Source organism: Brachyhypopomus gauderio, unplaced genomic scaffold (assembly GCF_052324685.1).
Source record: "Brachyhypopomus gauderio isolate BG-103 unplaced genomic scaffold, BGAUD_0.2 sc60, whole genome shotgun sequence".
NCBI lineage: Eukaryota > Metazoa > Chordata > Actinopteri > Gymnotiformes > Hypopomidae > Brachyhypopomus > Brachyhypopomus gauderio.
Genome location: NW_027506881.1, coordinates 5,517 through 59,971, shown reverse-complemented (window position 1 = coordinate 59,971; position 54,455 = coordinate 5,517). Strand labels below are relative to the sequence as shown.

At 48.2% G+C, this 54,455-nt stretch overlaps 2 protein-coding genes and 1 long non-coding RNA gene across 3 annotated transcripts; 1 reads left to right on the top strand and 2 right to left on the bottom strand.

Moving 5' to 3' along the window:
- Nucleotides 1–2,008: 2,008 nt before the first annotated feature.
- Nucleotides 2,009–11,426, top strand: nr2e1 (nuclear receptor subfamily 2, group E, member 1). The gene is made up of 9 exons (XM_076988069.1): nt 2,009–2,458; nt 5,561–5,706; nt 6,188–6,275; nt 6,482–6,717; nt 6,820–6,966; nt 7,643–7,739; nt 7,937–8,086; nt 8,266–8,371; nt 10,597–11,426. Exons 1-9 carry the CDS (start codon nt 2,401–2,403, stop codon nt 10,757–10,759), a joined length of 1,191 nt encoding a protein of 396 aa, XP_076844184.1. The 5' UTR covers nt 2,009–2,400; the 3' UTR covers nt 10,760–11,426.
- A 3,972-nt stretch (nt 11,427–15,398) lies between these two features.
- On the bottom strand, nt 15,399–36,700 carry snx3 (sorting nexin 3). Its single transcript, XM_076988070.1, has 4 exons — nt 36,503–36,700; nt 20,846–20,941; nt 20,045–20,169; nt 15,399–17,490 (listed from the first exon to the last, which is right to left on the bottom strand). The coding sequence occupies exons 1-4, from the start codon at nt 36,662–36,664 to the stop codon at nt 17,385–17,387; spliced, it is 489 nt and encodes a 162-aa protein (XP_076844185.1). The 5' UTR covers nt 36,665–36,700; the 3' UTR covers nt 15,399–17,384.
- Nucleotides 36,701–39,795: 3,095 nt separating this feature from the next.
- Nucleotides 39,796–42,146, bottom strand: LOC143489207 (uncharacterized). Its single transcript, XR_013124604.1, has 4 exons — nt 42,083–42,146; nt 41,383–41,991; nt 40,075–40,131; nt 39,796–39,929 (listed from the first exon to the last, which is right to left on the bottom strand). It is a non-coding gene; the product is annotated as an uncharacterized LOC143489207 (long non-coding RNA).
- Between the last annotated feature and the right edge of the window lie 12,309 nt (nt 42,147–54,455).

The window sequence follows — 54,455 nt, the reverse complement described above, 5'->3', positions numbered from 1 at the left end:
ACTGGAAATTCATTTAGACTAGTCCTAGTTTAATCCAGGCCTAGGGAATGACCCATAGATTCTAGTTTTACACTTGTTGTTCAACCAATTGTTTGTATGTGTGTTTTTGTTGGTTAAGATCATGTTCAGTTACTTTATAGTATAGTGTGATACTTGTTCGTCTTCAGCACAACATGACAACAATGGCTACTAGTCAAGATTTAGAATATGTTCCACTCAACTTTGAGGGCTACGTGAGTAGCTGCATACCAACAACTAGATACACAATCTGATGGTTCTTTGTCTAAGATGTTCATTGACTGTTACGGAGAGGAGAGTCACCCGCACAAAAAGCAAAAGGAGGGATACAGGGAACCATGATGCTGGTTATGTTTGTGTAAAGACTATCTCTGAATGACAGGATTAGAGTGAGTTAAGAAGATTACTACGAGCAGACCACCCCACCCTAATACACACACACACACACACACACACACACACACACACACACACACACACACACACACACACACACACACACACACAGAGAAAGAGTGAATTAATATCGTCTCTACTCTTACTACTGACTTGAAGATTAATTTTAATTTTACACTTTTTAATGAAAACATTTGATTATGCATTATATAATTCTAAATACATGGAGATTATTTAATCAAAGGTCCTGGATTAAATTATGACTAATGATCACACGCGATAAAGTGAGCAAAAGTCGGTCTATTTTACAATGCGATGCGTATGATCTTGTACAACAAACAACCGACCATGTAGTCAGTCACCTGTCAATAAATCCGAACTTCTTTTAAAAGGTTGCTAAAAAGAGGACATGACAATGACTAATCGCGATTCGATTCGCCTTTGTACCGAGGTCGCTTCGTTTAAACCGAGTCTTGGGTCTCCCATATGGCCCCAGGCTATCGTGGGAATGTTCGTCATTAAAACTAAAATATGGATGTCTGCTGTGGCGGCCGCGACGCCGCGCGCTCTGAAGGTCAGGACGGCGTTGTCCCCGCACGTTGGCGGGGGTCCTGTCCCCTGGGGGGACACTCGCGCGCCGGTCCCCTCCACACAGTGGCGCGCGCACACACATCGGAGCGTTCCTGAGCACCAACTCTGAAATTCACCGCAAAATAAGCGTTTGAGGAAAAGCTGCATATTTGCTATTGGTCACATGTAGTTTTTATGTTTTTTTTGTTTTATCTTCTAAGCACGTAAGCCTGAAAAAAAAGTTATTGCAAAAGATGGATATAAAGTTGCTATAAACAAATTATTAAGCCGTGCGGTGTAACAGCTGAGGTCAAGGAAGCAAAACGCACCGCGTAGTCTAATGACATCAGTGCAGAAAACCGTACAAGTTGAAAAAACACTAATACATCGATTAAAGGATATTGCATATCCGAAACGTCGGTGAGAAATGTGCACGTATAAGAGAAGAGAATGTCGATACAAGTGTTAGTTCACCACAGCGCACTGCAGCGTCTGCGCGCTCAACAGGTGCACACGCGCTTGCAAACGCTCAGGAGCGCACGAGTCACGTTACTGCAAAAGACTTTCGTTCGCAGCGTGCAAAATCCCGAAAACGTCCCCGTGCGTGACAAGACGTGGTGCATTTAAACAGCTGTGGCCCCCCGACGGCGCACTAGTGACTCCAGTATCCAAAACGTCACTTCAAACTCACGTTATTAAAGTAAATAATAAACGATCGCACTTCACTACACAGGGCTTCTCTATCGGCACACACAGCCCTGGATGAGCCCGTGCCTGTGCGCGCGCTTGTGCTGCCCGTCCTCTCCTCGTGCGAGCCTTTGGAAACATCGTTTCATTTGCCTCCGGACCCCCGAGGCAGCTGACGTCATGCACGAGCAGGAGTTGCAGGAGAAGGAGAAGCTAAGTGGGCGAAGTAAGTTGGGCTCTCCTCCCACCCTCCTCCTCCTCCTGCCTCTTCCTCCTCAAATACTTCTCATACGTATTACTAAAGCTTTAATCTGACGGCACATATCACAAAGTCACCAACGCTTGGGTTTGGGAGACCTTTCTTAGCTATTGTGTTTGTTTTTTTTTACTTTTGGTTCCAGTGGTTGATGGAGGTGTGATAGGAGCGTGTTTACTGGGTGATACCGGCATCTGCAGCAACTTTGCGCCGACGCTGCGAGTCCGGGGACCTGCCACGGTGTCCCTTCGGTGGGACAGTGTCCGTTTCAACACTCAAGACCGGTCAACTTGTGTAAAAGCTGGACCCTAGTTGTACTGTAGCAGAGTGGACCAGGGCTGAGCTACAGACATTACACACTCAAGTGGAGTCCCTCTTCCGTCGGAAAACTTATTTGTCTGTATATTCTATTTCAATTAGAGCAAAAATATTTTTTAAAATCCTCGTTTAGCGTGTCGGTTTCACATCTCAAGATGAGCAAACCTGCCGGTTCAACAAGTGGTTGTTTGGATATATTAAATGTCAAATCCAGTAAGTAGTATTTATTCTCTCTATATTATCTCCACAGACTTTACAAGTAATCTAAGACATAATTTTCGTCTCTAAGACATAATTTTCCAAGTTTAGAAGGTTTGTATAAATACCCAAGGGGGACATTTTACAGAATATTATTTGCAAAAGTGCGAGAGATGCACGCGCACGCGGAACGGCCCACGAAGCTGAGCATAGAGACTCATACTGAAGATTCTTTATTATAGCGAATACAAAAAAGACATTACAAGGCAGACAAAATTCGTTTGTGGTTTGATGTGTTCTGTACATCCTTTGATAAATAATTTGCTTGTCTATTTATAGAATTAATATAATTTTTGTACAATGTAAAAATCAACGCAACGCTGGCAGAATGATCTAAGTGACTATACTCAGACACTCCGTTGGCTATATGTCAGGTTGTGTGTTTGGGGTTATCCGACTGAAATGATCTTGACGGAAGCCTTTTCTGCCATATTTTCTCAGCTATTAGGATGCGTGTGCTGAGTAATATGTGGTGATATAATCCTACAGAAGTTAGACTGAGCAACACCGGTATCTGCTCATGTCATCTTTAAAAGGCTTTAAAAGCATTCTAACTGCAACATTAGTTTTTATTCAGTAAGACTGGATAAGACCTTGATTAGGCCTCCGTGTGGACTCCGGGTATTCGTGTGACCCTGTATATTAATTTCAAGGGAATGAGAACACGCGAGCTTTGGTATTTAAACGTAATCGACGCCGTTTTAGAAAATGTTTCACGAACAAACAATTAACTAAGCGACTAAGTCTCTTCATAAACGAGCCCAATGCGACTGTTTTCATCGATTATGCTATAGTATCAATATAGGTCTTCCTGTAATGCTGACACACAAATATATGTAAACACACACAAAATATACCTAAACACACAAACAAATATACATAAACACGCTGCTCATAAATTACTGCTCATTCATTTAATAAAAATTAGTATTAATTGTATATTATAATTTTGTGTAATTCGGTCCTGATGAATGCTGAATATACCAATAATAAAATATTGAAGAAAAAGTTTTCAAATACAATGATTTCATAATTTGAACACTATATTTCAATACAACTATAGGACTGAAACTTAAAAGACTGTAAGATTTCTACAAATTATGTTCGTCAGATACTCTGAAATAATCCAATTTAGTCTTTCTGTTACGGCCTAAGGATGTCTTGTACATTTTCTTAGCTTTTGCCAAAAATGTTAATACAACATATTCCATTTGGTATTCTTGTACCATTTCTGATGCTCATTATAAACTGTTCCTTACGTTTTATCGTTATTTTAAAAAATGTATTAAAATTACAGACAGTTTGGGTGGTCTTTGGGTTCTTAGTTCCACACATAATTCCGCCTGAACTATTGGAGCAGGCTCCGGGCCTGCAGCTGATTACAGTAATGAAATGTGCCGTGTGTCTTCAAGCAATTAGGACGCACAATGCAGCATGATGGGACAGTCTGGGGGAGCTAAAGACGTCCCCGCACGGCTAAACAAATCCGCCTTCTCCCAATTTCTGCGTTTCTTCTGTCACTGACATAGTATAATTTCACACTTTTGTTCAAGTGCGTAACATGAGACTGCAATTAGGTCTGATGTGGTCGGTATCAGAGCAAAACAGAAACGTGACAGTATTTCCTTAGTAGTTCAAATGTAGCCGAGATCAGCTTGCGCATTTTAACTACTCATTAAATTATTTTATATCACATCTAAATCTAAATAAAACGTCTGTGTAACCTAATAGGCATGCAAACAAATTGGATAACGTTTTATTTCTTATTCTAAAAAAGAGAAACAAACAAAAACAGTAAATTAAACATTTTAATTAATTGTGGAACTGGAGCGAATATGTCGACATATTTCCTGTGAAATACATATGATTGTTGTACATGCTTTTTGACATAACAAATTTAGGTCTGGATTTTCCTTTGCATTACCTTTACCTGCGGTTTAGTCTTTATGTATATATTTAAATTTAAGTCTAGTCTTTATGTATATATTTATATTTAAGTCTAGTCTATACGTAAATATTTAAACATTACAACATTACATTATTAAAACGTACTGAAACGTCAAAATTGCAAAACTTTTACAAGTCACTTATAGAAAAAAACTTAATGCAATGCAAATAACCTGCCAAAGTAATTTTGAAGGAGCTAAAACGTGCACAGACCACAGGGCGTGATTTCTGCTCAGGACAACCTAGCACGGAGTGATTGCGTGGCTCCAGGGTCGTTATATCCGAATTCCCATGCTACTGTTTTTGACGGGTCACTGGAAAATTAATGAGCAGGTGGACATATGTCAGTAATTACATAGCCGTTCCTCTAAACGACTCTCCATATACATGCAAATACACCAGCCATTAACGGATTGAAATACAGGGAGAGAAAAAAAAGTTTTATACACACACAAGAAAAATCAGAATTTTCATTTACTCCAGCCTGATTTGCATACACTTCATTTGAGTCGCGGGGGCGCGCGGGTGTTTTATTCTCGCTCCCGTGTCACTCCCTAATCCGCGGCCTATAGATGGCAGCTGGCGCGCGGCATTGTGAGGCCGGGCTGGCAGCTTGTCGAGATGGGTCCAGTCAGACGGGTCTGAATGGCTGGAATCATTAAGTTAACACTTTCCCTAATGTCGCCATTGTCCGCGCCTACCCAACATTGTTTTACGGAACACTCGGGTCCGCTTCCCACCAAACGGGCCTGAGCGCGTACGGACTCCCACAAACGGGCCCGTTAACACAACCTTCAACCGACTCTGCTGTGGGAGTTCACGTTTTGTTAGGCCACATGTGGGAAAGTCTTTTTACATGAGCAGAGTATTGTCACAACCCAGTTATGAACCCTGTAGTCATCTATACCACTAAGACGCCAGCTGATAAAATACAAAATACAGATTGCAAGGTTTTATAATATTTTATATTCAGGCACCGATATCTCTATATCACGTAGCCTATTCAGACAGTAGGCTGCATGTCTCATTGTATTTTACGTATTGACACATTTTCAAGCAGGCACATCTGTACATAAACGTAAATAAATGTTTATGTATTTTGTTTGAAAGGTCGAATTCTGGACATACCGTGTAAAGTGTGTGGGGACCGGAGCTCTGGGAAACACTACGGCGTGTACGCTTGTGACGGATGTTCGGGCTTCTTCAAACGGAGCATAAGGAGAAACCGAACGTACGTTTGCAAATCTGGTACGCAGGTGAGTCAGTGTTTCTCATCAACCCAGCCTGAAACGTGTGGAGGTATTAGCTGGTGTGGAGGTATTAGTTAATTGGGCTCAACGGTGTGGAGGTATCAGCTAATTGGGCTCAACAGTGTGAGCACCAGTCAGTGTAAGGACTAGATTACGTCTCCGCTGATTTTCATAATTGAAAGATTATCCTGGAAGTGAACCTCCCGTGTCTTTGAGAGCCCTCTGGCCCGTCTGGTGTAACAGGTGTAATCCAATCTAACGCACCGGCATGACTGCGTGGACGTGGAGAGCGGTAGGCGGGAGTGACACTATTGGCCAAACGGCACGGGAGCGAGTCAATGGCCGTCATTACTGGGGGCTATTCCCCCCCCCCGTACCTGTGGAGTGGAGTGCCCCCCCCACCCTAGGAAGATCTCTCTCTCTCTCTCTCTCCCTCCTACCCTGTGCGAAAAAGATAATCTTTTTCTTTTCTTTCTTTCTTTCTCAGGGCGGTTGTCCGGTGGACAAAACTCACAGAAACCAGTGCCGTGCCTGTCGCTTGAAGAAGTGTTTGGAAGTCAATATGAACAAAGACGGTAAACATTTGCTTTTTTGCTGTGTGCTGAATTAACAATAACCACAGCAAGTGATTTTGTAACAAAAACCTATAATTTACAATTTTTTTAGTAATTTAATAATTTCACTAATTCAAACTATGTCTTAAACCACCGAAATACAATCAATTTGAGGTTCTGTGTTAAATGTTCTTGGTTACAATTTCATGGCGCATTTATACCCACAGCCGTTCAGCACGAGAGAGGCCCGAGAACGTCAACCATCAGGAAGCAGGTGGCGTTATACTTCCGGGGTCACAAGGAGGTCAACGGCTCCTCCACTCACTTCCCCACCACCCCCATCCCCGGGCCGCCGTTCTTCACCACAGTCACTCAGCTGGAGACGCACAATCTGGAAATAAACACTGTTACGAGCACACCCGAACGACAGGCGGTCATAGGGGTCGCACAACCCACTCCTAAGGTAAGCTAGGACCCAATATTAATATTATACTTCACTGACGGTTTAGGTGTGTGTGTGTGCTATGTTTTTGTTAAATGTTATTTATACTCTCTTTCCTCTAAGTATCCTCATGAAGTCAGTGGCACGCCCATGTACCTGTATGAAGTGGCAACAGAGTCTGTGTGTGAGTCAGCTGCACGTCTCCTCTTCATGAGTATCAAATGGGCCAAGAGTGTTCCTGCCTTCTCTACGCTCCCCCTACCTGACCAGGTAGACGCAGGTCCCCACTCACACTCCCACGGCTCATATTAAACATGCGTGTTGAGTAACAGATGTCACAGAGCTTTGGCAAGGTGCAGGCAGTGATGCTTTGGGTCACCTGTCTGGCCTGCACCTTCAACACCACTGTCTGGTTACTATAGCGACAGAGAGAGAGAGAGAGAGAGAGAGAGAGAGAGAGAGAGAGAGAGAGAGAGAAGGAGTAAAAATGGAAAATTGTAAAAGTGTGGACACACCTTTATTTATTTTTATTATTTTAAACTGGGAAGACTCCAAACCAATTACGGTCTAATAAACAAATACTGACTTAGATCGTTTGAATCCTGAAGACATTCTCACACATGCTGAACACTGGTACAACCAAAGTTCTGAAATTAAACTGTTTGCTGTGGGTGCATTTTCAATTGTGCGTTAATTGATATATAACACCCTTCCCAAATTATATTTGCCTTATAGACAATTTTAAGCATAATCCATTAGAATAAAATGTCTTTTTATTTTATTTTTTAAGAACATGTATTTAGTCAGGTGTGTCCAAACCTTTGACTGGAAGTGTATATTTGTGTGTGTATATTTATGGGTGCGTGCGTGTGTGTGTTTTCATGTATTTTCTAGAGTCAGCCCAAACCTAGACACAGTGTAATGAACATTGTAATCCGTTTTGCAGCTGATCCTCTTAGAGGAGGCGTGGAGGGAGCTGTTTGTTCTGGGCATTGCTCAGTGGGCCATCCCAGTGGACTCCAACACCCTGCTCGCTGTCTCAGGTTGGCTGTGCTATATGTCCTCCATAACTACTATGGACATGAAAGTTATATTTGATAAAAATGTAAAAATAATAATAAATTAAAGTATCAGCATGGAAATTAGTGAAATAAGGCAACAACATTAGAGCATACAGCTGTAGCCTGATGTCTTTAAGCACTCAATAGATTTTATATACAGGCTGTTTCTGTGCACACAGGGATGAACACAGAAAACACAGAGTCCCAGAGGCTGAGCAAGATCATCTCGGAGATCCAGGCTCTACAGGAGGTGGTGACACGCTTTCGTCAGCTGCGACTGGACGCAACAGAATTTGCGTGTCTGAAGTGCATCGTCACCTTTAAAGCAGGTCAGCTGGCAGTCATCATAACTCTCAAACGTGAGACCTGATTTTCAGCTTCGGAAAGCTGCACCGGATTTTAATCCATTCAGAACGTTTTTAAGGTCATGACGCGTGCTACATTTCAGCAGTAGTGTTTTACCTGTTTACAACCAAACCAATAAATAAGCAACTGGGTTGTTGTGCAGTGCCATCGCACACTGGATCAGAACTACGGAGCTTCCGAAACGCGAGTGCCATCGCTGCCCTGCAGGATGAAGCACAACTCACACTCAACAGTTATATCCACACCAGGTACTGCACCCTAAATACTCAATGACTAGTTCATGCACCCTAAACACTTAATGACCAGTTAATGCACCCTTAAACACTTAATGACTAGTTCATACACCCTAAACACTTAATGACCAGTTAATGCACCCTTAAACACTTAATGACTAGTTCATACACCCTAAACACTTAATTACCACTTCATACACCCTAAACACGTAATGACTAGTTCATACACCTTAAACACTTAATGACCACTTCATACACCCTAAACACGTAATGACTAGTTCATACACCCTAAACACGTAATGACTAGTTCATACACCTTAAACACTTAATGACCACTTCATACACCCTAAACACGTAATAACTAGTTCATACACCCTAAACACTTAATGACCACTTCATACACCCTAAACACTTATTGACTAGTTCATACACCCTAAACACTTAATTACCACTTCATACACCCTAAACACTTAATGACCAGTTCATGCACCCTAAACACTTAATGACCAGTTCATGCACCCTAAACACGTAATGACCAGTTCATGCACCCTAAACACTTAATGACCACTTCATACACCCTAAACACTTAATGACTAGGTCATACACCCTAAACACTTAATGACTTCATACACCCTAAACACTTAATGACTTCATACACCCTAAACACTTAATGACTAGTTCATGCACCCTAAACACTTAATGACCACTTCATACACCCTAAACACTTAATGACCACTTCATACACCCTAAACACTTAATGACTAGGTCATACACCCTAAACACTTAATGACCACTTCATACACCCTATACACTCAATGACTAGTTGATGCACCCTAAACACTTCATAATTATTTCATACACCCTAAACATTTAATGACCAGTTAATGCACCTGTAAACACTTAATGACCACTTCATGCACCCTAAACACTTCATAACTATTTAATACACCCTAAACACTTAATGACCAGTTCATGCACCCTAAACACTTAATAACTAGTTCATACACCCTAAACACTTAATGACTTCATACACCCTAAACACTTAATGACTAGTTCATGCACCCTAAACACTTAATGACCACTTCATACACCCTAAACACTTAATGACCACTTCATACACCCTAAACACTTAATGACTAGGTCATACACCCTAAACACTTAATGACCACTTCATACACCCTATACACTCAATGACTAGTTGATGCACCCTAAACACTTCATAATTATTTCATACACCCTAAACATTTAATGACCAGTTAATGCACCTGTAAACACTTAATGACCACTTCATGCACCCTAAACACTTCATAACTATTTAATACACCCTAAACACTTAATGACCAGTTCATGCACCCTAAACACTTAATAACTAGTTCATACACCCTAAACACTTAATGACCAGTTCATGCACCCTAAACACTTATTGATCACTTCATACACCCTAAACACCTATTGACTAGTGCATGCACCCTAAACACTTATTGACTAGTTCATACACCCTAAACACTTAAGCTCAAAAGCTAAATCCACACCAGGTACAACGCCCTAAACACTTAATGACTAGGTCATACACCCTAAATACTTATGTTCAGTAGTAATATCTAAAACAGGTACTACGCCCATAACACGGCCCTAAATACATCATCACCAGGTATTAAATCCCTAAACACTTCATCACTTATACCCCTAGCACACTCCTAAACCCTCAATCACTTATACCCCTAGAACACTCCTAAACCTTTAATCACTTATACCCCTAGCACACTCCTAAACCCTTAATCACTTATACCCCTAGCACACTCCTAAACCCTTAATCAATTATACCCCTAGAACACTCCTAAACCCTTAATCACTTATACCCCTAGCACACTCCTAAACCCTTAATCACTTATACCCCTAGCACACTCCTAAACCCTTAATCACTTATACCCCTAGCATATTACTAAACACTTCATCAAGTACTACACTCCTAAACATTTAATTTTACATCCCTAAAAACAATTCTAAACAACTATTTCATCACTAATACCGGTAGATAGAAACCAACACATTATTTACTAGGTTTATAGATTAATTCATATAACATATTTTTAATTAAATAAAATAGATGAGTTCATTAATTGGACGTAGCTGTGTTAAAAAGTGAACATTTGTGAGAAGGTGCAGGCGTAAGTGAATCAGTCCGTTGCTACTGAGACGAGTGGAGCGTGTGTGGAGGTGATGGTCCCGTTTGGTTGCAGGTACCCGACTCAGCCCTGCCGCTTCGGGAAGCTTCTGCTACTGCTGCCGGCGCTGCGCTCCGTGGGTCCGTCCACCATCGAGGAAGTGTTCTTCAAAAAGACCATCGGAAACGTGCCCATCACACGACTGCTCTCTGATATGTACAAATCTAGCGACATATGAACTTGTGCGATACGCGAGGACTTCAGAACATGACTGCCCCAGGCCAAGTCAAAACTATATCTTATGTTCGGATTATCGTCATTTGACACGAGGGTTAACGTTTAAAATGTCTGCAGTGGGTCCGGAAAGAGTTTTAAAAGTGATTCTACAGTGTTCATACAGCAGCGATACTTGGAAATCATACTGGAGTGTCGAGATATATGGAGGAAGTGAGGATTGCGAGATCTAGACACATTCTGGTTACTGTTTAGCGAAACTGTTAAATTGTGATGATCAAAACTGTTCATTTTAACTAATTTACATCTAATCTATTTAAGTCTACTGAACTTGCACGATTTTTCACAACTGAGACAAAAGAGACCTCTTTGTAGTTGTTCTAGATTTTTTGAGTGGATTAACAGTTGTTGAAAGCTGTGTACAATCACTTAATGATTGCTCACTGACAATACTTTATATATTCTAAAAGACTCTAAAACCAATGAGCTTTCCAACCAATGTTTATTTCAATATCAACTTTGCTTTTCGTCTGCAACTATCCGTGAAAGCAACCGCGGAAACCAAAATAAAAAAGAACTGAAAAGACAGAGAGAGAGAGACAGAGAGAGGGAAGAAGAGCGAGAGAGAGAAGGAGAGAGGGAAGGGGAGAGAGAGATAAGAAGAGAGGAAGGAAGAGAGGGAGGGAGAGAAGGAGAGAGAGGAGAGAGGGAGGGAGAGAAGGAGAGGGAGGGAGAGAGAAGGAGAGAGGGAGGAAGAGAGGGAGTGAGAGGGGAGAGGGAGGGAGAGAAGGAGAGAGAGAGGGAGGGAGAGAAGGAGAGAGAGAGAGAGAGAGAGAGAGAGAGAGAGAGAGGGAGGGAGGGAGAGAGGGAGCTCAGAGACCCGTGAGGTGGCGGTGTGTGGTAGCAGGTCGCTGTCCCTTTTTCATAGTGCTGAAAACCAAAGGCTCCTGCGTCAGAACTGATTAGCGCGTACAGTAGAGTACATGTGTGCGACGCTCTTCGAAGCTGTCACACATTTGGGGGACAGTAAGACCGCGCTACCCGCTTCTCTTCACCACCCTGCGTACATGTTTCTTTTCTTGGCACATGATAATTTGGACAGGGACGTTTCTTTTGCCCACTGCAGGTGGGGACAGTTCTATGAACTACTTCCGCTGCAGGAACTTTTTAAAAAACGATCTGCGTGTTTGTTTGCGGTGTGGTACATACCAACGCCACGTTCAACGCTCACTCTGAATACTTACTAACATGTTCAGACACTTCTTCAGCACTTGTATTTTTTTTTTTTTTTGTAGTTTGTAAATATATTTCTTGTTGTAAAAAGTAATAATTTTGTGAAAGCTGTCTAAATATTAGAATAAATATTGGGAATCATGTTCAGGTCCCCTTGTTTTTGCCGCACCTAGGCTCATAGTCGGTTTCGGCTAAAACTCTTAACCATTCGTAATTCGATTTCTCCGTCCTGTGATTGGGTTGTTTTGTTATTGGGTTGTTTTGAGTCCAACATGCTCGAGTCCTGCTGCAAAGAGAAAGATCCACTTCCCCCCTAAGCTCTCGCTAAACAAGGACATAGAGCGGTTCATGTCTGGACTGGAGTGCATATTGAACCATCGCCGATACAATAAACCCGGACCTTGAGTTAAGTTGCTGTGCCTGGCGCGGCCCAGGGCTTCAAGCACTCTTTGATAAATCAAGGGCTTTGCCCAAATTGGATTTTTTATCTTCATTTTTGATAGAGAGGAGACACAATGGAGAGAATCATGATTGCAGATGACAACGTTCAATTCAATTTAGCTTATTCCTTCACCGTGGGTTGTACTGGCATGGAGTGAACTGCAAGGTTAGAAGAGTCCAGTGGATGCTCCCTTTATCACAACGTTTGCTCTCTTCCATGTAAGACCAGTTTTGCAAATATCCTTCAGCCCTCCCATGTCAGGTCACAACTCAACCGAGTCATTCTGTCGTGCTAAACTTACACGTTTCACTTTCTATGCTGAGCTTCAGAAATGTTTGGACACTTCAACACTATATGTTTTTTATGCCTGAGTTATGACACCTATGTTTAGGATATAGAAATGACAGGTAAGCAACTGCATATTCATTAATCTTGACTTTAAATAGTCTGTAATATTCATCACCCAGAGCTTGCTGTAGTCCTTAATGCAGCGTTTGGGAGAGTGCCGTCAGTGTAAAGGGTGCAATCTTGACTGTGAGAATGAGCTTCACCTGCCCTGAAAAAGCAGCCATGCCTGAAAACCCCATAAAACATTTGGGTGAGGTGAGGACACTAACGATTAGGGACATTTTTAGGCACATAAAGGTGACACATGTGAGATGTTTCTGAAGAACAGGTGACCAACCATAACCCTTCCCTGTGTAGGACTGAACTGTCATTAACTCACCTGTTGAAACCAGCTGGTTACACTCCTTAACACACTGATTACCTGGATATGATGCACACATGTGGCCTGGATGTATCTGTACAGGACAGTAGTCACAGAACAGGTTGGACAATCTCTGATCTCCTGGTGTATGAAGTCAGAGGTCATCCAGCCCTCCTGGTTTATGAGAGCATTTGCTTTACATCACTTTTAGTGAGGTAATGTCTTAATATCTTTGGTCCACATGTTTGACAAATAAAAAGCTAACAGGTAAGACTGTTCTGACTACTGATACTGCAAGAGGACACACCTGACCTAACTCACCAGCCCCAACTCACCTGACCTACCTCACCTGACCTACCTCACCTGACCTACCTCACCAGCCCCAACTCACCTGACCCAACTCACCTGACCTACCTAACCAGCCCCAACTCACCTGCCCTAACTCACCAGCCCCAACTTACCTGACTTACCTCACCAGCCCCAACTTACCTGACTTACCTCACCAGCCCCAACTCACCTGCCCTACCTAACCAGCCCCAACTCACCTGACCTAACTCACCAGCCCCAACTCACCTGACCTAACTCACCAGCCCCAACTCACCTGACCTAACTCACCTGACCTAACTCACCTGACCTAACTCACCAGCCCCAACTTACCTGACTTACCTCACCAGCCCCAACTCACCTGACCTACATCACCAGCCCCAACTCACCTGACCTAACTCACCAGCCCCAACTCACCTGACCTACGTCACCTGCCCCAACTCACCTGACCTACCTCACCTGACCCAACTCACCTGAGCATTCAGCCTCAGAGCAGACCAATGCAATAAAGAGCACTTATTAGACACAATTCCCACATCTAGGAACACAAAGCTATTGGACAAATCAAAAACAACACAATTGTAATGTTTGTTTATAACACGTCATGTTTATAAGTCATGTATACTCGGTAGCGTCATTTGGACAAGCGAGTCAGATAAGGGGAGGATGATCCCACTAAAAGCACTCATGTAATCTTACTTCAATTGACCGATTCCAGTCTGATCTACACCTGCGGTCCTCTCTGGTCCCGAAGGCCTTTGGACCTACTGCGTACCCCCCAGTCAGGGTATCTGCACATTTTTAAATCTCAAATTCAATGACCTTTAAGCCCTTTTTAATACCTCTCACAAGAAAAAATAATACTATTACAGGGGATGCAGGTTTTCCACATCGTTGACGGGGGGGGGGGGGGGGGGGGGGATTGGCGAACGGAAATTTTTGACGTTGTTGAGGCCGTATACTCCAACGCTAGGAATCTAGCACTAGGACCCTGGAGCGGTTATTTTCTGCATTGTCCTAGCGCTAGATTCGGCAAAGTTCACATCGCGCCAGAACAACTGAACAACACACACTTATAATAATTTAATGCCTCCCCTCATAAAATTCCAGACATTTTAAGACATTTTTAGGCCTTGAATATGGAAAACTAAATTAAAGACTTTTTAAGGACCCGCGGGTACCCTGCCCCCAACACACAGGGCTGGTTCTGCCATGTGTCCAGGCTGGAAGGGGTTAATGCGACACGTTTGAGAACGTCCAGTTTGCTTGTGGCACAGGCATCAGTGGACCTTGTGGAGTTAAAGGCGAGTGTGCCATGACTGTGAAGTCACTTTGACACACACACTGATAAAATATCACTCTAAATAGAGAAGCAGTCTTGGTCTTGATTTAGTTGTGCTTATTGCACATGCCATCAGTATATTTTGGAACTGATGGTACGCATTGGAACAACCCTAGCTGAAGTCCCTCCAATTAGCATATTTTACATGCAACAATGCCGATTCCACATTGACCACTAGTATAGGTGTCGCAATTAAAGATGCATTAATTATTAAACCTGATAGCAATGATGTTTTCTGCAATTTTTCAAGAATCACTGATGTTAAACAGCAGATTATCATAATCTTAAGAGCTGAATTATTAATATCAGGTGTCGTTTTTTTCAGGGATAATTAATCCAAGGATCAGATTTACAGTGTAGATTCCAACTAATTGATTAGAAGCAAGAAATGATTTGATATAATGAATTCAGTATCTTAGCAGTAGGTTAGCTTCGATGTGCTTAGTCTGTGACTGATGACCCTGGTGACCTTAGCCCGTGACTCTGATGTGACCCTGGTGACCTCTTACCTCATATGGGATAGGGAGTAGAGGAGAATCTTGGGCAACAGACATCACTAGGTAAGTCACTGATAAAATACTCAAACTCCAAGCTGCAATAAACATGTAACAATCATGCAAAGTTTATTACTCATAAAATCAAACCATAAAATATCAAGAATAAATGTGACTTCAGGACTTATTTTCTGACAGCAACTGAAGGACTAAAATGTATATATCTATGTATTAAAATTTCAAAATACTCTGTTATTTAGGTATTCATAGCTGAGTAAATGTAAACACTGATTTTCCCAGCACTGTTAGAATGGCGGCCACTACCTCCAGCGTGGTAGCACATCACTAAGCTTTGGCTCACATGTGGTTCCTTCCTTCTCCAACACAACAGACGTCCAGGAGACTACGTCACGGACGTGTTCAGGTCTTAAACAGGGTTCTTAATGAGCTGTACCATGGCCTTTTTGTAGCAACGTGAACATCTCAAACACTACTCACAGCAGGCCTGGTGCTCAACTCAAGGACATCTATTTGAGTTATTGACTCATTGTATGTGGGGATAATTGTAAGTTAATTATAAACCCATCATAACATAAGACTTCCGTCTTTATTCCCAACGTAAGGTCTCTTTGGTTTTTTAACAGCAGCGCCATAACTGGGTTACTAGCAATCCTACATATTTAATACTCCCAGATACATGAGGTGTCTACCAGGGTTCATCTCCTGTCTGAGCATGGGCCAGAGAAGGAAAAAACTTACCATGTACTTCGTAAGTTTAAAAAAATAAAAAATAAATGAATTAAAATGTTGAAAGTGTAGTCAGGTAGCCAGACTCAATTATTTTCATCAAGGGCAGTGCACAGTCATAGAGCCGTTACGGTTGAAAGCACAGGCTAAGTGAGACCTATTCAGACCCCTCTTGAGAGAGAGAGAGGGGGAGAGAGAGGAAGTGGTATTCAAATCAGAAATGTACTACGCCAGACTGTTCAAGACTAACCGAGAGTGTTAAATAGACACAAAACAGGCCGTGATTAGTCGAAGGTTCAGTGGTTATCTGGAGACGCACCTCCCACATTTCTGCTTTAACAAACCTCTGAACATCTGGGGGAAGTTCTGTGGAAGCTGACGGGAGCTGTGAGAATCCCCCCCCCAGAGCCTCAGAAAAGAAGGGTGCGTAAGCTGAGAAGGTGCCTGTTGTGGTGGAGGACGGGTCCACTGTGAAGGGGAAACGGAGCCTACATGTGCGGTCCAGCGGACACAGGAAAGCAGAGGCGCCTGTGTGGTCAGTTTTATTGGAAAAGTCCACAGAAACAATAAAAAAAACCCCAACAATGGCACAGCGGAGTACAAACGTGGAAGTGTGCTGGCAGAGAGTGGGCGGAGCCCTCACACGACTGGCCCCGCCCATCGATGCCTCCTGGGACGGACGCGTTGCATATTTGAATGGATGCGTCAGAGACGTGTGCTGTGGGTGTGACTTCGTGAGGAGGAGGAGGAGCCTCCCGGCTGAGAGTGGAGGTGTGGCACACACCTGTGATCTACTCGTGCGCTACGCTCAATTAGAGAAAATGTAGCCGATCTAATGCCGGCGTACGATGCTTCCTCGCGTGACCGTTTCACACGTTCACGTCGTCAAATATGTTGTGTGTGTGAATGTTTGTATCCTGAGCTTCTGTGATATCAAATCTAGTTGCGGTGGTGGACAAAATACCATCGATAAATAACCACAATTGTTTCATGCAAGGACGCGTTTTGTCTGATTTTGTTCGGATTTAGTATGAGCAACAACGTTTAATCAGAGTACAAAGAATAGAAAATGTGTACTGTATAGTAACGCCTAGCGCAGCGACCGATCCATCAGTCATCCACTTTCATTCCTTTTCATTCATTCGTTCGTTCATTCTGCAGGGAAATATTGACATTTTTCAAACATTAGACACTTTTCTATTCGGGACCGAGTGCAGTACGTGGAATTAAAGGTTCGGCGGAGCTGTAGTTTTCTTCCTTGTGTTTTGTCCCCTCCGTTTGTATCCCGGGGGTAGAGTTGTGGTTGGGGGCGTGGTGGAGCGTGGAGGGGGCGGGGCTTCAGGCCTGTCTGACTTTGGAAGGCGTGTAGTTTTTGTCCATGGCTTCGTCCTGTAGGAACATGTGCAGGCAGCGCTCGTTCTGGGCCAGCGGGTGGCCCGCCACTCTGGGAACACAAGGAGGAGGAGGAGGATGATGAAGAGGAGTTAGCTTCACCCGCCGCCACGCTGAAGCCTGCGCGCCCACACCTGCAGCTGACCAGGACAGTCGGGACGGCCCCGACGGCCCACGCGCTTGTTCCCATGGTTACTCGTAAACCTAACCCTTGGTTCAAGGAACCAAACCCACAGGTCTGAAATCACTGATCAGATTTAAAAACTTTCAGACTTTAAAAACCCGAGACAGAAAGAGGAAGTTTCTGCTCCTGTTATTTCCTGTGCGTTGTGTCGGTAAATGTCTTTCAGTTGTAATTCGATCAAACTTTGTGAAGTTACACAACGTGAGAGGAAGGTGAAGATGATTATCGGTGTGAGGAACAGTTAAAGCTCCTTTACAATCACGCACCAACACGTGCTCACACAGCGAGTGTCACAGGCAGGGAGCACACACACCCTTAAGTGCTATTAACGGCAAACAATGACATTTAATTCGGGAGTGTGTGTGTGGAAGAGAGAGAGAGAGAGAGAGAAAGAGAGAGAGAGAGAGGGAGAGAGGGGGAGAGAGAGAGAGGGAGAGAGGGGGAGAGAGAGAGAAGGCCATCTTAATTACCCACGTACTGCTTCTATCTCCAAACCTAATTTACGGATGCTCATCTCGTATTAAAATTCAAACAGGTAGAAACGGTGCATTTGCACATGAAACAAAGATAATAGCAAAGTCTGCAATCACAGCAAATAATTACAATCGCACTGTAACTTTTATTGTCTCGGTCGGCGGGGGGGAACGTCGCCGCAGATCAAAAATAAGCATCGGTGCACACGGCACCCTGCAGAGAAGGAACACACACGCCTGCATCTCCCTCGCAATTATCAGAAATTACACAGCCAAAACAAAACAAATGTAAAAAGCAACGGCGGGTGTGTGCGCCGTCTCATCAGCCCGACGCCCGGTGGGTAATTAAGAGCCACGCACAAGAGCGCCATCAGCTGACATCAAGGCTGGGAGTACCTGCTCAACTCCAACTTCAACCCAACAAACTTCTGCCAAACTAAAAGAGGAAGGAGGCTTGTAAACCAGTAGTGGTGGGGTTCTCTCTCTCTACTCGTCAGTGATGCAGGAGAAATGAAGTTGTGTGGTGGAGGTGTGGGCCCTGGGCCAGCTCCACCCCTGACCCCAACCTCTGGGGTGGGTGGAGGCTCAAACGCTAGCTGGCCAGCATCCAGACCATGATGACACACACACTAGAGAAAGAGGGTCTGGTGCGCGTAACACACTGGGTGGTGTAAGACCTCCTGAGGGCCTGCTCCACTCCATCTTACCGCTGGAGTCCTGCTGGGCTGCAGGCCAAGTGGGGGTGCTGGTAATGCCCTTAAAAGTGTGGATGGAGCAGGGTGTGGGGTGGAGCAGGGTGGGGTTGAGCAGGGTGGGGTTGGAGCAGGGTGGGGTTGGAGCAGGGTGGGGTTGGAGCAGGGTGGGGTTGGAGCAGGGTGCGGGTGGAGCAGGGTGCGGGTGGAGCAGGGTGCGGGTGGAGCAGGGTGTGGGTGGAGCAGGGTGGGGTTGAGCAGGGTGGGGTTGGAGCAGGGTGGGGTTGGAGCAGGGTGGGGTTGGAGCAGGGTGCGAGTGGAGCAGGGTGCGGGTGGAGCAGGGTGCGGGTGGAGCAGGGTGTAGGTGGAGCAGGGTGCGGGTGGAGCAGGGTGCGGGTGGAGCAGGGTGGGGTTGAGCAGGGTGCGGGTGGAGCAGGGTGCGGGTGGAGCAGGGTGCGGGTGGAGCAGGGTGGGGTTGAGCAGGGTGGGGTTGAGCAGGGTGGGGTTGAGCAGGGTGTGGGTTGAGCAGGGTGGGGTTGAGCAGGGTGGGGTTGGAGCAGGGTGTGGGTGGAGCAGGGTGCGGGTGGAGCAGGGTGCGGGTGGAGCAGGGTGGGGTTGGAGCAGGGTGCGGGTGGAGCAGGGTGCGGGTGGAGCAGGGTGGGGTTGGAGCAGGGTGTGGGTGGAGCAGGGTGGGGTTGGAGCAGGGTGTGGGTGGAGCAGGGTGCGGGTGGAGCAGGGTGCGGGTGGAGCAGGGTGGGGTTGGAGCAGGGTGGGGTTGGAGCAGGGTGGGGTTGGAGCAGGGTGGGGGTGGAGCAGGGTGCGGGTGGAGCAGGGTGGGGTTGAGCAGGGTGGGGTTGGAGCAGGGTGTGGGTGGAGCAGGGTGGGGTTGGAGCAGGGTGCGGGTGGAGCAGGGTGGGGTTGGAGCAGGGTGGGGTTGAGCAGGGTGGGGTTGGAGCAGGGTGTGGGTGGAGCAGGGTGGGGTTGGAGCAGGGTGCGGGTGGAGCAGGGTGCGGGTGGAGCAGGGTGCGGGTGGAGCAGGGTGGGGTTGGAGCAGGGTGTGGGTGGAGCAGGGTGGGGTTGGAGCAGGGTGCGGGTGGAGCAGGGTGCGGGTGGAGCAGGGTGCGGGTGGAGCAGGGTGGGGTTGGAGCAGGGTGGGGTTGGAGCAGGGTGGGGTTGGAGCAGGGTGGGGTTGGAGCAGGGTGCGGGTGGAGCAGGGTGTGGGTGGAGCAGGGTGGGGTTGGCAGTTATGGGACTCACTTGTTGAGGAACTGCTCCAGGCCCTGCCGTCGCTCCTCAATGAACGAGTCGTCGAAGATGCCGTCATCACCGCGGAAGGGAAGCTGCCTGAACAGAGCCTTACCTGGGAGAGGGGGAACAACTACCTGAGAGAGAGAGAGAGAGAGAGAGAGAGAGAGAGAGAGAGAGAGAGAGAGAGAGAGAGAGAGAGAGAGAGAATAAACCAGGAATAATTTTGGAACAGGGACAGAAAATGCTAGACAAAAAGAACAATAATAAAAGCCACAAATGTTGTACCGCTGTGTAACAGAACTATATTTCATCCTTTTTCAAGTATTTCATATTTCAAATACCATTACTGTTGGTATTTGGTGCAGGTACCTTTTGTATCAGTGAGAAGTGTGTTTCGTAATATTCTATATAAAGTCCCTCCAAGTTAGGCGGGGATAGGGCTGCCCACTCTGGGCACGTGTGCATTCATCCTAGCGCTCACAGCCTCACACACACTCAGGGGCCCAGGGGCCCAGGGGCCACACACACACACACACACGGGTGTGTCTCTCTCTCTCTCTCTCTCTCACACACACACACACACACACACACACACACACACACACACACACACACACAGGGGTGTCTCTCTCTCTCTCTCTCTCTCTCTCTCTCTCACACACACACAAACACACACACACACACAGGGGTCTCTCTCTCTCTCTCTCTCTCTCTCTCTCTCTCTCTCTCACACACACACACAAACATACACACACACACACAGGGGTGTCTCTCTCTCTCTCTCTCTCTCTCTCTCTCTCTCTCTCTCACCTTGCTCTCTCGTTCCAGCTCTCCTCTCAACCACTCGAAGTCACTGTACCTCCTCCTGACGCACGACTCCTTCATCTTGAAGATGGGAAGGTTGGTCTGAGGGGCACAAGAGCAAACAAGCACCTCAACACCTGAGGATTCACCGTGGGATCCCAACATGAACATGAGACTGGAGAACTCTCACAGCTGTCGGGGAGTGTTTGAGGACCCAACAGAACTGCCCCACACTGTGAGGAAAAGGCCCCAGATATGAATTCAGTACAGTGCCTAATGTACAGAGCAACTCTCTCTCTCTCTCTCTCTCCCTCTCTCTCTCTCTCACACACACACACACATACACAGAGCAACTCTCTCTCTCTTTCTCTCTCTCTCTCTCACACACACACACACACACAGGGGTGTCTCTCTCTCTCTCTCTCTCTCACACACACACACACACACACACACACACACACACACACACACACACACACACACAGGGGTGTCTCTCTCTCTCTCTCTCTCTCTCTCTCTCTCTCTCTCTCTCTCTCTCTCTCTCTCACACACACACACACACACACACACACACACACACACACACACACACATACACTGTGCAACTCTGTGCATACAGGGTCGTTTCCACAGAGATGGATGGTTATATATATATATATATACATACATACACACACACAAAACCAAAACAAAGACCCAAGCCCATGGCAGAGCCAGTGAAGAGGCCAACGTACAACACACACACACACACACACACACACACACACACACACACACACACACAGCGATCGATACCGCCCGCGCGTGAGTCACCCTGCGTGAGCTGCAGGCAAACAAAACGGATGGAAAATCGTTTTGAGGAAAAAATAAAATAAAACGTGGAAGTGGAGACGGTCTGAAGGACAGAGCACAACCAACGCCAGCGTCGACGTCTTGACTGGCCCCTCGTGTGTGTGTGTGTGTGTGTGTGTGTGTGTGTCTCCGTAAAGGGCCGATGGTTTGGTGCTGCCCTTTAATATACGGATAACAAACATGCCAAAGTCACATCTGTGGTGAAATACAGCTGAAAAGAACGGAAACAGGAACCATGGCAACTGGAGAGCCCCCCTGACCCCTGACCCCCCTCACAGAGCACTAGTGCACACCGGTGTGATCACTGGGGTTATGATCTGTGGCATTAAACGAGTGCTAATTCATCATCGCACTCGTATTTTCAATGATCCAAGGAGGAGCTGTCGTTTGCTGCCCACCCTGGGAGGTCAACCCTCCAGCACTAACAGAGTCTCTCCTCCTCACAGTTCACTGCTCATGGGAATTAAGTGGTGCTCTTGTGTTCCGTAAGTGTAGAGTTACCACAGCATTAGCAGACGCTCTATCGAGCAATGGTGCACCACCCCATGTTGGAGCTGCAGTTAAAGAAGTGTGAATAGAAGCTTTATTGGCTTCGGTTTCCTGTTAGCGACTGGTGTAAAGAAGTTAATCCTCATGTCAAACGATCAGGTAACGTGATACGAACCTCTTACCATCCGGGTGTTTAAAACTATACGGTTGTGCTGTGATTAGCATTAGAGCCAAACAGGTGACTGAGGTATGGAGGTTCATTACTGTACAATAGTCATTCCAGGGCGCGCACACACACACACACACACACAACAGCCATTTAAAAGCAAATATTTCATGACGGAGGTTTAACACACTTCTGAATGTTTTTTTTTTTTTAGCTTTCCTGTACAGCAGAATGAAGCTTCAGATCAAAATGATTTAAAAAGTAGAAAAGATAGAAGCATGACTGTGACTGAACACCTGTAGGGACTCAGATACCACTTCAACGTCATTACTATCTGCTGAACAAAGGAGACGCCACCGGTCACACTAGCACTATAGAGCAGCGCTGGCCAAACTAGCCACAGTGTGAACACCACTGGTTACAGGATCCAGTGAGAACGCACCGATCACACAGCGGCATTTCAGTCGAGATGTGAAGTTACGAACGCACACGGACGCATGAAAAAGTTAAGCCATGCCCCTCGTGTCTCGAACGGCAGAATACGGGGGAGGACACCGCGTGACCAGCTGTGCGTCTCCGCCGTCCCTCAGAGTTTGCGAGGACCCGTCTCGGCGCTAACGATCTCAATCAAACCCGATACGAGGGAAAAATCCTAAACAAAACCGCGCAACAAAGACCCTGATTACCGTGGCAACCAAAGTTAACCACGCGGACGGAAGCCGACTTCCACATCAAACGCTCGATCAGACGGACGCGGCCGCATTCACGGCGTCGCCTCAATTACGGCGGCGTGGACAGGGCTTGCTAACAAACCTGTCGATACCGTTGTGTTCACGCATTTGTTTACGCTCCGCGAGCCGTAGTGCAGCAGATACGGAGCGCTGTATGGCAGACAGGCTGCAGGTAAAATCACGGGCAAACCACGTTGCTATATACCGCCGACTGCCCTCGGCAATCAGAGGTAAAAAGAAGGACTCATCAAGTTTAAAAAAGTAACTCCAAAAGGAGGAGAATATGTTTATGCCTTATGGATGCCTTCAAACCTCAGCTTTCAGTTCATCATTTTGTCAATTTCTCAGATGGATAATTTTAAAATAACTCAAAACTGCCCAATCACAGGAGAGGCGAGACATTTCTACTAGCTAGCGTTTACGCTGGGTTTGAGTTGAGCAGCTGAGAAATCGGGCTCCATGAAACGCCACTCAGGGCTAGACGACAGGACTCCCCCTCAGACGAGACAGGACTCCCCCTCAGACGAGACGACAGGACTCCCCCTCAGACAGGACGACAGGACTCCCCCCTCAGACAGGACGACCGGACTCCCCCTCAGACAGGACGACCGGACTCCCCCTCAGACAGGACGACCGGACTCCCCCTCAGACAGGACGACCGGACTCCCCCTCAGACAGGACGACCGGACTCCCCCTCAGACAGGACGACCGGACTCCCCCTCAGACAGGACGACCGGACTCCCCCTCAGACAGGACGACCGGACTCCCCCTCAGACAGGACGACCGGACTCCCCCTCAGACAGGACGACCGGACTCCCCCTCAGACGAGACGACCGGACTCCCCCTCAGACGAGACGACAGGACTCCCCCTCAGACGAGACGACAGGACTCCCCCTCAGACGAGACGACAGGACTCCCCCTCAGACGAGACGACAGGACTCCCCCTCAGACGAGACGACAGGACTCCCCCTCAGACGAGACGACAGGACTCCCCCTCAGACGAGACGACAGGACTCCCCCTCAGACGAGACGACAGGACTCCCCCTCAGACGAGACGACAGGACTCCCCCTCAGACGAGACGACAGGACTCCCCCTCAGACGAGACGACAGGACTCCCCCTCAGACGAGACGACAGGACTCCCCCTCAGACGAGACGACAGGACTCCCCCTCAGACAAGACGACAGGACTCCCCCTCAGACGAGACGGCAGGACTCCCCCTCAGACGGGACGACAGGACTCCCCCTCAGACAAGACGACAGGACTCCCCCTCAGACAAGACGACAGGACTCCCCCTCAGACAAGACGACAGGACTCCCCCTCAGACAAGACGACAGAACTCCCCCTCAGACAAGACGACAGGACTCCCCCTCAGACAGGGAGGTCAAACCAACTGCATGTTTCACACATAAAAGGAGAGAACAGAGGGACAAAACCTCCAGTTACAGTTACAGAGACAACATATGTCCAGTTACAGAGGGACATGCGTCCAGTTACAGTTACAGAGGGACAACACATCCAGTAAAAACAGGCAGCTATGACCGTGCAAAAATGTGACACAAGGCTTAATAACAAATGACAGGGAAAGAAGAGAGAGGTAAGAGAGACTACATGTCCATTTTATACACAACAGCCCAAAATAGCCGATTGTCCGATAGATGTACTAAAAGCGCTTTCTCGTTTAGTCACTCCTGGGCGCTGTTAAAAGCCTCCACATGGCTTCTGCCGAGCGAGGAGGGGGCGCTACTACAGTCTCCCTGCACTTTTTGAGATGCATGTGCGTGCTGGGGACAATGGTGTGTCCTCATTAGGACGAGGGTGAGAGAAGCAGGAAGGGTGGAGGGGGGGTGGAGGTAAAAAACCCCCCAGCTCCCAGCACAGAGGGGTCACCATGCTCACTGGAAGGGCTTCCACGCAGGCTATGCATTAGCTTTTAGCGAGCCAGATCAAGTCAAGTTTAAGAGAGCTCATTTCATCTCCGCCCTCCTCTCTCTCTCTCCCTTTCAAAATAAAAGTAACAAAAAAAAAAAAAAAAAATAGACGCACAATGCCATCTCATCACATCATATCCCCAAAGAGATGGAGACGGTGACAATGAGAGCACTCACACACACACACACACACACACACACACACACACACACACCTATCTCCATAGACAGGCTCTCTCTGTGACACGGTGCAGACACGCACCCCCCCCCCCCCCCCCCCCCCCCACACACACACACACACACACACCCTCCCCAGCGCTGACAGAAAGGCTGCTCTCTCTCTTTTTGTTCCCACAGCATCTCCTCCCTCTCTTCACACTGTCATCTCAAGTAGGATATGGTAGCCTTGATACAATATGGCTCCCATTACCATTAAAATAGTTGTCGGGATGCTGTGGACTTTGGATTACACTTGACTGGGACTGACAGCCAGGCAAGCAAGCCATTTTTATTAATGGTCAAGAGCAAGAGAGAGAGAGGGGGAAAAGGGGGTTGGAAGTGGAGGAGAGAATGAAAGAGGGATGAAGAGGTGGAGGTGAAAGGGGGTGGGGAGAGCGAGAGACGGGAGGGGGGGTGAGAAAGAGAGAGCTGTTAGAAAAAAAAGAAAGGGGGGGGTGTGTATGTGTTATTATCCTGTCTGTAAACAAAGTGGGAACCCAGTGTCCTGTCCCATGTGTGTGCAGGAGAGCTGGGTCCCGCCCCACTCCACGAGCAGGACACAGACAGACGCTGCACGGGAGGTCACGCAGCGGGACACCACTCCAGCGGGACACCTCTCCAGCGGGACACCTCTCCAGCGGGACACCTCTCCAGCGGGACACCTCTCCAGCGTTCCTCCCGGAGAAGAAGGCTGTAGCGTCCTAACGACCCCCGCCCCTGCCCCGTCCTTCAAAGCAGAGCGGCTTAAACGAAGCTTTGTCCAAACGTTTACTGCACACCGCCGCCGCTTACTGGAAACTGCTCCATGTGCCTCCATATTCGCTTTGACGCTCCAGAACAGCGAGGAGACGAGAATCGGGCACAAACTCCAGAAGGAAGCGGCTCCTTTTGCTTACAGCGATCGTGACAGCCTTCGGAGACTCAAAAGTCTGTTTGAAAACTAAAGCAAACGGAGTAGTTAATTAGTTACTAATTATGCAGAACCGTGAATATAAACAAGAAGCAACTAAAGCGGACACGGAGCACGGCACCAGGACTCACGATGAACCCTGTAGAGGCCCACAGGAGCACATCAACCACAGCAGGTCAGAGGTCGTTTAGCCAAGATCTGCTACAATGGGCAGCCCAACAACGGCCACCAGTGTGGGCCCAACACACACTCAGCTAGACGCCTGGGACTGCAGCAGCACAGCCTGAACCTGGCTGAACATCTGACAGGAACGAGAAGGAACGTCAGGGTCATCCAGTTGGGAGCATGTTTGGGGGTGGGTGTGTGTGTGTGTGTGTGTGTGGTGATAGAGGGGACTTATCCGGGCCTCCACCACCAACACTCACTCCACTCCCCTCTCAATGAGGGGATTAAGAAGGCAGGCACTTACGCCCTCTCTCACACACACTCACACACACATACATATACATGTATCATCTCAGAGATGGGGGGCATGAAAGCAGCACAGATGAAGGGGGGGGCATTGTGCATGTGTGTGAGAGAGAATGAACAAGTGTGAGAGAGAATAGGACAAAATCAAGAAGAGAACAACCCTAACCCTCCACACACAATTATTATGGATGTCACCGTTAAAACTATACCATCACCTTCACCCCACCAGACTCACCCTCACACCTTCACCCCACCAGACTCACCCTCACACCTTCACCCCACCAGACTCACCCTCACACCTTCACCCCACCAGACTCACCCTCACACCTTCACCCCACCAGACTCACCCTCACACCTTCACCCCACCAGACTCACCCTCACACCTTCACCCCACCAGACTCACCCTCACGTTGAGTTGGCGAACGCATGGACGTAATTTTGATTTCAAAAGTGGGGGGGGACATGGATTCGTCGTTATTTAAATATTTGGTTTTAACCGTTTAACCGCTCCCCGGGGACCGTTTAAACGCTCCCCGTCCCCGTACCGCCCCCTCTATCCTCCCCCCCGTCCCCGTACCCCCCCGTCCCCGTACCGCCCCCTCTATCCTCCCCCCCCGTCCCCCCGTACCCCTCCGTCCCCGTACCGCCCCCTCTATCCCCGCCCTGCCCATCCCCGTACCCCTCCGTCCCCGTACCGCCCCCTCTATCCTCCCCCCGTCCCCGTACCCCTCCGTCCCCGTACCGCCCCCTCTATCCTCCCCCCCGTCCCCGTACCCCTCCGTCCCCGTACCGCCCCCTCTATCCTCCCCCCCGTCCCCGTACCCCTCCGTCCCCGTACCGCCCCCTCTATCCTCCCCCCCGTCCCCGTACCCCTCCGTCCCCGTACCGCCCCCTCTATCCTCCCCCCCGTCCCCGTACCCCTCCGTCCCCGTACCGCCCCCTCTATCCTCCCCCCCGTCCCCGTACCCCTCCGTCCCCGTACCGCCCCCTCTATCCTCCCCCCCGTCCCCGTACCCCTCCGTCCCCGTACCGCCCCCTCTATCCCCACCCCCCCGTCCCCCCGTACCGCCCCCTCTATCCCCACCCCCCCCGTCCCCCCGTACCCCTCCGTCCCCGTACCGCCCCCTCTATCCCCACCCCCCGTCCCCGTACCGCCCCCTCTATCCTCCCCCCGTCCCCCCGTACCCCCCCGTCCCCCCCCACCAAGTCAAGCTGACTCCAGCAGCCCGATGTGAGTGCCCACCCTCTCCCCCCATCTTCAAGTCTGTGGAGCAGGAAGGGTGGTGTGAAGGAGGCGGACGAGCTGGGCGCTCCCTCATGTAAAACAGGGTCACCCGGGCAGCCAGGAACACAATGACGCTGATTACACGCCAGTGCTAATTATTACCCGCTAATCAAGTACAGTGGCTTCAGTGGCAGCCGCCGGCTCTCTGTAGGTGGAGGGAAGCTATTAATACTCCAGCAGAGCTGGGGAGTCTGGGGAGAGGAGAACGTCTGTGGAAGAGCTCGCACATCAGCTCCACAGAGCGCGTGATAAACGTCTACGTATCCATGGCACAGACGCGTTACGCTAGGAGAACACAGCCTCTGTCAAGCACACAACTACTTATCAGGTCTTTCATGAATAGCGCTTCACTGTCACGTGTAAATAACAATACCTAATCAGAAATTTGTTCTATGCCAGAGATATTTCAAAATCAAGATGTCTGCAAGATGCCACTTTCTCAGAGTGTACAGAACTGCAAGGATTGATCACACCTGCCCAGGTAATAAAGAGTATTATAATAAAGACTGTAATTAAAAAACTCTATTAAGTAGGTGTGTCTATACAAATGAAACGAAGCCTTTGTACGAAGCCTTGTGTATAAAAATTTAAACATGATTGAGCCAATTACACATATGCACATTAGGAGAAACGTATAGAGCAGGAAGTTTAAAGCCACGAATCTCCATTCTTTACTACTGCTGTTTCTCTTTTCATTCTCTTTTCGGTGGAATGAAAAAGGGAACAGCGCAACACACAGAAAATGCACCATGTCCTTCCCATGAGGCACCATGTCACCAAGCTACGGATCTTGCTGTGAAATGTGGGACAAATATTAGATCTGACGGAGCACGTGCTTTTAATCTTGGTGTTGGGCGAGCGGAGTCCAGGCGGGACGTCTTGTTTTTTTTTTTTTTAATAACGACCTGGAGCTCAAGACGAGGCTCGGCTTCACCTGGACGGGAGTGACAGATGACCTTACATCACGTAGCTGTTCCACACCTCCACAACATCTCACTGTATGCGGCACATCCTGGTCCAATGAGAGGTGGCTGATGGGGAGGGGGAGACTTCCCCTCTGCCCCCAGAACCCTGCGCTCATGGATAACAGCAGATAACACCACAAAGCCCTTGGAGACAACCAGCCACCATCAGCTGCCATTACACAGCATGTGTGACATCTGATATGTACAGCTCGCTAACCTAAATTCACACCAACTTGGTGAGGAAACCGCAGAGCCCAAAGTGAAATCTAAAGTAAGACAGTGCAGGGCTCTTAAAGTGGAAGTACAGGCCCAGTCGGGGCCCAGTCGGGGCTCAGTCGGGGCCCAGTCGGGGCCCAGCCAGGGCCCAGCCTACATGTGGCCAAGCTGAGGCTACAGGAAGGCACTGCAGCCCCAGGCCAAACTCCTGGGTACACAGGAAATGGAAACGCTGGTGTGCCTGGAAGTCGAGGGCTGGAACTGGGAAAACAACATTCTATGACATCACTTGGCCACCGAGCCCGGATCTGGATTCAAGGTCGCATATCTCCGCTTTACGGGGTAGTTCTTCACAAGATGTGACATTTGGTTCACATGCCACAAATGTTTTAGAATTTATTTACCCTGCAACATTTTCCAAAGATGAAAAAATTGGATGAGTAATCCTGACGCTAGTTTCAGGCATGTGACACTGAAACGTTCAACAGGAACTGTTGAAAGACCTATTAAAGACCAACACAGATCCACCCACACGAGCCAACATCAGTGTTAAAGACCAACACAGATCCACCCACACGAGCCAACATCAGTGTTAAAGACCAACACAGATCCACCCACACGAGCCAACATCAGTGTTAAAGACCAACACAGATCCACCCACACGAGCCAACATCAGTGTTAAAGACCAACACAGATCCACCCACACGAGCCAACATCAGTGTTAAAGACCAACACAGATCCACCCACACGAGCCAACATCAGTGTTAAAGACCAACACAGATCCACCCACACGAGCCAACATCAGTGTTAAAGACCAACACAGATCCACATACACGAGCCAACATCAGTGTTAAAGACCAACACAGATCCACCCACACGAGCCAACATCAGTGTTAAAGACCAACACAGATCCACCCACACGAGCCAACATCAGTGTTAAAGACCAACACAGATCCACCCACACGAGCCAACATCAGTGTTAAAGACCAACACAGATCCACCCACACGAGCCAACATCAGTGTTAAAGACCAACACAGATCCACATACACGAGCCAACATCAGTGTTAAAGACCAACACAGATCCACCCACACGAGCCAACATCAGTGTTAAAGACCAACACAGATCCACATACACGAGCCAACATCAGTGTTAAAGACCAACACAGATCCACCCACACGAGCCAACATCAGTGTTAAAGACCAACACAGATCCACCCACACGAGCCAACATCAGTGTTAAAGACCAACACAGATCCACCCACACGAGCCAACATCAGTGTTAAAGACCAACACAGATCCACCCACACGAGCCAACATCAGTGTTAAAGACCAACACAGATCCACCCACACGAGCCAACATCAGTGTTAAAGACCAATACAGATCCACCCACACGAGCCAACATCAGTGTTAAAGACCAACACAGATCCACCCACACGAGCCAACATCAGTGTTAAAGACCAACACAGATCCACCCACACGAGCCAACATCAGTGTTAAAGACCAACACAGATCCACCCACACGAGCCAACATCAGTGTTAAAGACCAACACAGATCCACCCACACGAGCCAACATCAGTGTTAAAGACCAACACAGATCCACCCACACGAGCCAACATCAGTGTTAAAGACCAACACCGATCCACATACACGAGCCAACATCAGTGTTAAAGACCAACACAGATCCACCCACACGAGCCAACATCAGTGTTAAAGACCAACACAGATCCACCCACACGAGCCAACATCAGTGTTAAAGACCAACACAGATCCACCCACACGAGCCAACATCAGTGTTAAAGACCAACACAGATCCACCCACACGAGCCAACATCAGTGTTAAAGACCAACACAGATCCACATACACGAGCCAACATCAGTGTTAAAGACCAACACAGATCCACCCACACGAGCCAACATCAGTGTTAAAGACCAACACAGATCCACCCACACGAGCCAACATCAGTGTTAAAGACCAACACCGATCCACATACACGAGCCAACATCAGTGTTAAAGACCAACACAGATCCACCCACACGAGCCAACATCAGTGTTAAAGACCAACACAGATCCACCCACACGAGCCAACATCAGTGTTAAAGACCAACACAGATCCACCCACACGAGCCAACATCAGTGTTAAAGACCAACACAGATCCACCCACACGAGCCAACATCAGTGTTAAAGACCAACACAGATCCACCCACACGAGCCAACATCAGTGTTAAAGACCAACACAGATCCACCCACACGAGCCAACATCAGTGTTAAAGACCAACACAGATCCACATACACGAGCCAACATCAGTGTTAAAGACCAACACAGATCCACCCACACGAGCCAACATCAGTGTTAAAGACCAACACAGATCCACCCACACGAGCCAACATCAGTGTTAAAGACCAACACAGATCCACCCACACGAGCCAACATCAGTGTTAAAGACCAACACAGATCCACCCACACGAGCCAACATCAGTGTTAAAGACCAACACAGATCCACCCACACGAGCCAACATCAGTGTTAAAGACCAACACAGATCCACCCACACGAGCCAACATCAGTGTTAAAGACCAACACAGATCCACCCACACGAGCCAACATCAGTGTTAAAGACCAACACAGATCCACCCACACGAGCCAACATCAGTGTTAAAGACCAACACAGATCCACCCACACGAGCCAACATCAGTGTTAAAGACCAACACAGATCCACCCACACGAGCCAACATCAGTGTTAAAGACCAACACCGATCCACATACACGAGCCAACATCAGTGTTAAAGACCAACACAGATCCACCCACACGAGCCAACATCAGTGTTAAAGACCAACACAGATCCACCCACACGAGCCAACATCAGTGTTAAAGACCAACACAGATCCACCCACACGAGCCAACATCAGTGTTAAAGACCAACACAGATCCACCCACACGAGCCAACATCAGTGTTAAAGACCAACACAGATCCACATACACGAGCCAACATCAGTGTTAAAGACCAACACAGATCCACCCACATGAGCCAACATCAGTGTTAAAGACCAACACAGATCCACCCACACGAGCCAACATCAGTGTTAAAGACCAACACAGATCCACCCACACGAGCCAACATCAGTGTTAAAGACCAACACAGATCCACCCACACGAGCCAACATCAGTGTTAAAGACCAACACAGATCCACCCACACGAGCCAACATCAGTGTTAAAGACCAACACAGATCCACCCACACGAGCCAACATCAGTGTTAAAGACCAACACAGATCCACCCACACGAGCCAACATCAGTGTTAAAGACCAACACAGATCCACCCACACGAGCCAACATCAGTGTTAAAGACCAACACCGATCCACATACACGAGCCAACATCAGTGTTAAAGACCAACACAGATCCACCCACACGAGCCAACATCAGTGTTAAAGACCAACACAGATCCACCCACACGAGCCAACATCAGTGTTAAAGACCAACACAGATCCACCCACACGAGCCAACATCAGTGTTAAAGACCAACACAGATCCACCCACACGAGCCAACATCAGTGTTAAAGACCAACACAGATCCACCCACACGAGCCAACATCAGTGTTAAAGACCAACACAGATCCACCCACACGAGCCAACATCAGTGTTAAAGACCAACACAGATCCACCCACACGAGCCAACATCAGTGTTAAAGACCAACACCGATCCACATACACGAGCCAACATCAGTGTTAAAGACCAACACAGATCCACCCACACGAGCCAACATCAGTGTTAAAGACCAACACAGATCCACCCACACGAGCCAACATCAGTGTTAAAGACCAACACAGATCCACCCACACGAGCCAACATCAGTGTTAAAGACCAACACAGATCCACCCACACGAGCCAACATCAGTGTTAAAGACCAACACAGATCCACATACACGAGCCAACATCAGTGTTAAAGACCAACACAGATCCACCCACATGAGCCAACATCAGTGTTAAAGACCAACACAGATCCACCCACACGAGCCAACATCAGTGTTAAAGACCAACACAGATCCACCCACACGAGCCAACATCAGTGTTAAAGACCAACACAGATCCACCCACACGAGCCAACATCAGTGTTAAAGACCAACACAGATCCACCCACACGAGCCAACATCAGTGTTAAAGACCAACACAGATCCACCCACACGAGCCAACATCAGTGTTAAAGACCAACACAGATCCACCCACACGAGCCAACATCAGTGTTAAAGACCAACACAGATCCACCCACACGAGCCAACATCAGTGTTAAAGACCAACACAGATCCACCCACACGAGCCAACATCAGTGTTAAAGACCAACACAGATCCACCCACACGAGCCAACATCAGTGTTAAAGACCAACACAGATCCACATACACGAGCCAACATCAGTGTTAAAGACCAACACAGATCCACCCACACGAGCCAACATCAGTGTTAAAGACCAACACAGATCCACCCACACGAGCCAACATCAGTGTTAAAGACCAACACAGATCCACATACACGAGCCAACATCAGTGTTAAAGACCAACACAGATCCACCCACACGAGCCAACATCAGTGTTAAAGACCAACACAGATCCACATACACGAGCCAACATCAGTGTTAAAGACCAACACAGATCCACCCACACGAGCCAACATCAGTGTTAAAGACCAACACCGATCCACCCACACGAGCCAACATCAGTGAAACTGGTGGGTAGTAAATGACCCGGTTACCATTATTTAAGACAAAACATTTAAGAATTGTTATCATGTAATTTTATAAAAATAAAAGTTTATAATGTGTCCTCTTGGCTTTTAGACAAGGTAGCAGAGTTGTTTAAACCTTCTGACCTGTACACTCTACCAGAACATTCCCTGACTAAGAAACAAGGCACAATGGAGACCATTACTCTGGTCTGGAAAGTGCAAAACTCTCCTAAATCTCCCTATGGGATAACATTCCCCACACTGAAGGGCCTGGCAGAGCTATGGTAGACTTTATTACTCGACTAGAATACATTTTAAACGTGGTGACTTGCTGTCATTTGACCTGCTTTGTTAATGATTTCACCATGTGGGATTTGTTCTTTCAAGGTTTTTTTTTCATACAATCACTAGGCTCCTTTATACAGATGACCTTAAGCTATGCTAATCTCTGGAAACAACCAAATCCGAACTTTGGTCTTATGTTAAGATATTGCAGTATCAAAACCTCAGAATTTCTGGTGCAAGCAAGCCAAGCTACTCTAAAATACCAAACTCTAAAATAACTTATTATAATATAAATTGTAATAAAGTGTTCCACACATTTTATCAGGACAAGTTGAAAATCATACTGGCTGACCTAAATTATGCAAATCTGAGCATCTTTTTACTACATGGTTCCAAACACAATGACGTAATTACAATGTAATTTACTTAAAATATATTGACTCAGTTTCACCATTAAACTGTAAGATTCCAATACAAGACTGAAATTATTATTTTTTTTAAACAAAAAAAAAGCACTTATAGTATTTCCATTCATCCAGGTCTAGTTTTAGACAGTTCAGTGACACCAGTTGAATGTTGTATTAAGCACACTCCTGGACAGTCACCTCCACATGAGTAAGCTGCTCTTATCTTGGCCTTAGACAGTGAGGTACACAGCTATACCACCTAGGCGCAAACTTAACAACTTTAGCTAACTAACTAGCTAACTTTTACAATCTGATAGCAGGTTTGCTAGCCAGTTACGAGTATGCTGCCCAAATGAATACTGCTTGATAGAGGAGCACATTAAATCATGTTAAAACTGCTGTGAGTGCCTAACTAGTTAGTTAACTCGTTACTCAGTTATACAATGTGTGAACTCCTAACCCAACCCATAGTAAGAAGATGGCAAGCCAGCCAACCAGTTCAGTAGTTTATCACGGCTAATAACAGCCAAAACAAGCCTTGAACTCAGTGATTACAAACTTTACATCTTAAAACATAATTATTTCCTGGCAACTTATCAAACTTCAACAGTACATAGCTAAACCAGGCTGAATAACACAGGGCAAGTAACTAGCTGGGCAGCTAGGTGGCTAACATGGCAGCACACAATAACATAAGTTAATTAACGTTAGTTAACTACAGGTTCATCTAGTCATGTGAGATATAGTTAGTTAGTTAACTACAGGTTCATCTAGTCGTGTGAGATATAGTTAATTAGTTAACTACAGGTTCATCTAGGTGTGTGAGATATAGTTAGTTAGTTAACTACAGGTTCATCTAGTCATGTGAGATATAGTTAGATAGTTAACTACAGGTTCATCTAGTCGTGTGAGATATAGTTAGTTAGTTAACTACAGGTTCATCTAGTCGTGTGAGATATAGTTAGTTAGTTAACTACAGGTTCATCTAGTCATGTGAGATATAGTTAGTTAACTACAGGTTCATCTAGTCGTGTGAGATATAGTTAGTTAGTTAACTACAGGCTCATTTAGTCGTGTGAGATATAGTTAGTTAACTACAGGTTCAACTAGTCGTGTGAGATATAGTTAGTTAACTACAGGTTCATCTAGTCGTGCGAGATATAGTTAGTTAGTTAACTACAGGTTCATCTAGTCATGTGAGATATAGTTAGTTAACTACAGGTTCATCTAGTCATGTCAGATATAGTTAGTTAGTTAACTACAGGTTCATCTAGTCGTGTGAGATATAGTTAGTTAACTACAGGTTCATCTAGTCGTGTGAGGTATAGTTAGTTAACTACAGGTTCATCTAGGTGTGTGAGATATAGTTAGTTAGTCAACTACAGGTTCATCTAGTCGTGTGAGATATAGTTAGTTAGTTAACTACAGGCTCATTTAGTCATGTGAGATATAGTTAGTTAACTACAGGTTCATCTAGTCGTGCGAGATATAGTTAGTTAGTTAACTACAGGTTCATCTAGTCATGTGAGATATAGTTAGTTAGTTAACTACAGGTTCATCTAGTCGTGTGAGATATAGTTAGTTAACTACAGGTTCATCTAGTCGTGTGAGATATTCTGTTGTCTAGAAAACTATTCTGTTAACGCTGCTGTCAACTACAAGTGAACGAGTAGCTAAGCTAACCAGCTAGCTGTTTAGTTAGCTAGCAAGTCAACGTTAAGCTATGCTAATGCTAGCTAAGCTAACCGGCTAGCAGGTCAACATTGCGCTATGCTAATGCTAGCTAGCCCAGCGCCGTCTGGTCAGAGTGTGACCGCTCTAGTTACACTCATGGTCGGTGTGAGCAGCGGTAACACGCAACAATTACCGCCCGACAACGACACCGGGCTGTGGGTGAGCACAGCCCGCTAGCGGCCCCGGTCCCCGGGCTCTCAGCCGCCCGTTTGGCCCCGCGCTGTGACCGGACCAGTGCGGTAACGTCCCGCCGCCGCCGCCGCCGCCGCCGCCGCCTCACCTTCAGCCGGATCTCGTAGGTGGTGAACCTCGCCCGGCCGACGCCGACCGTCTCCGGGTTGCCCACGTCGATCTCCAGAAAGTTGCTCGGCGGTCCGTAGGCGTCGGTCAGGTTCTGCGGCCTGGCGTGGAGCCTCCTGGTATCCGCCACCGCGTCGGCCATCGCTGCCGTTAGCGCGCCCCGATCAGCTGAGGAGGCAGCTGACGCTCACGCGAGGAGCGGCCGCGTCACGTTTCTCGGCGATGTCTCATCGCGGTCCGCCGTGATTGGTCGAGAAGGCCGAGGCGCCAATCGCTTGGTATAGCGAAGCGGTCTACGGTGATATTTCGAGGGACCGCCCGTCGATTTTGGTGTCGTTGTGCTCGCAGCTTGTGCAGCTTGAAAAGTTTGATATGGATATGTGAGCCATCACTTACAGTGTAGGAGTCTTTGGATTAATACGTTAGAATTTACGTGTGCATTACTCAGTTCCCTTATAAAATCTTGTCACTCACATAAAGTTGTCAAATATAGAAAAATAAAGATGGCAGCGCGCCTTTGACAGCAAGATGCATTAAGAGTTTTTTTAAAAGACCAAACTTTCTCTAAAATGAGGTTTTACACATTATTGCTGCTAGCAAAAGGTGAATGAAAACCAGTCACTTTTGGAATTGGGCGGATGCATTTAGCAAATCAGTTTTCATGCACGTCAAAGCGGCGATATTTAATGCGAGTGCCTAAATTAAATAATGCTTAATGTGAGATGTTGCGTTTACTCTTTGAATGCCTTTATATTTGTATTGCTCCGCTGTGAGCGGTCTGTCGCCGTTCGTCTTGTATCTCGAGCAGAGAATGTCAGGATCATGATCAATGTTCTGCATTTTATTTTGTGGGTCTATTGGATAATGTTTACATGCTTAAATGTTACAAAACCACATTATTTTTCTTCGCTCTGTTAGAGCTCCTTTAAAGTAGCAGTAGGTAGCTTTTATAATAATAACTTTCATATCCGCTAAAAGCGTCATTATGCCGTAACTGCAGCAGCTACTTGAGTCACTGAATTTGTTATGCAACCTAGACTCTCCCATCAGCACACAGTCCCTTTATTCTGATTACAAGAATGCAGAATCACAACAAGCAGTCGGAGTCAAGAGGAGTGTCTGATGGGAGTGTCCAGTTGAGTGTCTGATGGGAGTGTCCAGTTGAGTGTCTGATGGGAGTGTCCAGTTGAGTGTCTGATGGGAGTGTCTGATGGGAGTGTCCAGTTGAGTGTCTGATGGGAGTGTCTGATGGGAGTGTCCAGTTGAGTGTCTGATGGGAGTGTCTGATGGGAGTGTCCAGTTGAGTGTCTGATGGGAGTGTCCAGTTGAGTGTCTGATGGGAGTGTCTGATGGGAGTGTCCAGTTGAGTGTCTGATGGGAGTGTCTGATGGGAGTGTCTGATGGGAGTGTCCAGTTGAGTGTCTGATGGGAGTGTCTGATGGGAGTGTCTGATGGGAGTGTCCAGTTGAGTGTCCGATGGGAGTGTCTGATGGGAGTGTCCAGTTGAGTGTCTGATGGGAGTGTCCAGTTGAGTGTCTGATGGGAGTGTCTGATGGGAGTGTCCAGTTAAGTGTCTGATGGGAGTGTCCAGTTGAGTGTCTGATGGGAGTGTCTGATGGGAGTGTCCAATTGAGTGTCTGATGGGAGTGTCCAGTTGAGTGTCTGATGGGAGTGTCTGATGGGAGTGTCCAGTTGAGTGTCTGATGGAGTGTCTGATGTCTGATCACTACTTGGGTATGCTCAGGTCAGCATCTTCAGGAGCAAAAGCAGGGGAGGGTGAACAACCACCGTCAGTGAAAAAACAACTGCCCATCCCTCCATTACACAACAAAGACGGGTAAACAGATGACACACGAAAAGCAAGCTAACAATAGAGTCAGCAGGCTGAGATCAAGCTGAAATAATGGCTGAAGAGCGGTGGGGTTTCAGTGGTGGAAGGATCCTCTAAACATCCTCTAAATCAGCAGTAGCTATAAACACATATATAACTTGTATAAAACAGAACTGCTGTTTTTGCTGAAACTGCCACTCTGTCCAAACAGTAGTGAATGAGTCGGATCGTCTGTGGGAGAAAAAGTGGCTTTTCAGAGACGGAAAGCCCTACAGAGCCTGAAAGCAAAACCAGGCCCACGTTGGCTGTATTTCTGTTTTCTGATCTTCAGAGACGCTGAAGCTATTGTTGTGCCACACACAGATGAAACTGCCCCATCCTTCAGGGGTAAGAGATGCGAAAAAATCCAACATTGAATTGTACATAGTTACTGAAGCAGTCCACCACAACATATCAGACACAGTAGCGTAATTGTTACAGTGGAGGGAGGAGTGGTAAAGGAAATTAATTTCAACCATAGACTTTTTGTGGTTCTACCAGTGTCACAGTTTACAAAGATAATTTCCCTTAACACAGAACGGCATCTGCTCAATATGGCTGCAACCCTGAGCAAACTGTATTGTGTGCAGCCATGACAATCTTGCTGATAAGTGAGCAGTCTGCTCCCTCGATAAAACTGTGTTCCTCAGAACCACTTGTTCTCTTTTACATACTGGGTGGTAACTTCTTTTATATATTGTTTAAAACTAACAATTAAAAGAATAAAAACACGCTTTAGAAGTTCCCTATCAAAGACAGACAACCAATTCAAACATGCTACAAAGAGCAAAATATACAAAGCTCTAAAATTCTGTTCTGAAAATGTGAGGATGTGCGGTATTCAGACAGGAGTCCCCTACTAAACTAAACACCTCAGTAGCTCCATTTAACCCCTGAAAACCTACATATCAAGGGTGACTAGTTTACTAGCTGATCTGTTCTCGTAAGCACCCATCCACACCATAACTTGATACCTGTGGTGTTTAAGGAAAACATTCTGCTCACTTGTCTACAGCCTGAGCGTAATCAGAACATAAATGCAGTGTACGTGCAGTATTTCCTGGTCATACGGTCAGAGAGCACAAACTCGCCAACTATATGTAACATATAATAACATATATAATAAAATATATAACATATCATTTTCATCAGCACAACAAAGGCACTTTTCTTCTCTTTCTGCCCCTCACGCACACTATTGCCCTTATTGCCTTAACTGAGAGGGCAGCTTTTGTTGTTTACAGTGTTATCACTCCCTAGTGCAGATTCTTTCATTGATTAAATGTCTGCAGAGGGACAGGACATAACAAATATGGTGGCTGTCATCAGTAAACTTACCGGGTCTTACAGGGCGCACAATGTTCTCAGCGGGACATGCCTGTCATCAGTAAACTTACCAGGTCTTACAGGGCGCACGATGTTCTCAGCGGGACATGCCTGTCATCAGCTCCAGAGGGGCCCATGTGGTCCTGTGGCCACTACAGTGAGAAGGTGCGCTCTGGGGTTCTAGAGGGCTGTCCTCTGGCAACTAGAACAGCTGCATGGGGAGATGGCTGTAGTTATTTTTCTAGGTCAAACTTACTTTGCAGTTGGTCTGTGTGGGAGTACATGGTGGCCAGGTTCAGACCCAGGTTCACCCCCCCAGTGTGGAGCGTCAGGCCCTGGCCGCATGGAGTAGGTACCATGTCGTGTCTCGTCTGTACACATGCTTCTGGACTTTATAGATGTGATTTCATGACCTGCCAAGTTTGGTGGAAGAAATACAGAACAAGACATTTTAGAATTTAAAAGCAGTAGAAATGCACAGCTGTTAACCACGTGTGGCTGAAACTGTGATATTTTCTGTTATTAATAAATGAAACATTTTTGAGTTGTCATCTTTAGTTTGTCTTAATAAGGCTCAGTAAGGCATGGTACAGTGATATACTTGGAGGAAGAGTTACGGTTTGTTCTTTAAGGAGGAGGAAGAGTTAAAGTTTGTTCTTTAAGGAGGAGGAAGAGTTAAAGTTTGTTCTTTAAGGTGGAGGAAGAGTTAAAGTTTGTTCTTTAAGGTGGAGGAAGAGTTAAAGTTTGTTCTTTAAGGTGGAGGAAGAGTTAAGGTTTGTTCTTTAAGGTGGAGGAAGAGTTAAGGTTTGTTCTTTAAGGAGGAGGAAGAGTTAAGGTTTGTTTTTTAAGGTGGAGGAAGAGTTAAAGTTTGTTCTTTAAGGTGGAGGAAGAGTTAAAGTTTGTTTTTTAAGGTGGAGGAAGAGTTAAAGTTTGTTCTTTAAGGTGGAGGAAGAGTTAAGGTTTGTTCTTTAAGGTGGGGGAAGAGTTAAAGTTTGTTCTTTAAGGTGGAGGAAGAGTTAAAGTTTGTTCTTTAAGATGGAGGAAGAGTTAAGGTTTGTTCTTTAAGGTGGAGGAAGAGTTAAAGTTTGTTCTTTAAGGTGGAGGAAGAGTTAAGGTTTGTTCTTTAAGGTGGAGGAAGAGTTAAAGTTTGTTCTTTAAGGTGGAGGAAGAGTTAAAGTTTGTTCTTTAAGGAGGAGGAAGAGTTAAAGTTTGTTCTTTAAGGTGGAGGAAGAGTTAAGGTTTGTTCTTTAAGGTGGATGAAGAGTTAAATTTTGTTCTTTAAGGTGGAGGAAGAGTTAAGGTTTGTTCTTTAAGATGGAGGAAGAGTTAAAGTTTGTTCTTTAAGATGGAGGAAGAGTTAAAGTTTGTTCTTTCACAGGAAACTACAAAGCCACGCCCCCTCGTGGATGCTACATCCATGGTGATGTTGGTGAGATCAGAAAACCATGTCTCTGCTCACACATTTGTTTCACTACATTTTTCCAGCACTACAGCCCATAATTACATAGAGAGATAGATGTAGAAGAATAGAAATACGACCAGGAGACTATTTGTTATTTGTCGCTATATAAAAAAAATGGAAAAAATGTTTAGTGTTTAGCGCTGGTAAGTCTGTTTGTTGACATCGGCTCTTATGTGTCCAGGTTCTGGGAAAAGACTCTCACGTGAAGATCAGCAGGAAAACACGGCTCCATCTCCTTCATGTTGGACGTACACGGACATAGGTTCTTCAGACTGGGTTTGGGTGTGGGGTGAAGGGTCAGTCCGACAGTGCTGAACATACGTGTGTGCACGCCCACTGGGGAGTCAGGCAGCCAATCACGTGTTGACGTCTCTCTTTATTTCCTCTTGTATGTTTTTCATCGTGATTGTGAATGTTTGCTGAAACACAGTCTGCCAAAGCGCAGGGTTAGGCGAAATTATAACGTACGACCCCATCTTTCCTGTTGCCATGGAAATCAGCATGGAAACCTGTCTCTTATGCCTGGATGAGTTTCAGGTGAGTGGGAGGGTGGGGCTGGGTGAGTGAGAAGATGTGGAGGTCTGGACGTGGGCGGTGGGGGGAGGAGCTTGAGAAGATGTGGAGGTCTGGATGTGGGCGGTGGGGGGAGGAGCTTGAGAAGATGTGGAGGTCTGGACGTGGGCGGTGGGGGGAGGAGCTTGAGAAGATGTGGAGGTCTGGACGTGGGCGGTGTGGGGAGGAGCTTGAGAAGATGCTGATGTCTTGACATGGGCGGTGGGGGGGGGTGTCAACAGGTGCTGCAAATCAAGAACTCAAAACACAAAGCCAATTTGTTAAATCATTAGCATGGAAATAACAACATTGAAATGCAAAGCGCATGCAGAATAATTTCACGTTCATACTGCGTCTGGACTTTAGTAATGGAACCACAGCTTTGCACTTTTCTTCACGTATTCCTGGCATGTCTGGCAGGAGATAGAGATCCATAATCAGTCAATATCATTATCATAATCAATATAATAATCAGTTAATCATAATCAATATCAGTTAATTGTAGTAAATATCATAATTGCTGGTGGGGGCTGGAGAAGCAGTCAGCTCCCATTCGTTAAAACACAACCGTGACTCCTATTGAGCCTGTCTTCAGTGGCCAGTGTAAACCACACACACTCCAGTGGCCAGTGTAAACCACACACACTCCAGTGGCCAGTGTAATCCACATACACTCCAGTGTCCAGTGTAAACCACACACACTCCAGTGTCCAGTGTAAACCACACACACTCCAGTGTCCAGTGTAAACCACACACACTCCAGTGTCCAGTGTAATCCACACACACTCCAGTGTCCAGTGTAAACCACACACACTCCAGTGTCCAGTGTAATCCACACACACTCCAGTGGCCAGTGTAATCCACACACACTCCAGTGTCCAGTGTAAACCACACACACTCCAGTGGCCAGTGTAAAGCAAACACTCCAGTGGCCAGTGTAAACTGTGTATGTTTTGGAGCCATCTAGTGGAGTGCACAACTTACAAGCACACACACACACACACACACACACACACACACACACACACACACACACACACACACACACACACACACACAGTGCTGCAAACAGAGGGAGCCCAGTATTTCATGATCAACAGTTTGCCTGCATGGTTATTCAGTCTCAGGTCATTTACGACTTTATCCAGTGCTGTGGAGGCACTGACACCAGACTGAAAAGTTTCATTTATTTGGTTTGTTTTAACATAGTCATTCAACTGGGTTGACACCACTTTTTCAATGATTTTGCCAAGAAAAGGAAGGTTAGATATAGGTGGATAATTATTGAGAATTGTGGGATCACGATTTCTGTTCTTTAATAGTGGTTTAACCACTGCAGTTTTAAGAATATTAGGGAATTCTATTAGTTGCAGAGACTGATTAACAATATTTAGAACCTCATTAACTAATGAGCTCAGAACCTGCTTGAAAAAGCATGTCCAAGACATATTACAGTTAGGCTGATTAACAGATGTCAGGATTGATAGTTTATTACTGCTTGTTGCTATGTTCTGCCTTATACTAGAATATAAAATACTAAAAATATTTAGTCACATTTCTCAACTGAAAGAGATACGTGGAAGACACAGGCGGTATGGTCAAGGTACTGCTACAGTTGGGCATAGCGGTTGGGTAGCTAGTACGAGACGCTGGACATCTGTCTCAAAGGTCGTCCTCCTGTCCTCACCGGGCATGGATGGACATGCCTTAGTCATGTGACCATTACACGCCTTACACACGCACTGGTACAACGGCAGCTCTGGGTAGCAGGTTCTGGTTACCACGGGCAGTTGTTTGTAGAGAGGTCAGCGCTTCAGCACTGACATACCCTGGCATCATTAGCTCTGTGATTTTTACACACAGGATTTGTATAAATTTCCCATAATCAAACAACTATACACACAAGCACGTGTATGCGCACACACCCTCTGATACAAGCGCACGCACACACACACACACACACACACACGCACACACACACACACACACACACACACACACACACACACACACACACACACACACAGGCTCACACACATTCAGGCTCTTTGTATCTGTCAGGATCAAGGGCCCTCTTTTCATTAGTGCCTTTTAAATTTGAATGTTTACCTCAGAGCTGATATTCCTGTGTGTGTGTGTGTGTGTGTGTGTATGTGTGTGTGTGTGTGTGTGCGGGCGCCCACAGACGTCACACCCTGTATGCTCGCCTTCAATCTGCTCGTGGGCCTCAGCCTAGCGCTAGCATTGAAACGCTCAAACACGTGTTTTGTTTTGCCGCGTATAAATGAGGAGCCTGACGGGCCCTTACCAATCAGGAGCCACCGCCACTTAGGCATGCAAATGAGGCATCGGGTTTCAGCCGGCCCCTCTTGCTTCCTTAAGTGAAGGGTAATGGAGCATGTCGGCGGGTCACATGTATCCATGCCTCTTAAATGCTAATGAAATTTCTTCGTTCTCTTCATTAGTCTGGCGTCATTATCAGTAATTTGTAGCCTCCCTCTTTGTGGCCTTCACTCCCCTAATGAATGTGAGGTACTGAGAGAAGTGGCCAGACAGACAGAGCGAGAAAGCGCGGAGACGCTCCCCGCATTGTCTCTGCCTTCAGGCAGAAATTGCTCATCTCTGGATTTGGGTAAGTAAAGGTTTAAGATCAAAAGAGCGTAATTTGGCACCCGTGCGCGCAGCACAAAAGTGACTCTTTGCTTTCCGTAATTGGATACTTATTTGAATATCGGCGCCATTGTTTTTGCGGTCGTCCTCGACGACGGCCGAGTGGTGTGGGACGCTTTCTTCTGCGAGAACTGGCAATCAGACGGGCCGAGCAAGAGAGGGCCTGGTGCACACGTGTGTGTGTGTGTGTGTGTGTGTGTGTGTGTGTGTGTGTATGCATGCATGCTCGTGTGCGTGCGTGCGTGCTTGCTTGCCTGTGTGCGTGTGCGTGCGTGCGTGTGTGTGAGTGTGTGTGTGTGTTGTTGTGTACAGGAGAGATAAATAGGTCATAATTAAATGACTCCTTTGAAATAGGACATAGAAGAAGGTGCTTAAAAGAAATGTGATCCAGTTTAGGCAGCACCACCTAGGGTACACACACACACACACACACACACACACACACACACACATGCTGGCCTCGCACGCACACGCGCACCCAACATGTGCGATGCTAATGGGATGAGATTAAGGGCTGAAGGTTTAGTATGCAGAAAAGAAGAGCACTTCAATGTAAGAACAACAACGTATGTTGCGGTATGGTTGTGTGGAGTGTGTGCTTTAACACGTCCGCTGGGAGGGGCCGCAGGGGCCCAGAACATCACGGCCTGATTCTTCCCTTGGAAGATGCACCAAAGTGAAATGCTAATAAAGACGTTCTGTAGGCCGAAGGCCACCATGAGATATAGAACACGCTACTGCACTCAGGGACGTGGAGAAACGTGTATATATATATATTTATATATATTTATATAGTGCTCGTTGTCAGAGCGCATTAAACAGAAAAGGTTGCAGGAGTGGAGCTGGAAGAGAGAAAGAGAGACGTGAGCGAGGAGATGAAGAGGAGAGCATCTCATTGTGAGTTATTGACTAAAGGGCCGTTTTGTTTGGGGAGGGTCAGCGGCTCCTGTGTTTTTGCAGATGTGTGTGAGGCGACAGCTCTCTACTGTGAAAAAGGCAACGCTTAAATGATAATAACGACAATGACGATGATGAGGATGATAATGAAAGAACACCCCCACCACCACCACCATCCTCACACGCCGAGATTCAGGGACGGCCATGCCAGGCCCTTAAGAGCACAATGGAAGCGCATCTGTGTGTGTGTGTGTGCGTGTGTGTGTGTGGCCATCTGGCTGTCATTGTTCCACTGATTTGGCCTCACGTTGCTCTGTTTATTTATTTATTTATGTATTCATTTATTTATCATTTGGTTTCTCGGGCTTTGTGCGCCTGCCCTGGCGTGATTAGCTCAGCGCAGCACCTCAAGATCCTCGTCCTTGTCTCTGGCAGAAAGCTGCAGCTCCGAGTGGCCATTTTACTGTCAGGTGGAGTGGCTTTGAGTGTGTGTGTGTACAGGAGTGTGTGTGTGTAGTGCAGGGGGGTGTGTGTGTACGTGTACATGCATGGTGGTCAATAGACCTTGGCCAAGGCTCAGGATTTGAAATGTAACAACACCTGGTATTCATTTGCTCATGTGCACACACACACACACACACACACACACACACACACACACACACACACACAAACAGGAACGTGATAATTAGCTCAAGGCAGTGTTTTGGGTGGAGGTGCTCAGGTGGGGGTGGGGCTTGCTCATCTTCAGCCTCTCCATCTGTGTTTGCTCCCATAACCCACGTCCTGGGTTGAGGCCATGAACCATGCCTGAATGTAGGTCCCTCCACCCGAGGGTCTGTGTGGCTGTAGGTCCCTCCACGTGAGGGTCTGTGGCTGTAGGTCCCTCCACGTGAGGGTCTGTGGCTGTAGGTCCCTCAACCTGAGGGTCTGTGTGGCTGTAGGTCCCTCCACGTGAGGGTCTGTGGCTGTAGGTCCCTCAACCCGAGGGTCTGTGGCTGTAGGTCCCTCCACGTGAGGGTCTGTGTGGCTGTAGGTCCCTCAACCCGAGGGTCTGTGTGGCTGTAGGTCCCTCCACGTGAGGGTCTGTGGCTGTAGGTCCCTCAACCCGAGGGTCTGTGGCTGTAGGTCCCTCAACCCGAGGGTCTGTGTGGCTGTAGGTCCCTCCACGTGAGGGTCTGTGGCTGTAGGTCCCTCAACCCGAGGGTCTGTGGCTGTAGGTCCCTCCACGTGAAGGTCTGTGTGGCTGTAGGTCCCTCAACCCGAGGGTCTGTGTGGCTGTAGGTCCCTCCACGTGAGGGTCTGTGGCTGTAGGTCCCTCAACCCGAGGGTCTGTGTGGCTGTAGGTCCCTCCACCAGAGCCCTGTACCTGGCACTGATCTGTGAAAGATCTGATCATTCTTGGCTCAATCAATCCAGAGAGGATTCATTTAATTGGAAGCTCTATAAATAAATGTTCATCTGAATTATTTTTTGCAATAAGATGAATTCATTTCAGTGCAGAATTGATTTACTCTCAGATATGATAAATAACAAAACCCCTTTCTCTCCCTCCCTCTCTCTCTCCCTCCCTCCCTCTCTCCCTCCCTCCCTCTCTCCCTCCCTCAGGTAGTGGACGTATTTTATGCGAGGCTTCTGAAGCAGCTTTTTGAAGGTTTGTTTGCATGTGGCGTGGTGCTGGTGGCTTCATCCAACCGGCCACTAAGAAGGTAAGGAGCATTCTACGGATTAGGAAGACCACCTACCCAGTCCACCCAGTCCACCCAGTACGCCCAGTCCGCCCAGTCCACCCAGTCCACCCAGTACACCCAGTACGCCCAGTCCGCCCAGTCCGCCCAGTCCACCCAGTCCGCCCAGTCCGCCCAGTCCGCCCAGTCCGCCCAGCACGCCCAGTCCGCCCAGTCCACCCAGTCCGCCCAGTCCGCTCAGTCCGCCCAGTACACCCAGTACGCCCAGTCCGCCCAGTCCGCCCAGTCCACCCAGTCCACCCAGTACGCCCAGTCCGCCCAGTCCGCCCAGTACACCCAGTACACCCAGTCCACCCAGTACGCCCAGTAAGCCCAGTCCACCCAGTCCGCCAATGTGGTTTTAGGCTTATATTAGGTTGGGTACATATTGCAGAGGTATGTTTTTCAATCCATGAAAAGGTGACATTTTAATCTCATTTTAAGATCATGTGTTTGTGGATTACCCTGCGTACGATGTGCAAACGAATCGTGAACGTGCACGCCTCCAGCTGCTGACTCAGTCCCCTCCGTGGCTCTCATGACCTCACCCACCCTCTCTGTGATCTTCTGCTTAGGCCTGCTCTCTCTCTCCTCTGCTGGAGGTGTTTTATTACTATAAAAGTCAAGTGTGTTCCTGAAGCTTGCGGCCTTCTCGTGTTCTTAATCCCGCTGCAGGTGTTCTGGCGTGTCCCCGCCCCTGGTCTTTGTTCCAGTCAGCTGTCCTTTTCACCTCCTGGGGCGAGTCACCTCACCCGGAGCTGGGCCGGAGTGGCGAGCCCTCCCCTAACCGTGCGCCGTGTGAGCAGGGAGTGGAGGACACCAGGGTGAAGATGAGACGAGGGGTGTGGTCCTTCTACTGGACTGACCTTTGATCTCCTCAGTTCAGGTGTTTTACAGCCAGGCTGGGGCTTCATCAGAATCAGAATCAGTTTGTGTGAGAGGAGCAGAGGACAGTTTGAAGCACTTTACAGTCTACACTACACTCTACTCTCTATACTCTACACTCTACACTACGCTCTACTCTCTATACTCTACACTACGCTCTACTCTCTATACTCTACACTACACTCTACTCTCTACACTACACTCTAATCTGTACACTCTACTCTCTACCTCTCTACTCACTACATTCTACTCTTTACAGACTACACTCTACTCTCTACACTCTACACTACTCTCTACTCTCTACACTACACCCTACACACTACACTCTTCACTCTACTCTCTACACTACACTCTACACTACACTCTCTACTCTCTACACTCTACACTCTACACTACGCTCTCTACACTCTACACTACGCTCTACTCTCTATACTCTACACTCTACTCACTACATTCTACTCTTTACACACTACACTCTACTCTACACTCTACACTACTCTCTACTCTCTACACTACACTCTACACACTACACTCTACACACTACACTCTATTCTCTACACTACACTCTACACACTACACTCTAAACTCCACATATTCACTACTCTACTCTCTACCTTCTACACACTACATTCTACTGTTTACACACTACACTCTACTCTCTACACTCTACTCTACACTCTACACTACTCTCTGAACTCTACACTCTACACTATACTCTCTACTCTCGACAGTGTACTCTCTACACTCTACTCTCTACACTCTACTCTCTTCACTACACACTACACTCTACTCTCTACACTCTACTATACACTCTACACTACTCTCTGAACTCTACACTATACACTATACTCTCTACTCTCTACAGTGTACTCTCTACACTCTACTCTCTACACTATACTCTCTACACTCTACTCTCTTCACTACACACTACTATCTACACTCTGCACTCTACTGTCTACACTCTACACTACTCTCTACCCTTTCTTCACTCTACTCTCTACTCTCTACACACTACTCTCTACACTCTACACTACACTCTACTCTCTACACTGTACCTCTACACTCCACTCTCTACACACTACATTCTACTGTCTACACTCTACACTCTACTCTCTGCACTATATTCTCTACACTCTACTCTCTACTCACTACATTCTACTCTCTACACACTACACTCTTCTCTCTATACTCTACTCTCTACACTCTACACTACACTCTACTCTCTACACTGTACCTCTACACTCCACTCTCTACACACTACATTCTACTGTCTACACTCTACACTCTACTCTCTGCACTATATTCTCTACACTCTACTCTCTACTCACTACATTCTACTCTCTACACACTACACTCTACACTCTTCTCTCTATACTCTACACTCTACTCTCTACACTGTACCTCTACACTCCACTCTCTACACACTACATTCTACTGTCTACACTCTACTCTCTGCACTCTATTCTCTACACTCTACTCTCTACTCACTACATTCTACTCTCTACACACTACACTCTACACTCTCCTCTCTATACTCTACACTACACACTACTCACTCCATTCTGCACTCTACACTTTACTCTCTACACTCTACTCTCTGCTGTCTACACACTACACACTACTCTACACTCTACTCTCTACACTCTACTCTCTACACACTACATTCTACTATCTACACACTACACTCTACTCCCTAGTATGCACTCTATTCACTACATTCTACACTCTACACACTAAACTCTACTCTCAACACTCTACTCTTTACTTTCTCCACTCTACTCTCTCTACTCTACTCTCTACACTCTACCATTTACTCTCTCTACTCTACTCTCTCTACTCTACTCTCTACACTCTACCCTTTACTCTCTCTACACACTACTCTCTACACTCTACACTACACTCTACTCTCTACACTGTAGCGCTATACGCTGCTACATTTGTTTGGTACCGTTTACAACCCGCTGTTCTGCAGGAACCTCTCTCCACCGCCGCTATCAAAGGCCGCTTCGCTTAAACGCCGTTCATCATAAAACACCACCGCCACCCTGTCCCCACGGCGACCGCACTCAGCTCCTCTTTAATCTTTTGGCCGCACACTTCTTCCTCCCCGTCAATCTGCCGGCTGGCGTTTCTGCAACGGCTGTGATGTTACATTAACGTGGAGGGCCTTGGCGGGACATAAGGAGATTGTCACGTGCGGCTACGCCCCCTCTCCTAGCTGTCACTCTGGGTTCCCTCGTGTCTGTGTTCTTGCCCGTTTGTCCCGCCCTGCTCGTTAGTTTATGGATCCCTCGTTTGTTACCACGCCCCTGTGTCATTGTCATCACCTGTCCCTAGTTTAGTTCTGTGTATAAAAGCCCCTGAGTCTCCCTTGTCCTTTGTCCGGTATTTTGAATTCATTTGTGATCGTGTTTATCCCACCGCTGTTCTCTGTGCCTGACCGTTTTCGTGTTTCTCCTGTTTTCCGTGCCCCCTGTCTTGTGATGCCTGTCTTTGCCTGTTTTACGGACTGCCCTCCTGTTATCGACCCTGCCTGGCTATCCGACGATGATTACGGTATTCCCCTGAATAAATCTCGCTCTTCTCAGCACTTGTGTCCGTCCTCTCGCTCCGTGGCGCAAGCCACGTTACATAATACCGGACCTCTCAAGGACACAGCGAGAGAGCGAGACTCTGGTGAGTTCAAACACTGTGAATGGATGTCGGCTGGTTTAATCCAGTTCGACTCTCCGGTATTTCAGTGCGAACAAACTAGAGACAGGAATACCCCTGGCGCTGCGGGTACAAGGAAGTCTCGTCGCCGACCAAAGAAAGCGCAGTCTCTTTCTACTGGCTTTCGCGACGAGACTCCATCTGAGCGCTGTGTGTCTGCCCGGTTTTGCGAACACGACAGGGAAAAACCTCCTGTCGTGCGAGCAGCGGGCAGACGGTCTGAGCGCACAGACAAGTTTTCGCTTAACCCTCGGTTGACTCTCTCTGACCACCGTGAGCTCCCGGCGCCTCAAGGGAGGCGGAGCCGCAGCAGAGAGAGCAACCGAGGAGCTTGTGTGTCTGTGTGTTCTGCCAGGCTCACCCAGGACCCTGAGGAGGAGGACCCACCGCCTCTGATCCTGCCGGCTACTCCACATGGCAACCCCAAGTATTTTTTGGGGGGGAGTACGAGCCACGTCAGTATGGCGGTCCCGCCCCCCGATGACGTCAGTGTGGCGGTCCCGCCCCCCGATGACGTCAGTATGGCGGTCCCGCCCCCCGATGACGTCAGTATGGCGGTCACGCCCCCCGATGACGTCAGTATGGCGGTCACGCCCCCTGAGGACGTCAGTATGGCGGTCACGCCCCCTGAGGACGTCAGTATGGCGGTCACGCCCCCTGAGGACGTCAGTATGGCGGTTCCGCCCCCTGAGGACGTCAGTATGGCGGTTCCGCCCCCTGAGGACGTCAGCCCGGTGGTTCCGCCCCCTGAGGACGTCAGCCCGGTGGTTCCGCCCCCTGAGGACGTCAGCCCGGTGGTTCCGCCCCCTGAGGACGTCAGCCCGGTGGTTCCGCCCCCTGAGGACGTCAGCCCGGTGGTTCCGCCCCCTGAGGACGTCAGCCCGGTGGTTCCGCCCCCCGAGGGTGTCTCATCCACGCCGGTTCCTGTCCCCGCGACCCTGGAGGGGTCGTCCACGCCGGTTCCTGTCCCCGCTGCCCGTCAGCAGTCCACGCCGGTTCCTGTCCCCGCGACCCTGGAGGGGTCGTCCACGCCGGTTCCTGTCCCCGCTGCCCGTCAGCAGTCCACGCCGGTTCCTGTCCCCGCTGCCCGTCAGCAGTCCACGCCGGTTCCTGTCCCCGCTGCCCGTCAGCAGTCCACGCCGGTTCCTGTCCCCGCTGCCCGTCAGCAGTCCACGCCGGTTCCTGTCCCCGCTGCCCGTCAGCAGTCCACGCCGGTTCCTGTCCCCGCGACCCTGGAGAGGTCGTCCACGCCGGTTCCTGTCCCCGCTGCCCGTCAGCAGTCCACGCCGGTTCCTGTCCCCGCGACCCTGGAGAGGTCGTCCACGCCGGTTCCTGTCCCCGCGACCCTGGAGAGGTCGTCCACGCCGGCTCCCGTTCCCGCTGCCCGCCAGCGGACCCTGCCTGTCCCCGCTGCCCGCCAGCGGACCCTGCCTGTCCCCGCTGCCCGCCAGCGGACCCTGCCTGTCCCCGCTGCCCGCCAGCGGACCCTGCCTGTCCCCGCTGCCTGTCTGCCGGCTCCAGTTCCTGCTGCCTGTCTGCCGGCTCCAGTTCCTGCTGCCTGTCTGCCGGCTCCTGTTCCCGCTGCCTGCCGCCCGGCCGCACCTGTCGCCCCAGAGACTGTGCTGCCCCCTGTTGGGCATGGACTTGGTGTTCCCCCTGCTCCGCCCTTTGCCTCCTATGTTCCGTTGCCCGTGTTCCCCTTGCTCCCTGGTCCCATCCCTGGTTTTGTTTTGGTCCCTGTCCCCGTGGTTGTGTCTGTCAAGGTCTGTGTTCCTGTTCCCGTGTCTGTTTCCTGTGGTGTCGTCTCTGTCCCTGTCCCCATGTCTGTTCCCCAAGTTGTCACCCACCTTGTGCCTGTGCCTGTCTCCGTTGTTCATGGTGTCTTTGCCTCTGTGTTTGCCTCCGCCTTGTCCCCTGGCCCCACTCCCGTGTCTGTCCCCGGTCCTGTACTGTCCGGCCCTGCTCCTTGCCCTGTCCGGTCTCCATGTGTCCCGTGTACCGCCATGCCCCAGCCCAGCTCCTGGCCCGTCTCTGGTCCCCCTGTCCCTGCCGTGCCCCGGTCTCCGTGCCCTGCTTTCCCCTGGTCTGTTCCTCCGGTCCGTCCCGTGTCTGCTGTCCCTGTCCCTCGCCGTGTTCCGTGGTTCCCTGTCTTGTCCTAGTCTGGTTCCCTGTCCTGTCTGCCCTTGCGTGCCCCGGAGTGGCACGCTTTGAGGGGGGGTTCTGTCACGTGCGGCTACGCCCCCTCTCCTAGCTGTCACTCTGGGTTCCCTCGTGTCTGTGTTCTTGCCCGTTTGTCCCGCCCTGCTCGTTAGTTTATGGATCCCTCGTTTGTTACCACGCCCCTGTGTCATTGTCATCACCTGTCCCTAGTTTAGTTCTGTGTATAAAAGCCCCTGAGTCTCCCTTGTCCTTTGTCCGGTATTTTGAATTCATTTGTGATCGTGTTTATCCCACCGCTGTTCTCTGTGCCTGACCGTTTTCGTGTTTCTCCTGTTTTCCGTGCCCCCTGTCTTGTGATGCCTGTCTTTGCCTGTTTTACGGACTGCCCTCCTGTTATCGACCCTGCCTGGCTATCCGACGATGATTACGGTATTCCCCTGAATAAATCTCGCTCTTCTCAGCACTTGTGTCCGTCCTCTCGCTCCGTGGCGCAAGCCACGTTACAGAGATCCAGACCTCCCCACCGCATGCAGGGTAATGTCTCGCTGCCGTGGAGTGTCCCTGGCTGCATAGTGTGTATCACGGCTGGCATAAAGAGACGCTCTTCTGACGCTCCGAGCACAGGAACAAAGCGATCGCTCAAACTTAATAGCCAGCTTATGCAGTTTTAATTAGACAACTAATGGAAAGGCAAGTGGGCATGAAAGGTGTGCAAGAGGAGAGTGAGAGTGAGTGGAGAGGGTGAAAGAGAGAGGAGGGAGAGAGTGAGTGAGGAGGGTGAGAGGATGAGAGGGAGTGAGAGGGAGTGAGAGGGAGTGAGGAGGGTGAGAGGGAGAGAGGGGGTGAGGAGGGTGAGGAGGTGAGAGGGTGAGAGGGAGTGAGGAGGGTGAGGAGGTGAGAGGGAGTGAGGAGGGTGAGGGGTGAGAGGAGGGTGAGAGAGAGTGAGGAGGGAGAGAGTGAGTGAGGAGGGAGTGAGGAGGGTGAGAGGATGAGGGGGAGTGAGGAGGATGAGAGGGGGTGAGAGGGTGAGAGGGAGTGAGGAAGGAGAGAGTGAGTAAGGAGGGTGAGGAGGGTGAGAGGATAAGAGGGAGTGAGGAGGGTGAGAGGGAGTGAGGAGGATGAGAGAGAGTGAGGAGGGTGAGAGGGAGTGAGGAGGGAGAGAGTGAGTGAGGAGGGTGAGAGGGAGTGAGGAGGGTGAGAGAGAGTGAGGAGGGAGAGAGTGAGTGAGGAGGGAGTGAGGAGGGTGAGAGGATGAGGGGGAGTGAGGAGGATGTGAGAGGGTGAGAGGGTGAGAGGGAGTGAGGAGGGTGAGAGGGAGTGAGGAAGGAGAGAGTGAGTAAGGAGGATGAGGAGGGTGAGAGGATAAGAGGGAGTGAGGAGGGTGAGAGGGAGTGAGGAGGATGAGAGAGAGTGAGGAGGGTGAGAGGGAGTGAGGAGGGAGAGAGTGTGTGAGGAGGGTGAGAGGGAGTGAGGAGGGTGAGAGGGAGTGAGGGGAGTGAGAGGGAGTGAGGAGGGTGAGAGGGAGAGAGGGGGTGAGGAGGGTGAGGAGGTGAGAGGGTGAGAGGGAGTGAGGAGGGTGAGGAGGTGAGAGGGAGTGAGGAGGGTGAGAGGGAGTGAGGAGGGTGAGGGGTGAGAGGAGGGTGAGAGAGAGTAAGGAGGGAGAGAGTGAGTG

Excerpts from the sequence above, each read along its gene's own strand:
- nr2e1 (XM_076988069.1), top strand. The coding sequence starts at position 2,401 with ATGAGCAAACCTGCCGGTTCAACAAGTGGTTGTTTGGATATATTAAAT. Across the intron at positions 2,459-5,560 it reads TATATTAAATGTCAAATCCA|GTCGAATTCTGGACATACCG; the intron begins GTAAGTAGTATT and ends TTTGTTTGAAAG. Across the intron at positions 6,718-6,819 it reads TCGCACAACCCACTCCTAAG|TATCCTCATGAAGTCAGTGG; the intron begins GTAAGCTAGGAC and ends CTTTCCTCTAAG.
- snx3 (XM_076988070.1), bottom strand. The coding sequence starts at position 36,664 with ATGGCCGACGCGGTGGCGGATACCAGGAGGCTCCACGCCAGGCCGCAG. Across the intron at positions 20,170-20,845 it reads AGCTGGAACGAGAGAGCAAG|GTAGTTGTTCCCCCTCTCCC; the intron begins GTGAGAGAGAGA and ends TCTCTCTCTCAG. Across the intron at positions 17,491-20,044 it reads CTGGAGCAGTTCCTCAACAA|AGTGGCGGGCCACCCGCTGG; the intron begins GTGAGTCCCATA and ends TTGTGTTCCCAG.